General features: G+C 44.0%; 1 long non-coding RNA gene across 1 annotated transcript; it reads left to right on the top strand.

The window, feature by feature from the left end:
• Window positions 1-42,336: 42,336 nt before the first annotated feature.
• On the top strand, window positions 42,337-45,654 carry LOC307181153. Its single transcript, XR_013826032.1, has 3 exons — window positions 42,337-42,493; window positions 43,991-44,076; window positions 45,570-45,654. It is a non-coding gene; the product is annotated as an uncharacterized lncRNA (long non-coding RNA).
• Window positions 45,655-72,089: the final 26,435 nt, after the last annotated feature.

The raw sequence follows: 72,089 nt of genomic DNA on the forward strand, positions 1-72,089 counted from the left end.
GATGGCTTCAGGCCCTAATCTGGTTCCGGCCCGGCACGCTGAGCCTTTGGTTAATTCCTCTTCCTGGTGGGAAATGAGAGTTAAATTTGCCCGTTCAGACACCTCCAGCTAGCCTCCCATTGATTCTCGCTATTCCTGTTCATCTTCCGCAGAAATTGCAAACTGGGCCAAACAGGAGGTTAAAGGCACTGACTCTCCAAGTCGGGAGTGTTAGTAAAGCGTCTGGAATGTTGCACCCGAGTACCAGGGGAGGAAAACTGAGACATATTTGAAAACGTCTCCCGTTCACACGGTTGATCATACTCTGGGTTCCACATGCATGTTTTAGCTGAAAGAAGAATACCTTAAACCTGGAGAGTTGAGACCCGTGGAATGGGTACCATGCAATATGACTTCAAAGGGTCTTCATTTGCTCACCGAACCTCTCCAATCCTATCACTGCTGCGTTTATGCCCCTGTACACACGCTTGATTCTCTTTTGGAGACATAGCAATCCATAGGTTTTAAGATACTTACTAGTCAGGTACATTCTTAGGCGTTTAATATGGGGTGTTGAGTCCATTTCGTTGAGCAAGGAGTAGCTCTTGTCTATTCCATATTTGGCTTAAGGAACTTTATCTGTGCTCATTTCAATCTCTGGTTTTATGCAGCACCCCAACTCACCTTCCCCCTTAAGCAAGCGTAAGTTGGTTTTCTAAACTTGAGACACTGTTCTGTTTTGTAATTCAGTTCATGTGTAGCCAAGTTCACATTCTGTGTATTAGTGATACCTTATGATGTTTCTTTTCTGTGTGACTTATTTCAGTTCGAATCATCATACCTGAATCCACTCATTATGCTGCTACGGGCCTGATGACATAGATTTCATTGCTGAGTGATATTGCATTGTACGTAAGTACCACAAGTTCTTTATCCATTTTTCACTTTCTGTGATATTGAACTTGTACCGTAAACGAGGTTCTTGTAAACAGAGCCTTTCGAAACTTTGGGGTGGCTGTGTCTTTTTGATTTTAATTTCCCTAAGCTATAGGACCATAAGTGGAAGTGCCCTAGGCTCTGTTGCTTTGTTTTTTAGATGTTTCAGGAAACACCATACACTTCTCCAGAGTGGCTGTTGGCAATTTACATCCCGCCCATCAGCATAAGAAGGCTCCCAGTTCTCCATGGCCTGTTGTGCCTTTCTGGATTTTACACTTTTTTCAGATGGCCCTTTTGACCGGGTGGAAGTGAGACTTCATTGTAGTGCAGATTTCCTTTGCAAGCTTGCTTGGTTGGCCAAAAAGTGCGTATGCGTTTTTTCCTGAATATATTCAGGAAAAAACGCATACGCCCTTTTTGGCCAAGTGCATCGTTTTCGAGTTTCTGACTCTCTTCATATGCTTTCAATGCAATTCCTGTCTACCTTCTGAAATCGGTTTCCTGCAATTCTGCCTTGCTTTCAATGCCTCTTCATAGCCTTACCTCAATATATTTTTTAAAAATAGTTGGCCTTTATAACTCTGCAGGTTTTTGAATTGCAGTGGCCCTTAGCTCCATTTTTTAGCTCTTATTTTTGTGGTCTTGCCCCATAACCACAGGATTCCTTGAAGCCCTATTTTTCTTCTGGGGCACCTTGCTGTGCCTTTGGTTAATTCTTCTTACTGATGTGATATTAGAGTGACATGTGCCCATTGAAACCACTACAGCTAGTTTCTCACTGGTTCCCCCTATTCCCATTCATCCTCTGCACTAACTGCAGACTGTGCGATACCAGAACTTAAAGGCATTGACTCCATGTGGGGATGTTGTTAGTAAAGCGGCTGTAATGTCGATCCGGAGCCCCAGGAGAGGAAAAATGAGGTGCGTTTTAGAAACCTTTCCCGATCATATGGTATACCAGTCGCTGGGTTTCCCAAGCATGGTTTAGCTGTAGGAAGATTCCCTTCAACCTGGAGTGTTGGGACCCTTGGACTGAGTAGCATGAAGTATTGCATTAAACTTTCGGCAGTTGCTCACCAAAGCTCACCAATCCTGTCAGCCCCAAGTGTCCAGCCTTATGTCTTATCCAGCTGTGGGTTTATATGTGGTCAATCCAGGTTGCATCACAGCCCCTGAGCGAATTTTGTAAGAATTTTTCTCTCTTTCATTGTTTCAGCGTTTTGTTTTTAAAATTTATTTCTATAATGGGGTTTAGCTCCTTTTCACTGCTGTGTTTGTGCCGCTCTGCACACACTTGATTCCCTTATGGAGATATATCAATACATGGGTTTTAAGATTCTTATTCCTCAGATATATTTCTCTGCGGTGTATAGGGTGTGTTGAGGCCTGTTCATTGAGCAAGGTGTAGATCTTGTCTAATACCTATTTGGTTTATTGAACGGTATCTGTGCTAATTTCAAACTCTGGTTTTATGCATCACCCCACCTCTCCTTTCCCCTTAAGCTGACATAAGTGTGTTTTCTGAATGTGAGACACTGTTCTGTTCTGTAATTCATTTCTTGTGCAGCCATATTTACCCTCCCTCTATAAGTGATATCTTATGATATGTTTCTTTTTCTGTTTGACTTATTTCAAGTAGTATTATCGGACCTAAATCCACTCTTTATCCTTCTACTAGCCTTATTACATTGATTTCATGGTGAAGAGATATTCCATTGTACATAAGTACCACATCTTCTTTATCCATTGTTCTCTTTCCTGGGATATTTAAGGTGTACTGAAGTTGAGGTTCTTGTAAACAGAGTAGCCCTAAACTGTGGTGTGCTTGTGTCTTGTTGATTTTTAGACTTCCCTAGATATACTCCCATGATTGGAAGTGTCCTATGCTCTGTAGCTCTGTTTTTTAGATGATTTAGGAACCACCATACACTTCTCCAGAGTGGCTCTCGGCAGTTCACACACTGCCCATCAGCGTATAAAGGCTCCCTGTTCTCCATGGCCTGTCCTGCATTTCTGGTTTTTACAATTTTTTAGGATGGCCCTTTTGACCGGTGGGAAGTGAGACTTCTTTGTTGTGCACATTTGCATTGCTTGCTTGCTTCGTTGCCCATAAAGTGCGTATGCGTTTTTTCCTGGATATAATCAGGAAAAAACGCATACGCCCTTTTGGGCCAACTGCATCATTGTCGAAATTCTGCCGCTTTTCATGTGCGTTAAAGACGAGTCCAATCTATCTCTTGAAATCTGTTTCTTGCAATTCTGTCTTGCATTCAGATCCTCTTCTTTGCCTTACCTCAACATATTTTTGGACGTTAGTTTTCATTTATAACTCTGCAGGTTTGTGAATTGCAGTGACCCTGAGCTCCATTGTTTAAGTTGCTCTTTTGTGAGCTGGCCTCAAACCCGCAGGATTGCTTCAGGCCCTATTTTGGCTCCGGCGAGGCAGGCTGAGCCTTTCTTTAATTCTTACTCTTAATGGGAAATTAGAGTGATATGTGCCCGTCCAAACCCCTACAACTCTTCTCTCATTGGTTCCCCCTCTTCCCGTTCATCCTCCTCACAATTTGCAAAATGTGTGAAACAGAAGTTTAAATGTGCTGATTCTCCAAGTGGGGAGATTCTAAGTAGCGTGGCTGGAATGGTGAACAGGAGCACCAGGAGAGGATAAATGAGGTGCATTTTAGACACATCTCCCGATCACATGGTGTACAGTCCTCTGGGTTTTCCATGCATGTTTTAGCTGTAGGAAGATCCCTTGAACCTGCAGATTTGGGACCCATTGAATGGGTACCAGGTAGTATTACTTTAAAGGGTGTGCATTTCCTCACCCAACCTCACATTTCTCTTAGCGCAAACAGTTTCCAGCCTTATGTCTCATCCTGCTGTGGGTCTAGATGTGTTCAATCCATGTTGCATCACCGTCCCTGAGGAAAAGTTGTAAGAGGTTTTCTCTGTCTCTCTGTCGTTTATTTTTTTCAATTTATTACTATATTGGTTACAGCTGATTTTCAAAGCTCTGTTTCTTGCTGCTGTACATCCACTTGATTCACGTACAGAGAGACATCAATAAATTCTTTTTCAGATTCTTACCAGTCGTATATATTCTTTTCCGGTGACTTGAGTGTGCTGAGTGCAGTTCTTTTAGCTACCGTGTAGGCCTTGTTGATTATCAGTTTGGTATTTGGAATGGTATCTTTGCTAATTTCAACCTCCTGGATGATGCCTCACCCCTCCCCACCTTTCCCGTTTAGCAGCCTTATGCGTGTTTTCTACATATTTGACTATGTTTTTGTTTTGTAATTTATTTCATGTGTAGCCATTTTGGATTCCACCTTTAAGTGATATCTTATGATATGTGTCTTTTTCTTTTTGAATTCTGTCACTTAGAATGATCATACGTAACTCCTCCGGAGTCGTTACAACTGGCCATATTTCATTGATTTCCAGGCTGAATAATATTCCACTCTACCTAAGTACCACATCTCTATCCATTTTTTCCCTCCAGAGACATTTAAGTTATATCCTAGTCGAGGATCTTTTAAACAGAGAGGGGGTAAACATTGGGGTGCCTGTGTCCTCTCGATTTTTGTTTTTCCCAAGATATACGCCCATGAGTGCAAGTGCCCTATGCTCTGTAGCTCATTTTTTAGATGCTTTAGTAAACACAATACACTTCTCCAGAATGGCCGTTGGCAATATACATTTCCACTATAAGTCTCACAGGGCTCCCTCTTCTCGTTGCCCTGTCCTGCGTTTCTGTTGTTTATGCTTTATGAGGATGGCTCTTCTGACTGATGCGAAGTGATATCTTTTGTAGTATTGACTTCCAGTGCCCACCTGTTTGGTTGGCTAAAAAAGTGTATGCCCTTTTCTTGAATATATACAGAAAAGAACGCATACACCCTTTTTGGCCAACTGCAATGTTGGCAATGTTGGCAATGTTCAGCTCCTTTTCTTGTGCTTAATGGCAAGTCCTTTCTACCTCCTCAAATCCCTTTCCTGCCATTCTCCCTTGCTTACAAGTCCTTTTCTCTGACTTTCCTCAAGACATTTTTCAGTGATGGATATTTTCAACTCTGCAGTTTTGTGAATTTTACTGCCCCTGAGTTCCATTGTTCAACTCGTGTTTATGGGAACTGGCCACAAAGCAGCGGGATTTCCTCAAGCCCTATACTGTTTCCATGGGCAACCCTAGCCTTTGGTCAATTCGTCTTCCTGATTGGAAATTAGAGTGACATGTGCCTGTCTGAACACCTAGGACTTGTCTCTCATTGTTCCTCATCCTTCCGCTTCATCCTCTGGACAAATTCCAAACTGTACGCAACAGGATGTTGACAGTGCTGACATCTCCAAGTGGGGAGACTGTTAGTAAAGACGCTGGAGGGGTGAACCCGAGCACCAGGAGATGAGGAGATGAGATGCCTTTTCCAAACTCTTCCCGATCAGATGGTATACCATCCTCTGGGTGTGACAGACATGTTTTAGCAGTAGGAAGAGTCCCATTCATGTAAGGAGAACACCAGGGCTTTTTCAAAATCAGTGTCTCCCCGAAACCCAAACTGGGGAAGTTTTTAAGCTACGGCTACACATATGTTCATTAAGGGCCTTGGGAAGTAGGCAGAGTCCAAACTTTAGATGATTGAAGTCTTCAGGGTCAGAAGCACTCACCACCAGCTTCCCTTAGGCTACACTTTAACTGTCATTGATAGATGATGTCAATAAAAATATCTATTCTTTTTCAGATTATTTCCCCTTATAGGTTATTGCAAAATGTTGAGTGTAGTTCCCTGTGCTATACAGTAGTTCCTTGTTGATGATCTATTTTATACATAGCAGTGTGTATGTGTTCATTCCAAACTGTTAATTTATCCCTCCTCCCACCTTTCCCCTTTGGTAATAATAAATTATAAGATTTTATACTTCTCAGAAATGGGGGAGCTGAAAGAGAGGTATCATTTTCAATGGAAAAGCATTTAAAACAAGATTGAAGGTTTAACCAAGATTATTAGCTGTACATCCTTGGAAAGAAATCACTTCGTTTCTCTAATATTGACCTGACAAATAAGACAAACCTTTTCACTGAACTTGCTTATAAAAAGTGATGGAAATATCAAATGGAAGTGTTAAAAACATCTTATTTTACCCGAGCCTTATACACTGTTCTATGTTAACTACAGTTTGGCTCACACATCTGTTCATTGAGGTTACAATAGTCTCAATTTCTGTTACTGATCCTCCAGAGTGGACCCTAACAAGTGTCCCCCTGCCCAGTGTCATTGGGGCCAAGAGATCGAGACTGAGTTTGGTTCACAAGCAAAGGAAACTTTATATTTTGATCAGAGAATGGAGAGGTGAGAGCATGCACTACCCCGTGGGCTGTGGGCTGGGCTGCTGTGTAGAGATCCTGTCAGAGTCAGTGGGAGGGAGGGAGGCGGCGGAGCTCTCGAGGGCCGGGTTGGCTGTAGCTCAGGCTCTATATCGTGGAGTCTGCACTGGGCCCCAGGAGCTGAGGTGTCGACCCAGCCATTCTGCACTAGGAAATCTGGTCTGAAGTGCCGGGTGTGGAACCTCTGCATGCGGGACCCTAGGAGCACGTGAAATTAGACAAAGCACAAAGGATAAAAAAGGTTAGACTTGACTTTATTGCCCAGATTCTATTTTTATCTCCCAGGGATTTTTAATGGGCTTTGCTGGGGACAAACCCCTCCTCTGCCTTTTGTCCCGTTCCTCATTCTTGGAGTGCTGAGGGTGCAGACCCTTCTTCTGTAACTGCTGAGTGCTGAGTTGGGAGCCCTCATACCCTGGGGCGAGGGTCAGAGCTTCTCCCCAGCAGCCTCCCGGTGACGTTGATTGTCCCCAGGACCCCTGCCTCCCTGCTCGTCCACCTGAGCACCAGCATTGGAAGTGTTATAGATTCTAATGACCTTTAAGGGTCCAGGAAAGAGATGTGCAGAGACGCTGTGGGGGCCGGTTTCACCCCGCCCCACATTTGTTCGGCCACCTTAGGCTGACCGTCTCTGCCAGCCTAGATGCTCTGACCAGTAGTCTGCGCTTTCTTCAGTTAGGCCCCTGAATTAACGTACAAACAGCACCAGGTGTCAGAGCCCTGCCCGCTCAACTCCCAGACAGTCCAGGGTCAGTGGTGACCAAGGACCATGATGGCTACTGAGTCAACAGCCTTTTGAAGTAAACAGGAGTCCAGCCGGTCTTATTGGCCACCATCATCACGGTGTCTGTAGGCTTTTCTATGGTGACAGTGTGGTATACTGTTCCCCCGCCAAGATTATTAGCTCCCCTCTGGGTGCAGTAAGTCCTGCAAGCAGTAGTCTACTCTTTTGGGACACACTCTTGTTGTTTTATGAGAGAAACTCCAGGTCAAGTGATGTTCACACGAGTCGTCATGGTGCCCTGTTGCCCCCGGTTATCTCTCTGGATGTTGGAGTTGGAGGGTCTCCTCACTCGAGGTCGGTGTGCCCACGGAGCGAACCCTGCAACTTCAGGGCATGGTTGGTGGTTAGGATCACCACGTGGGGTCCTTTTCCCTTAGGAGGGAGGTGGCCTTTTGGGCTGCTGATTTCCAGGTTTTTAGATACCGCCAGTATCTTGGCCAGATGTGGCAGTGGGCCAAGCCCCTTAGTGACCGTAGTTTATCCTACCTGGATGGCATTCTTGCATTGTTCCATTTCAAGTGGTCCCAGTTTTTGCACTAATTCTCCAATGGCGATTCACCTTTCACCGGGATTGTAAAGATCAAAGGGTTTAGCTAAATTAGGGAGTTCCAGGGCAAGGGTCTGAATTGACTGCTCTTTCCATTCTTGAAAGGCCACTTCTGGATTCTATTCAAAAGGATCATCATCTTTTCCTTTCAGTGTTTCATATAGAGGCCCAGCTAGTAGACTGTAGTTAGGGATCCAGAAGCAGCAAACCCTGGCCTCCCCAGGAACCCCTAAGCTGTCTTCTAGTTTTAGAAAGGGGTAAGGCTGAAAATGGTTTCTTCCCTTTCCTGGGATGGGCTTCTCTGACCTTCTGTGAGAATGAAGCCCAGGCAGGTCACCGCAGTCTGTGATATTTGAGCTTTTTCTTGGACAACTTCTATCCTTTATTGGCTTGGTAGTTCAGAGGCCTCCTTAGTAGGGCTGGTGATCAGAATGTCGTCTGCATATTGAAGGAGGGTTTCCTTTTCCAGAGGTAGAACTTTTAGGTCTTTAGCTAAGCTTTCCCCAAAGATGGTGTGGGAATTTTTGCACCCTTGGGGCCAGACGGCCCGGAAGTATTGTTTTAGTTGTATGTTGAGTCCTGCCACTCACAAGCCAAAATTTCTTGTGACTCTGGGACTAATGGAATACAAAAGAAGGCATCATTGAAGACTAATACAGAATACCATGTCCTGGTGGTTGGTAGAATGACCAGCAGGGTGTAGGAATTAGGAGCAACTGGAGGTATATCCTCGGTGGCTTCACTGACTGTCCTGACATCCTTTACCAGGTCCCCAGCAGCCCATGGGGCTCTCGTGGTCAGACCAATCCCAGAATATGGAGCTCACCTGGGCAGGTACCCCACCCCCACCCCAGCCCACGGGGCTCTCGTGGTCAGGCCCCTCCCAGGATACAGAGCTACCCTTGCAGGTACCGTGGCAGGGCTGGGCACACAGGAACCGTGCACATAGCCCTCATTGCAGAGCACCCCCAGCTCACCTGTCGCTCAGAGCTGACACAGAGCACCTCAGAGCAGGACTTGAACTAACAAACAGCAGCTGCGACAGGTCTGTGACCCTGGGCATCACTCCGTGAGGCCTCCCTCCACCTGGTCTTCCAGAGACTTCCACTGCACCCGGGGCACCAGGCCTCTGTCTCCAACCACCACCCACCCCTCCTCTGCCTGACTCCTGGGTTCCTCTCATTAGGAGAGGGTTTTCTTGAAGTTGTCTCCCACTCATGGGCCAGATAAAATGATTAGAAAACAAGCCAAAGCTGCAGCCCCTTGTCTATCCTGACTCTCAGGAGCCCACACCTGTTCCTTGGACCTGGCCGGTTCAGCAAGTTCCATTTTCTGCAACTGTGAGCCCCTGAGGGGTGATGATTGGCTGACCTGGGCAGCCTTACCGTGCCGGCCAGCCCTCCCCAGGTGTGCCTGGGTTGAGATCAATATAAATACCACTCCAGGCAGCAAGAGCCCCTGCAGCCGTGCCTGACGCCATTTTCTCTGCCCTGTCAGCAGTCTCGGGGCTGGGCTGGTGGGAGGGAGTGAGAGGCCACGGCTTTGTGGGTGGCCCAGTGTGAGTGGGGCTCTGCTGGACTTTCTGCAGCAGTTGCCAGGCTGCCACCTGCTAAAGAAGAGGATGTGTCACCCATACCTGCTGCTGGAATTTCTCCCTGGGCAGAGGTGAGGAAGGAAAAAAGCAGTGGGGACAGGGACAGGACGGGTATCTCAGGCAGGGAAATGGAAATCTTCCAGAAGAGCACCCAGGGCCAGGACCATCCTGGCTGGCCTGCAGGCACCAAGTCGGCCGGCATGCTGTCACTCGTGTGGCTCTATGGCCCTTCCTCTAGGCTTTCAAGTCCTTGTATATATTCAGGTGTTTTACCTGGGACGGGTGGGAATAGTTCAGCAGCAACTGGCCTGGGGCTCAGCTCACGTTTACTCACAGATGCCTCGGCACGGTGCCCCAGCTTTGCAATGAGGACGCTTGTTGCGTGGGGGCTGCTGGCTGAATGGGAGACGATTCCCCACCACTGACCAACTTCAGAATTGTTTACAACTGGAGCAAGTGCCCTGATACGGTTTTCCTCTGTGTAACTGGTGGGTTCTGTGTTTTTTTCTCTTTTTCGTTTTTGGTTCAAGGTAGATTTTATTCCTCTTTTTTGTATTTACAGATATAAGCATGGAAATAATTTATTCATATAAATACATGTATGTGCAGGGAATAATTGTTTTTTCTGTTTTATTTTTTAAATTTTATTTCTTTTTAATTTTGAATTTTATTTTATATTTTTATACAGCAGGTTCTTATTGGTTATCTATTTTATACATATAAATGTATACATGCCAATCCCAGTCTCTCAACTCCTCCCACCACCACCCCCCAACAGCTTTTCCCCCTTGTTGTCCATACGTTTGTTGTCTACATCTGTTGCTCTATTTATGCCTTGCAAAATGGTTAATCTGTACAGTTTTTCTAGGTTCCACATATATGCATGAATATACAAGATTTGTTTTTCTCTTTCTGACTTACTTCACTCTGTATGACAGTCTCTAGATCCATCGACGTCTCTACAAATGACCCAATTTCATTCCTTTTCATGGCTTAGTAATATTCCATTTTATATATGTACCACAGCTTTATGCATTCGTCTGTCTGTGGGCATTTAGGTTGCTTCCATTACCTCGATATTGTAAATAGTGATGCAAAGAACATTGCGGTGAATGACTCTTTTTGATTTATGGTTTTGTCTGGGTATATGTCCAGTACTGGGATTGCTGTATCATATGGTAATTCTATTGTTAGTTTCTTAAGAAATTCCATATTGTTCTCCATAATGACTGTATCAATTTATATTCCCAACAATAGTGGAAGAGGGTTCCTTTTCTCCAGACCCTTTATAGCATTTTTTGTTTGTAGATTTTCAATGATGCCTATTCTACCAGGTGTGAGGTGATACCTCATTGTTGAATCCATTTCGTTGAGCAAGGGGTAGCTCTTGTCTATTACATATTTGGCTTATGGAATGGTATCTGTGCTAATTTCAAACTCTGCTTTTATGCAGCACCCCAACTCACCTTCCCCCTTAAGCAGGTATAAGTTGGTTTTCTAAACTTGAGACCCTGTTCTGTTTTGTAATTCAGTTCATGTGTAGCCAAGTTCACATTCCGTGTATTAGTGATACCTTATGATGTTTCTTTTTCTGTGTGACTTATTTCACTTAGAATCATCGTGCCTCAATCCACTCATTATGCTGGTACGGGCCTGGTGACATAGATTTCATTGCTGAGTGGTATTCTGTTGTACAGAAGTACCGCAACTTCTTTATCCATTATTTGCTCTCTGGGATATTTAACTTGTGCCGTAGAAGAGATTCCTGTAAAAAGAGCTGTCCCAAATTTTGGGGTTGCTGTGTCTTTTTGATATTAATTTCCCTAAGCTATAGGACCATAAGTGGAAGTGCCCTAGGCTCTGTTGCTTTGTTTTTTAGATGTTTCAGGAAACACCATACACTTCTCCTGAGTGTCTGTTGGCAATTTACATCCCGCCCATCAGCATAACAAGGCTCCCAGTTCTCCATGGCCTGTCCTGCCTTTCTGGATTTTACACTTTTTTCAGATGGCCCTTTTGACCGGGGGGAAGTGAGACTTAATTGTAGTGCAGATTTCCTTTGCAAGCTTGCTTGGTTGGCCAAAAAGGGCGTATGCGTTTTTTCCTGAATATATTCAGGAAAAAACGCATACGCCCTTTTTGGCCAAGTGCATCATTGTGGACGTTCTGCCTCTTTTCCTATGCTTTCAATGCAATTCCAGTCTACCTCCTGAAATCGGTTTCCTGCAATTCTGCCCCGCTTTCAAGTCCTCTTGGCAGCCTTACTTCAGTCTATTTTTGGACGATAGCTGTCATTTATAACTCTGCAGGTTTGTGAATTACAGTGCCCCTGAGATCCTTTCTTCAACTCGCTTTCTTTTGACCTGGCCGCAACACCGCAGGATGGCTTCAGGCCCTAATCTGGTTCCGGCACGGCACGCTGAGCCTTTGGTTAATTCCTCATCCTGGTGGGAAATTAGAGTTAAATTTGCCAATCCACACACCTCCCACTTGTCTCTCATTGGTTCTCCCTATTCCTGTACATCTTCAGCAGAAATTGCAAACTGGGCCAAACAGGAGGTTAAAGGCACTGACTCTCCAAGTGGGGAGAGTGGTAGTAAAGCGTCTGGAATGTTGCAACGAAGTACCAGGGGATGAAAACTGAGACATATTTGAACATGTCTCCCGATCACATGGTTGATCATACTCTGGGTTCCACATGCATGTTTTAGCTGAAGGAAGAATACCTTAAACCTGGAGAGTTGAGACCCGTGGAATGGCTACCATGCAATATGACTTCAAAGGGTCTTCATTTGCTCACCGAATCTCTCCAATCCTATCACTGCTGCGTTTATGACCCTTGTACACACGCTTGATCCTCTTTTGGAGACATAGCAATCCATAGGTTTTAAGATACTTACTAGTCAGGTATATTCTTAGGCGTTTAATATGGGGTGTGGAGTCCATTTCGTTGAGCAAGGAGTAGCTCTTGTCTATTCCATATTTGGCTTAAGGAACTTTATCTGTGCTCATTTCAGTCTCTGGTTTTATGCAGCACCCCAACCCACCTTTCCACTTAAGCAAGCATAAGTTGGTTTTCTAAATTTGAGACCCTGTTCTGTTTTGTAATTCAATTCCTCTGTAGCCAAGTTTAAATTCCATGTATTAGTGATATTTTTTGATGTTTCTTTTTCTGTTAGACATATTTCAGTTAGAATCACCATACCCGAATCCACTCATTATGCTGCTACGGGCCTGGTGACATAGATTTCATTGCTGAGTGATATTGCTTTGTACATGAGTACCACAACTTCTTTATCCATTTTTCAATTTCTGTGATATTGAACTTGTACGGTAAACGAGGTTCTTGTATACAGAGGCGTCCCAAACTTTGGGGTGGCTGTGTCTTTTTGATTTTAATTTCCCTAAGCTATAGGACCATAAGTGGCAGTGCACTAGGCTCTGTTGCTTTGTTTTTTAGATGTTTCAGGAAACACCATACACTTTCCCGAGTGTCTGTTGGCAATTTACATCCCGCCCATCAGCATAACAAGGCTCCCAGTTCTCCATGGCCTGTCCTGCCTTTCTGGATTTTACACTTTTTTCAGATGGCCCTTTTGACCGGGGGGAAGTGAGACTTCATTGTAGTGCAGATTTCCATTGCAAGCTTGCTTGGTTGGCCAAAAAGGGCGTATGCGTTTTTTCCTGAATGTATTCAGGAAAAAACGCATACGCCCTTTTTGGCCAAGTGCATCACTGTGGACGTTCTGCCTCTTTACCTATGCTTGAAATGCAATTCCTGTCTACCTCCTGAAATCGGTTTCCTGCAATTCTGCCCCGCTTTCAAGTCCTCTTGGCAGCCTTACTTCAGTCTATTTTTGGACGATAGCTGTCATTTATAACTCTGCAGGTTTGTGAATTACAGTGCCCCTGAGCTCCTTTCTTCAACTCGCTTTCTTGTGAGCTGGCCGCAACACCGCAGGATGGCTTCAGGCCCTAATCTGGTTCCGGCATGGCACGCTGAGCCTTTGGTTAATTCCTCTTCCTGGTGGGAAATGAGAGTTAAATTTGCCCATCCAGACACCTCCAGCTAGTCTTTCATTGGTTCTCGCTATTCCTGTTCATCTTCCACAGAAATTGCAAACTGGGCCAAACAGGTGGTTAAAGGGACTGACTCTCCAAGTGGGGAGAGTGTTAGTAAAGCGTCTGGAATGTTGCACCCGAGTACCAGGGTTCGAAAACTGAGACATATTTGAACACGTCTCCCGATCACATGGTTGATCATACTCTAGGTTCCACATGCATGTTTTAGATGAAGGAAGAATACCTTAAACCTGGGTAGTTGAAACCTGTGGAATGGGTACCATGCAATATGACTTCAAAGGGTCTTCATTTGCTCACGAACCTCTCCAATCCTATCACTGCTGCGTTTATGCCCTTATACACATGCTTGATTCTCTTTCGGAGACATAGCAATCCATAGGTTTTAAGATACTTACTAGTCAGGTACATTCTTAGGCGTTTAATATGGAGTGTTGAGTCCATTTCGTTGAGCAAGGAGTAGCTCTTGTCTATTCCATATTTGGCTTAAGGAACTTTATCTGTGCTCATTTCAATCTCTGGTTTTATGCAGCACCCCAACTCACCTTTACCCTTAAGCAAGCATAAGTTGGTTTTCTAAATTTGAGACCCTGTTCTGTTCTGTAATTCAGTTCCTGTGTAGCCAAGTTTACATTCCGTGTATTACTGATATCTTATGATGTTTCTTTTTCTGTGTGACTTATTTCAGTTAGAATCATCATACCTGAATCCACTCATTGTGCTGCTAAGGGCCTGATGACACAGATTTCATTGCTGAGTGATATTGCTTTGTAAGTAAATACCACAACTTCTTTATCCATTTTTCACTTTCCGCGATGTTGAACTTGTACTGTAAACGAGGTTCTTGTAAACAGAGCCATTCCAAACTTTGGGGTGGCTGTGTCTTTTTGATTTTAATTTCCCTAAGCTATAGGACCATAAGTGGAAGTGCCCTAGGTTCTGTTGCTTTGTTTTTTAGATGTTTCAGGAAACACCATACACTTCTCCCGAGTGGTTGTTGGCAATTTACATCCCGCCCATCAGCATAACAAGGCTCCCAGTTCTCCATGGCCTGTCCTGCCTTTCTGGATTTTACACTTTCTTCAGATGGCCCTTTTGACCGGGGGGAAGTGAGACTTCATTGTAGTGCAGATTTCCTTTGCAAGCTTGCTTGGTTGGCCAAACAGGGCGTATGCGTTTTTTCCTGAATATATTCAGGAAAAAACGCATACGCCCTGTTTGGCCAAGTGCATCATTGTGGACGTTCTGCCTCTTTTCCTATGCTTTCAATGCAATTCCAGTCTACCTCCTGAAATCGGTTTCCTGCAATTCTGCCCTGCTTTCAAGTCCTCTTGGCAGCCTTACTTCAGTCTATTTTTGGACGATAGCTGTCATTTATAACTCTGCAGGTTTGTGAATTACAGTGCCCCTGAGCTCCTTTCTTCAACTCGCTTTCTTGTGACCTGGCCGCAACACCGCAGGATGGCTTCAGGCCCTAATCTGGTTCCGGCCCGGCATGCTGAGCCTTTGGTTAATTCCTCTTCCTGGTGGGAAATGAGAGTTAAATTTGCCCGTCCAGACACCTCCAGCTAGCCTCTCAATGGTTCTCGCTATTCCTGTTCATCTTCCGGAGAAATTGCAAACTGGGCCAAACAGGAGGTTAAAGGGACTGACTCTCCAAGTCGGGAGAGTGTTAGTAAAGCGTCTGGAATGTTGCACCCGAGTACCAGGGGAGGAAAACTGAGACATATTTGAACACGTCTCCCGTTCACATGGTTGATCATACTCTGGGTTCCACATGCATGTTTTAGCTGAAGGAAGAATACCTTAAAGCTGGAGAGTTGAGACCCGTGTAATGGGTACCATGCAATATGACTTCAAAGGGTCTTCATTGGCTCACCGAACCTCTCCAGTCCTATCACTGCTGCATTTATGCCCCTGTACACATGCTTGATTCTCTTTTGGAGGCATAGCAATCCATAGGTTTTAAGATACTTACTAGTCAGGTACATTCTTAGGCATTTAATATGAGGTTTTGAGTCCATTTCGTTGAGCAAGGAGTAGCTCTTGTCTATTCCATATTTGGCTTAAGGAACTTTATCTGTGCTCATTTCAATCTCTGGTTTTATGCAGCACCCCAACTCACCTTTCCCCTTAAGCAAGCATAAGTTGGTTTTCTAAATTTTAGACCCTGTTCTGTTCTGTAATTCAGATCCTGTGTAGCCAAGTTTACATTCCGTGTATTAGTGATATCTTATGATGTTTCTTTTTCTGTGTGACTTATTTCAGTTAGAATCATCGTACCTGAATCCACTCATTATGATGCTACGGGCCTGATGACATAGATTTCATTGCTGAGTGATATTGCTTTGTAAGTAAATACCACAACTTCTTTATCCATTTTTCACTTTCTGCGATGTTGAACTTGTACTGTAAACGAGGTTCTTGTAAACAGAGGCGTCCCAAACTTTGGGGTGGCTGTGTCTTTTTGATTTTAATTTCCCTAAGCTATAGGACCATAAGTGGCAGTGCCCTAGGCTCTGTTGCTTTGTTTTTTAGATGTTTCAGGAAACACCATACACTTCTCCTGAGTGTCTGTTGGTAATTTACATCCCGCCCATCAGCATAACAAGGCTCCCAGTTCTCCATGGCCTGTCCTGCCTTTCTGGATTTTACACTTTTTTCAGATGGCCCTTTTGACCGGGGGGAAGTGAGACTTCATTGTAGTGCAGATTTCCATTGCAAGCTTGCTTGGTTGGCCAAAAAGGGCGTATGCGTTTTTTCCTGAATGTATTCAGGAAAAAACGCATACGCCCTTTTTGGCCAAGTGCATCACTGTGGACGTTCTGCCTCTTTACCTATGCTTGAAATGCAATTCCTGTCTACCTCCTGAAATCGGTTTCCTGCAATTCTGCCCCGCTTTCAAGTCCTCTTGGCAGCCTTACTTCAGTCTATTTTTGGACGATAGCTGTCATTTATAACTCTGCAGGTTTGTGAATTACAGTGCCCCTGAGCTCCTTTCTTCAACTCGCTTTCTTGTGAGCTGGCCGCAACACCGCAGGATGGCTTCAGGCCCTAATCTGGTTCCGGCATGGCACGCTGAGCCTTTGGTTAATTCCTCTTCCTGGTGGGAAATGAGAGTTAAATTTGCCCATCCAGACACCTCCAGCTAGTCTTTCATTGGTTCTCGCTATTCCTGTTCATCTTCCACAGAAATTGCAAACTGGGCCAAACAGGTGGTTAAAGGGACTGACTCTCCAAGTGGGGAGAGTGTTAGTAAAGCGTCTGGAATGTTGCACCCGAGTACCAGGGTTCGAAAACTGAGACATATTTGAACACGTCTCCCGATCACATGGTTGATCATACTCTAGGTTCCACATGCATGTTTTAGATGAAGGAAGAATACCTTAAACCTGGGTAGTTGAAACCTGTGGAATGGGTACCATGCAATATGACTTCAAAGGGTCTTCATTTGCTCACGAACCTCTCCAATCCTATCACTGCTGCGTTTATGCCCTTATACACATGCTTGATTCTCTTTCGGAGACATAGCAATCCATAGGTTTTAAGATACTTACTAGTCAGGTACATTCTTAGGCGTTTAATATGGAGTGTTGAGTCCATTTCGTTGAGCAAGGAGTAGCTCTTGTCTATTCCATATTTGGCTTAAGGAACTTTATCTGTGCTCATTTCAATCTCTGGTTTTATGCAGCACCCCAACTCACCTTTACCCTTAAGCAAGCATAAGTTGGTTTTCTAAATTTGAGACCCTGTTCTGTTCTGTAATTCAGTTCCTGTGTAGCCAAGTTTACATTCCGTGTATTACTGATATCTTATGATGTTTCTTTTTCTGTGTGACTTATTTCAGTTAGAATCATCATACCTGAATCCACTCATTGTGCTGCTAAGGGCCTGATGACACAGATTTCATTGCTGAGTGATATTGCTTTGTAAGTAAATACCACAACTTCTTTATCCATTTTTCACTTTCCGCGATGTTGAACTTGTACTGTAAACGAGGTTCTTGTAAACAGAGCCATTCCAAACTTTGGGGTGGCTGTGTCTTTTTGATTTTAATTTCCCTAAGCTATAGGACCATAAGTGGAAGTGCCCTAGGTTCTGTTGCTTTGTTTTTTAGATGTTTCAGGAAACACCATACACTTCTCCCGAGTGGTTGTTGGCAATTTACATCCCGCCCATCAGCATAACAAGGCTCCCAGTTCTCCATGGCCTGTCCTGCCTTTCTGGATTTTACACTTTCTTCAGATGGCCCTTTTGACCGGGGGGAAGTGAGACTTCATTGTAGTGCAGATTTCCTTTGCAAGCTTGCTTGGTTGGCCAAAAAGGGCGTATGCGTTTTTTCCTGAATATATTCAGGAAAAAACGCATACGCCCTGTTTGGCCAAGTGCATCATTGTGGACGTTCTGCCTCTTTTCCTATGCTTTCAATGCAATTCCAGTCTACCTCCTGAAATCGGTTTCCTGCAATTCTGCCCTGCTTTCAAGTCCTCTTGGCAGCCTTACTTCAGTCTATTTTTGGACGATAGCTGTCATTTATAACTCTGCAGGTTTGTGAATTACAGTGCCCCTGAGCTCCTTTCTTCAACTCGCTTTCTTGTGACCTGGCCGCAACACCGCAGGATGGCTTCAGGCCCTAATCTGGTTCCGGCCCGGCATGCTGAGCCTTTGGTTAATTCCTCTTCCTGGTGGGAAATGAGAGTTAAATTTGCCCGTCCAGACACCTCCAGCTAGCCTCTCAATGGTTCTCGCTATTCCTGTTCATCTTCCGGAGAAATTGCAAACTGGGCCAAACAGGAGGTTAAAGGGACTGACTCTCCAAGTCGGGAGAGTGTTAGTAAAGCGTCTGGAATGTTGCACCCGAGTACCAGGGGAGGAAAACTGAGACATATTTGAACACGTCTCCCGTTCACATGGTTGATCATACTCTGGGTTCCACATGCATGTTTTAGCTGAAGGAAGAATACCTTAAAGCTGGAGAGTTGAGACCCGTGTAATGGGTACCATGAAATATGACTTCAAAGGGTCTTCATTTGCTCACCGAACCTCTCCAGTCCTATCACTGCTGCATTTATGCCCCTGTACACATGCTTTATTCTCTTTTGGAGGCATAGCAATCCATAGGTTTTAAGATACTTACTAGTCAGGTACATTCTTAGGCATTTAATATGGGGTTTTGAGTCCATTTCGTTGAGCAAGGAGTAGCTCTTGTCTATTCCATATTTGGCTTAAGGAACTTTATCTGTGCTCATTTCAATCTCTGGTTTTATGCAGCACCCCAACTCACCTTTCCCCTTAAGCAAGCATAAGTTGGTTTTCTAAATTTTAGACCCTGTTCTGTTCTGTAATTCAGATCCTGTGTAGCCAAGTTTACATTCCGTGTATTAGTGATATCTTATGATGTTTCTTTTTCTGTGTGACTTATTTCAGTTAGAATCATCGTACCTGAATCCACTCATTATGATGCTACGGGCCTGATGACATAGATTTCATTGCTGAGTGATATTGCTTTGTAAGTAAATACCACAACTTCTTTATCCATTTTTCACTTTCTGCGATGTTGAACTTGTACTGTAAACGAGGTTCTTGTAAACAGAGGCGTCCCAAACTTTGGGGTGGCTGTGTCTTTTTGATTTTAATTTCCCTAAGCTATAGGACCATAAGTGGCAGTGCCCTAGGCTCTGTTGCTTTGTTTTTTAGATGTTTCAGGAAACACCATACACTTCTCCTGAGTGTCTGTTGGTAATTTACATCCCGCCCATCAGCATAACAAGGCTCCCAGTTCTCCATGGCCTGTCCTGCCTTTCTGGATTTTACACTTTTTTCAGATGGCCCTTTTGACCGGGGGGAAGTGAGACTTCATTGTAGTGCAGATTTCCTTTGCAAGCTTGCTTGGTTGGCCAAAAAGGGCGTATGCGTTTTTTCCTGAATATATTCAGGAAAAAACGCATACGCCCTTTTTGGCCAAGTGCATCATTGTGGACGTTCTGCCTCTTTTCCTATGCTTTCAATGCAATTCCAGTCTACCTCCTGAAATCGGTTTCCTGCAATTCTGCCCCGCTTTCAAGTCCTCTTGGCAGCCTTACTTCAGTCTATTTTTGGACGATAGCTGTCATTTATAACTCTGCAGGTTTGTGAATTACAGTGCCCCTGAGCTCCTTTCTTCAACTCGCTTTCTTTTGAGCTGGCCGCAACACCGCAGGATGGCTTCAGGCCCTAATCTGGTTCCGGCACGGCACGCTGAGCCTTTGGTTATTTCCTCTTCCTGGTGGGAAATGAGAGTTAAATTTGCCCGTCCAGACACCTCCAGCTAGTCTCTCATTGGTTCTCACAATTCCTGTTCATCTTCCAAGAAATTGCAAACTGGGCCAAACAGGAGGTTAAAGGCGCTGACTCTCCAAGTGGGGAGAGTGTTAGTAAAGCGTCTGGAATGTTGCACCCGAGTACCAGGGGAGGAAATCTGAGACATATTTGAACACGTCTCCCGTTCACATGGTTGATCATACTTGGGTTCCACATGCATCTTTTAGCTGAAGGAAGAATACCTTAAACCTGGGTAGTTGAAACCCATGGAATGGGTACCATGCAATATGACTTCAAAGGGTCTTCATTTGCTCACGAACCTCTCCAATCCTATCACTGCTGCGTTTATGCCCCTGTACACATGCTTGATTCTCTTTCGGAGACATAGCAATCCATAGGTTTTAAGATACTTACTAGTCAGGTACATTCTTAGGCGTTTAATATGGGGTGTTGAGTCCATTTCGTTGAGCAAGGAGTAGCTCTTGTCTATTCCATATTTGGCTTAAGGAACTTTATCTGTGCTCATTTCAATCTCTGGTTTTATGCAGCACCCCAACTCACCTTTCCCCTTAAGCAAGCATAAGTTGGTTTTCTAAATTTGAGACCCTGTTCTGTTCTGTAATTCAGTTCCTGTGTAGCCAAGTTTCCATTCCGTGTATTACTGATATCTTATGATGTTTCTTTTTCTGTGTGACTTATTTCAGTTAGAATCATCATACCTGAATCCACTCATTGTGCTGCTAAGGGCCTGATGACACAGATTTCATTGCTGAGTGATATTGCTTTGTAAGTAAATACCACAACTTCTTTATCCATTTTTCACTTTCTGCGATGTTGAACTTGTACTGTAAACGAGGGTCTTGTAAACGGAGGCGTCCCAAACTTTGGGGTGGCTGTGTCTTTTTGATTTTAATTTCCCTAAGCTATAGGACCATAAGTGGAAGTGCCCTAGGTTCTGTTGCTTTATTTTTTAGATGTTTCAGGAAACACCATACACTTCTCCCGAGTGGTTGTTGGCAATTTACATCCCGCCCATCAGCATAACAAGGCTCCCAGTTCTCCATGGCCTGTCCTGCCTTTCTGGATTTTGCACTTTTTTCATATGGCCCTTTTGACTGGGGGGAAGTGAGACTTCATTGTAGTGCAGATTTCCTTTGCAAGCTTGCTTGGTTGGCCAAAAAGGGCGTATGCGTTTTTTCCTGAATATATTCAGGAAAAAACGCATACGCCCTTTTTGGCCAAGTGCATCATTGTGGACGTTCTGCCTCTTTTCCTATGCTTTCAATGCAATTCCAGTCTACCTCCTGAAATCGGTTTCCTGCAATTCTGCTCCGCTTTCAAGTCCCCTTGGCAGCCTTACTTCAGTCTATTTTTGGACGATAGCTGTCATTTATAACGCTGCAGGTTTGTGAATTACAGTGCCCCTGAGCTCCTTTCTTCAACTCGCTTTCTTTTGTGCTGGCCGCAACACCGCAGGATGGCTTCAGGCCCTAATCTGGTTCCGGTACGGCACGCTGAGCCTTTGGTTATTTCCTCTTCCTGGTGGGAAATGAGAGTTAAATTTGCCCGTCCAGACACCTCCAGCTAGCCTCTCATTGGTTCTCGCTATTCCTGTTCATCTTCCGCAGAAATTGCAAACTGTGCCAAACAGGAGGTTAAAGGCGCTGACTCTCCAAGTGGGGAGAGTGTTAGTAAAGCGTCTGGAATGTTGCACCCGAGTACCAGGGGAGGAAAACTGAGACATATTTGAACACGTCTCCCGATCACATGGTTGATCATACTTGGGTTCCACATGCATGTTTTAGCTGAAGGAAGAATACCTAAAACCTGGGTAGTTGAAACCCGTGGAATGGGTACCATGCAATATGACTTCAAAGGGTCTTCATTTGCTCACCGAACCTCTCCAATCCTATCACTGCTGCGTTTATGCCCCTGTACACATGCTTGATTCTCCTTCGGAGACATAGCAATCCATAGGTTTTAAGATACTTACTAGTCAGGTACATTCTTAGGCGTTTAATATGCGGTGTTGAGTCCATTTCGTTGAGCAAGGAGTAGCTCTTGTCTATTCCATATTTGGCTTAAGGAACTTTATCGGTGCTCATTTCAATCTCTGGTTTTATGCAGCACCCCAACTCACCTTTCCCCTTAAGCAAGCATAAGTTGGTTTTCTAAATTTGAGACCCTGTTCTGTTCTGTAATTCAGTTCCTGTGTAGCCAAGTTTACATTCCGTGTATTACTGATATCTTATGATGTTTCTTTTTCTGTGTGACTTATTTCAGTTAGAATCATCATACCTGAATCCACTCACTGTGCTGGTAAGGGCCTGAAGACACAGATTTCATTGCTGAGTGATATTGCTTTGTAAGTAAATACCACAACTTCTTTATCCATTTTTCACTTTCTGCAATGTTGAACTTGTACTGTAAACGAGGTTCTTGTAAACAGAGCCATTCGAAATTTTGGGGTGGCTGTGTCTTTTTGATTTTAAATTCCCTAAGCTTTAGGACCATAAGTGGAAGTGACCTAGGCTCTGTTGCTTTGTTTTTTAGATGTTTCAGGAAACACCATACACTTCTCCCGAGTGGTTGTTGGCAATTTACATCCCGCTCTTCAGCATAACAAGGCTCCCAGTACTCCATGGCCTGTCCTGCCTTTTTGGATTTTACACTTTATTCAGATGGCCCTTTTGACCGGGGGGAAGTGAGACTTCATTGTAGTGCAGATTTCCTTTGCAAGCTTGCTTGGTTGGCCAAAAAGGGCGTATGCGTTTTTTCCTGAATATATTCAGGAAAAAACGCATACGCCCTTTTTGGCCAAGTGCATCATTGTGGACGTTCTGCCTCTTTTCCTATGTTTTCAATGCAATTCCAGTCTACCTCCTGAAATCGTTTTCCTGCAATTCTGCCCCGCTTTCAAGTCCTCTTGGCAGCCTTACTTCAGTATATTTTGGACGATAGCTGTCATTTATAACTCTGCAGGTTTGTGAATTACAGTGCCCCTGAGCTCCTTTCTTCAACTCGCTTTCTTTTGAGCTGGCCGCAACACTGCAGGATGGCTTCAGGCCCTAATCTGGTTCCGGCACGGCACACTGAGCCTTTGGTTATTTCCTCTTCCTGGTGGGAAATGAGAGTTAAATTTGCCCGTCCAGACACCTCCAGCTAGCCTCTCATTGGTTCTCGCTATTCCTGTTCATCTTCCGCAGAAATTGCAAACTGGGCCAAACAGGAGGTTAAAGGCACTGACTCTCCAAGTGGGGAGAGTGTTAGTAAAGCGTCTGGAATGTTGCACCCGAGTACCAGGGGAGGAAAACTGAGACATATTTGAACACGTCTCCCATTCACATGGTTGATCATACTTGGGTTCCACATGCATGTTTTAGCTGAAGGAAGAATACCTAAAACCTGGGTAGTTGAAACCCGTGGAATGGGTACCATGCAATATGACTTCAAAGGGTCTTCATTTGCTCACCGAACCTCTCCAATCCTATCACTGCTGCGTTTATGCCCCTGTACACATGCTTGATTCTCTTTCGGAGACATAGCAATCCATAGGTTTTAAGATACTTACTAGTCAGGTACATTCTTAGGCGTTTAATATGCGGTGTTGAGTCCATTTCTTTGAGCAAGGAGTAGCTCTTGTCTATTCCATATTTGGCTTAAGGAACTTTATCTGTGCTCATTTCAATCTCTGGTTTTATGCAGCACCCCAACTCACCTTTACCCTTAAGCAAGCATAAGTTGGTTTTCTAAATTTGAGACCCTGTTCTGTTCTGTAATTCAGTTCCTGTGTAGCCAAGTTTCCATTCCGTGTATTACTGATATCTTATGATGTTTCTTTTTTTTGTGACTTATTTCAGTTAGAATCATCATACCTGAATCCACTCATTATGCTGCTAAGGGCCTGATGACATAGATTTCATTGCTGAGTGATATTGCTTTGTAAGTAAATACCACAACTTCTTTATCCATTTTTCACTTTCTGCGATGTTGAACTTGTACTGTAAACGAGGTTCTTGTAAACAGAGGCGTCCCAAACTTTGGGGTGGCTGTGTCTTTTTGATTTTAATTTCCCTAAGCTATAGGACCATAAGTGGCAGTGCCCTAGGCTCTGTTGCTTTGTTTTTTAGATGTTTCAGGAAACACCATACACTTCTCCTGAGTGTCTGTTGGTAATTTACATCCCGCCCATCAGCATAACAAGGCTCCCAGTTCTCCATGGCCTGTCCTGCCTTTCTGGATTTTGCACTTTTTTCAGATGGCCCTTTTGACCGGGGGGAAGTGAGACTTCATTGTAGTGCAGATTTCCTTTGCAAGCTTGCTTGGTTGGCCAAAAAGGGCGTATGCGTTTTTTCCTGAATATATTCAGGAAAAAACGCATACGCCCTTTTTGGCCAAGTGCATCATTGTGGACGTTCTGCCTCTTTTCCTATGCTTTCAATGCAATTCCAGTCTACCTCCTGAAATCGGTTTCCTGCAATTCTGCCCCGCTTTCAAGTCCTCTTGGCAGCCTTACTTCAGTCTATTTTTGGACGATAGCTGTCATTTATAACTCTGCAGGTTTGTGAATTACAGTGCCCCTGAGCTCCTTTCTTCAACTCGCTTTCTTTTGAGCTGGCCGCAACACCGCAGGATGGCTTCAGGCCCTAATCTGGTTCCGGCACGGCACGCTGAGCCTTTGGTTATTTCCTCTTCCTGGTGGGAAATGAGAGTTAAATTTGCCCGTCCAGACACCTCCAGCTAGTCTCTCATTGGTTCTCACTATTCCTGTTCATCTTCCAAGAAATTGCAAACTGGGCCAAACAGGAGGTTAAAGGCGCTGACTCTCCAAGTGGGGAGAGTGTTAGTAAAGCGTCTGGAATGTTGCACCCGAGTACCAGGGGAGGAAATCTGAGACATATTTGAACACGTCTCCCGTTCACATGGTTGATCATACTTGGGTTCCACATGCATCTTTTAGCTGAAGGAAGAATACCTTAAACCTGGGTAGTTGAAACCCGTGGAATGGGTACCATGCAATATGACTTCAAAGGGTCTTCATTTGCTCACGAACCTCTCCAATCCTATCACTGCTGCGTTTATGCCCCTGTACACATGCTTGATTCTCTTTCGGAGACATAGCAATCCATAGGTTTTAAGATACTTACTAGTCAGGTACATTCTTAGGCGTTTAATATGCGGTGTTGAGTCCATTTCGTTGAGCAAGGAGTAGCTCTTGTCTATTCCATATTTGGCTTAAGGAACTTTATCTGTGCTCATTTCAATCTCTGGTTTTATGCAGCACCCCAACTCACCTTTACCCTTAAGCAAGCATAAGTTGGTTTTCTAAATTTGAGACCCTGTTCTGTTCTGTAATTCAGTTCCTGTGTAGCCAAGTTTCCATTCCGTGTATTACTGATATCTTATGATGTTTCTTTTTCTGTGTGACTTATTTCAGTTAGAATCATCATACCTGAATCCACTCATTGTGCTGCTAAGGGCCTGATGACATAGATTTCATTGCTGAGTGATATTGTTTTGTAAGTGAATACCACAACTTCTTTATCCATTTTTCACTTTCTGCGATGTTGAACTTGTACTGTAAACGAGGTTCTTGTAAACAGAGCCGTCCCAAACTTTGGGGTGGCTGTGTCTTTTTGATTTTAATTTCCCTAAGCTATAGGACCATAAGTGGAAGTGCCCTAGTCTCTGTTGCTTTGTTTTTTAGATGTTTCAGGAAACACCATACACTTCTCCCGAGTGGTTGTTGGCAATTTCCATCCCGCCCATCAGCATAACAAGGCTCCCAGTTCTCCATGGCCTGTCCTGCCTTTCTGGATTTTACACTTTTTTCAGATGGCCCTTTTGACCGGGGGGAAGTGAGACTTCATTGTAGTGCAGATTTCCTTTGCAAGCTTGCTTGGTTGGCCAAAAAGGGCGTATGCGTTTTTTCCTGAATATATTCAGGAAAAAACGCATACGCCCTTTTTGGCCAAGTGCATCATTGTGGACGTTCTGCCTCTTTTCCTATGCTTTCAATGCAATTCCAGTCTACCTCCTGAAATCGGTTTCCTGCAATTCTGCCCCGCTTTCAAGTCCTCTTGGCAGCCTTACTTCAGTCTATTTTTGGACGATAGCTGTCATTTATAACTCTGCAGGTTTGTGAATTACAGTGCCCCTGAGCTCCTTTCTTCAACTCGCTTTCTTGTGACCTGGGCGCAACACCGCAGGATGGCTTCAGGCCATAATGTGGTTCCGGCATGGCACGCTGAGCCTTTGGTTAATTCCTCTTCCTGGTGGGAAATGAGAGTTAAATTTGCCCATCCAGACACCTCCAGCTAGTCTTTCATTGGTTCTCGCTATTCCTGTTCATCTTCCACAGAAATTGCAAACTGGGCCAAACAGGTGGTTAAAGGGACTGACTCTCCAAGTGGGGAGAGTGTTAGTAAAGCGTCTGGAATGTTGCACCCGAGTACCAGGGGAGGAAAACTGAGACATATTTGAACACGTCTCCCGATCACATGGTTGATCATACTCTAGGTTCCACATGCATGTTTTAGATGAAGGAAGAATACCTTAAACCTGGGTAGTTGAAACCCGTGGAATGGGTACCATGCAATATGACTTCAAAGGGTCTTCATTTGCTCACGAACCTCTCCAATCCTATCACTGCTGTGTTTATGCCCCTGTACACATGCTTGATTCTCTTTCGGAGACATAGCAATCCATAGGTTTTAAGATACTTACTAGTCAGGTACATTCTTAGTAGTTTAATATGGGGTGTTGAGTCCATTTCGTTGAGCAAGGAGTAGCTCTTGTCTATTCCATATTTGGCTTAAGGAACTTTATCTGTGCTCATTTCAATCTCTGGTTTTATGCAGCACCCCAACTCACCTTTACCCTTAAGCAAGCATAAGTTGGTTTTCTAAATTTGAGACCCTGTTCTGTTCTGTAATTCAGTTCCTGTGTAGCCAAGTTTCCATTCCGTGTATTACTGATATCTTATGATGTTTCTTTTTCTGTGTGACTTATTTCAGTTAGAATCATCATACCTGAATCCACTCATTGTGCTGCTAAGGGCCTGATGACACAGATTTCATTGCTGCATGATATTGCTTTGTAAGTAAATACCACAACTTCTTTATCCATTTTTCACTTTCTGCGATGTTGAACTTGTACTGTAAACGAGGTTCTTGTAAACAGAGGCGTCCCAAACTTTGGGGTGGCTGTGTCTTTTTGATTTTAAATTCCCTAAGCTATAGGACCATAAGTGGAAGTGCCCTAGGTTCTGTTGCTTTGTTTTTTAGATGTTTCAGGAAACACCATACACTTCTCCCGAGTGGTTGTTGGCAATTTACATCCCGCCCATCAGCATAACAAGGCTCCCAGTTCTCCATGGCCTGTCCTGCCTTTCTGGATTTTGCACATTTTCAGATGGCCCTTTTGACCGCGGGGAAGTGAGACTTCATTGTAGTGCAGATTTCCTTTGCAAGCTTGCTTGGTTGGCCAAAAAGGGCGTATGCGTTTTTTCCTGAATATATTCAGGAAAAAACGCATACGCCCTTTTTGGCCAAGTGCATCATTGTGGACGTTCTGCCTCTTTTCCTATGCTTTCAATGCAATTCCAGTCTACCTCCTGAAATTGGTTTCCTACAATTCTGCTCCGCTTTCAAGTCCTCTTGGCAGCCTTACTTCAGTCTATTTTTGGACGATAGCTGTCATTTATAACTCTGCAGGTTTGTGAATTACAGTGCCCCTGAGCTCCTTTCTTCAACTCGCTTATTTTGGGCTGGCCGCAACACCGCAGGGTGGCTTCAGGCCCTAATCTGGTTCCAGTACGGCAGGCTGAGCCTTTGGTTATTTCCTCTTCCTGGTGGGAAATGAGAGTTAAATTTGCCTGTCCAGACACCTCCAGCTAGCCTCTCATTGGTTCTCGCTATTCCTGTTCATCTTCCGCAGAAATTGCAAACTGTGCCAAACAGGAGGTTAAAGGCGCTGACTCTCCAAGTGGGGAGAGTGTTAGTAAAGCGTCTGGAATGTTGCACCCGAGTACCAGGGGAGGAAAACTGAGACATATTTGAACACGTCTCCCGTTCACATGGTTGATCATACTCTGGGTTCCACATGCATGTTTTAGCTGAAGGAAGAATACCTTAAACCTGGAGAGTTGAGACCCGTGGAATGGGTACCATGCAATATGACTTCAAAGGGTCTTCATTTGCTCACCGAACCTCTCCAATCCTATCACTGCTGCGTTTATGCCCCTGTACACATGCTTTATTCTCTTTTGGAGGCATAGCAATCCATAGGTTTTAAGATACTTACTAGTCAGGTACATTCTTAGGCATTTAATATGGGGCTTTGAGTCCATTTCGTTGAGCAAGGAGTAGCTCTTGTCTATTCCATATTTGGCTTAAGGAACTTTATCTGTGCTCATTTCAATCTCTGGTTTTATGCAGCACCCCAACTCACCTTTCCCCTTAAGCAAGCATAAGTTGGTTTTCTAAATTTGAGACCCTGTTCTGTTCTGTAATTCAGTTCCTGTGTAGCCAAGTTTACATTCCGTGTATTAGTGATATCTTATGATGTTTCTTTTTCTGTGTGACTTATTTCAGTTAGAATCATCGTACCTGAATCCACTCATTATGCTGCTACGGGCCTGATGACATAGATTTCATTGCTGAGTGATACTGCATTGTACGTAAGTACCACAAGTTCTTTATCCATTTTTCACTTTCTGCGATGTTGAACTTGTACTGTAAACGAGGTTCTTGTAAACCGAGCCGTTCCAAACTTTGGGGTGGCTGTGCCTTTTTGATTTTAAATTCCCTAAGCTATAGGACCATAAGTGGAAGTGCCCTAGGCTCTGTTGCTTTGTCTTTTAGATGTTTCAGGAAACACCATACACTTCTCCCGAGTGTTTGTTGGCAATTTACATCCCGCCCTTCAGCATAACAAGGCTCCCAGTTCTCCATGGCCTGTCCTGCCTTTCTGGATTTTACACTTTTTTCAGATGGCCCTTTTGACCTGGGGGAAGTGAGACTTCATTGTAGTGCAGATTTCCTTTGCAAGCTTGCTTGGTTGGCCAAAAATGGCGTATGCGTTTTTTCCTGAATATATTCAAGAAAAAACGCATACGCCCTTTTTGGCCAAGTGCATCATTGTGGACGTTCTGCCTCTTTTCCTATGCTTTCAATGCAATTCCAGTCTACCTCCTGAAATCGGTTTCCTGCAATTCTGCCCCGCTTTCAAGTCCTCTTGGCAGCCTTACTTCAGTCTCTTTTTGGACGATAGCTGTCATTTATAACTCTGCAGGTTTGTGAATTACAGTGCCCCTGAGCTCCTTTCTTCAACTCACTTTCTTCTGAGCTGGCCGCAACACCGCAGGATGGCTTCAGGCCCTAATCTGGTTCCGGCACGGCACGCTGAGCCTTTGGTTAATTCCTCTTCCTGGTGGGAAATGAGAGTTAAATTTGCCCGTCCAGACACCTCCAGCTAGCCTCTCATTGGTTCTCGCTATTCCTGTTCATCTTCCACAGAAATTGCAAACTGGGCCAAACAGGAGGTTAAAGGGACTGACTCTCCAAGTCGGGAGAGTGTTAGTAAAGCGTCTGGAATGTTGCACCCGAGTACCAGGGTACGAAAACTGGGACATATTTGAACACGTCTCCCGATCTCATGGTTGATCATACTCTAGGTTCCACATGCATGTTTTAGCTGAAGGAAGAATACCTAAAACCTGGGTAGTTGAAACCCGTGGAATGGGTACCATGCAATATGACTTCAAAGGGTCTTCATTGGCTCACCGAACCTCTCCAATCCTATCACTGCTGTGTTTATGCCCCTGTACACATGCTTGATTCTCTTTCGGAGACATAGCAATCCATAGGTTTTAAGATACTTACTAGTCAGGTACATTCTTAGGCGTTTAATATGGGGTGTTGAGTCCATTTCGTTGAGCAAGGAGTAGCTCTTGTCTATTCCATATTTGGCTTAAGGAACTTTATCTGTGCTCATTTCAATCTCTGGTTTTATGCAGCACCCCAACTGACCTTTCCCCTTAAGCAAGCATAAGTTGGTTTTCTAAATTTGAGACCCTGTTCTGTTCTGTAATTCAGTTCCTGTGTAGCCAAGTTTCCATTCCATGTATTACTGATATCTTATGATGTTTCTTTTTCTGTGTGACTTATTTCAGTTAGAATCATCATACCTGAATCCACTCATTGTGCTGCTAAGGGCCTGATGACACAGATTTCATTGCTGAGTGATATTGCTTTGTAAGTAAATACCACAACTTCTTTATCCATTTTTCACTTTCTGCGATGTTGAACTTGTACTGTAAACGAGGTTCTTGTAAACAGAGCCGTTCCAAACTTTGGGGTGGCTGTGTCTTTTTGATTTTAATTTCCCTAAGCTATAGGACCATAAGTGGAAGTGCCCTAGGCTCTGTTGCTTTGTTTTTTAGATGTTTCAGGAAACACCATACAATTCTCCCGAGTGGTTGTTGGCAATTTACATCCCGCCCATCAGCATAACAAGGCTCCCAGTTCTCCATGGCCTGTCCTGCCTTTCTGGATTTTACACTTTTTTCAGATGGCCCTTTTGACCGGGGGGAAGTGAGACTTCATTGTAGTGCAGATTTCCTTTGCAAGCTTGCTTGGTTGGCCAAAAAGGGCGTATGCGTTTTTTCCTGAATATATTCAGGAAAAAACGCATACACCCTTTTTGGCCAAGTGCATCATTGTGGACGTTCTGCCTCTTTTCCTATGTTTTCAATGCAATTCCAGTCTACCTCCTGAAATCGGTTTCCTGCAATTCTGCCCCGCTTTCAAGTCCTCTTGGCAGCCTTACTTCAGTCTATTTTTGGACGATAGCTGTCATTTATAACTCTGCAGGTTTGTGAATTACAGTGCCCCTGAGCTCCTTTCTTCAACTCGCTTTCTTGTGACCTGGCCGCAACACCGCAGGATGGCTTCAGGCCCTAATCTGTTTCCGGCACGGCACGCTGAGCCTTTGGTTAATTCCTCTTCCTGGTGGGAAATGAGAGTTAAATTTGCCCGTCCAGACACCTCCAGCTAGTCTCTCATTGGTTCTCGCTATTCCTGTTCATCTTCCAAGAAATTGCAAACTGGGCCAAACAGGAGGTTAAAGGCGCTGACTCTCCAAGTGGGGAGAGTGTTAGTAAAGCGTCCGGAATGTTGCACCCGAGTACCAGGGGAGGAAAACTGAGAAATATTTGAACACGTCTCCCGTTCACATGGTTGATCATACTTGGTTTCCACATGCATCTTTTAGCTGAAGGAAGAATACCTTAAACCTGGGTATTTGAAACCCGTGGAATGGGTACCATGCAATATGACTTCAAAGGGTCTTCATTTGCTCACCGAACCTCTCCAATCCTATCACTGCTGCGTTTATGCCCCTGTACACATGCTTGATTCTCTTTCGGAGACATAGCAATCCATAGGTTTTAAGATACTTACTAGTCAGGTACATTCTTAGGCGTTTAATATGCGGTGTTGAGTCCATTTCGTTGAGCAAGGAGTAGCTCTTGTCTATTCCATATTTGGCTTAAGGAACTTTATCTGTGCTCATTTCAATCTCTGGTTTTATGCAGCACCCCAACTCACCTTTCCCCTTAAGCAAGCATAAGTTGGTTTTCTAAATTTGAGACCCTGTTCTGTTCTGTAATTCAGTTCCTGTGTAGCCAAGTTTCCATTCCGTGTATTACTGATATCTTATGATGTTTCTTTTTCTGTGTGACTTATTTCAGTTAGAATCATCATACCTGAATCCACTCATTGTGCTGCTAAGGGCCTGTTGACACAGATTTCATTGCTGAGTGATATTTCTTTGTAAGTAAATACCACAACTTTTTTATCCATTTTTCACTTTCTGCGATGTTGAACTTGTACTGTAAACGAGGTTCTTGTAAACAGAGCCGTTCGAAACTTTGGGGTGGCTGTGTCTTTTTGATTTTAAATTCCCTAAGCTATAGGACCATAAGTGGAAGTGCCCTAGGCTCTGTTGCTTTGTTTTTTAGATGTTTCAGGAAACACCATACACTTCTCCCGAGTGTTTGTTGGCAATTTACATCCCGCCCATCAGCATAACAAGGCTCCCAGTTCTCCATGGCCTGTCCTGCCTTTCTGGATTTTACACTTTTTTCAGATGGCCCTTTTGACCGGGGGGAAGTGAGACTTCATTGTAGTGCAGATTTCCTTTGCAAGCTTGCTTGGTTGGCCAAAAAGGGCGTATGCGTTTTTTCCTGAATATATTCAGGAAAAAACGCATACGCCCTTTTTGGCCAAGTGCATCATTGTGGACGTTCTGCCTCTTTTCCTATGCTTTCGATGCAATTCCAGTCTACCTCCTGAAATCGGTTTCCTGCAATTCTGCCCCGCTTTCAAGTCCTCTTGGCAGCCTTACTTCAGTCTATTTTTGGACGATAGCTGTCATTTATAACTCTGCAGGTTTGTGAATTACAGTGCCCCTGAGCTCCTTTCTTCAACTCGCTTTCTTGTGACCTGGCCGCAAACCGCAGGATGGCTTCAGGCCCTAATCTGGTTGCGGCACGGCACGCTGAGCCTTTGGTTAATTCCTCTTCCTGGTGGGAAATGAGAGTTAAATATGCCCATCCAGACACCTCCAGCTAGTCTCTCATTGGTTCTCGCTATTCCTGTTCATCTTCCACAGAAATTGCAAACTGGGCCAAACAGGAGGTTAAAGGGACTGACTCTCCAAGTGGGGAGAGTGTTAGTAAAGCGTCTGGAATGTTGCACCCGAGTACCAGGGTACGAAAACTGAGACATATTTGAACACGTCTCCCGATCACATGGTTGATCATACTCTAGGTTCCACATGCATGTTTTAGCTGAAGGAAGAATACCTTAAACCTGGGTAGTTGAAACCCGTGGAATGGGTACCATGCAATATGACTTCAAAGGGTCTTCATTTGCTCACCGAACCTCTCCAATCCTATCACTGCTGCGTTTATGCCCCTGTACACAGGCTTGATTCTCCTTTGGAGACATAGCAATCCATAGATTTTAAGATACTTACTAGTCAGGTACATTCTTAGGCGTTTAATATGGGGTGTTGAGTCCATTTTGTTGAGCAAGGAGTAGCTCTTGTCTATTCCATATTTGGCTTAAGGAACTTTATCTGTACTCATTTCAATCTCTGGTTTTATGCAGCACCCCAACTCACCTTTCCCCTTAAGCAAGCATAAGTTGGTTTTCTAAATTTGAGACCCTGTTCTGTTTTGGAATGCAGTTCCTGTGTAGCCAAGTTTACATTCCGTGTATTACTGATATCTTATGATGTTTCTTTTTCTGTGTGACTTATTTCAGTTAGAATCATCGTACCTGAATCCACTCATTATGCTGCTACGGGCCTGATGACATAGATTTCATTGCTGAGTGATACTGCATTGTACGTAAGTACCACAAGTTCTTTATCCATTTTTCACTTTCTGTGATATTGAACTTGTACGGTAAACGAGGATTTGTAAACGGAGGCGTCCCAAACTTTGGGGTGGCTGTGTCTTTTTGATTTTAATTTCCCTAAGCTATAGGACCATAAGTGGAAGTGCCCTAGGTTCTGTTGCTTTGTTTTTTAGATGTTTCAGGAAACACCATACACTTCTCCTGAGTGTCTGTTGGCAATTTCCATCCCGCCCATCAGCATAACAAGGCTCCCAGTTCTCAATGGCCTGTTGCCTTTCTGGATTTTACACTTTTTTCAGATGGCCCTTTTGACCGGGGGGAAGTGAGACTTCATTGTAGTGCAGATTTCCTTTGCAAGCTTGCTTGGTTGGCCAAAAAGGGCGTATGCGTTTTTTCCTGAATATATTCAGGAAAAAACGCATACGCCCTTTTTGGCCAAGTGCATCATTGTGGACGTTCTGCCTCTTTTCCTATGCTTTCAATGCAATTCCAGTCTACCTCCTGAAATCGGTTTCCTGCAATTCTGTCCCGATTTCAAGTCCTCTTGGCAGCCTTACTTCAGTCTATTTTTGGACGATAGCTGTCATTTATAACTCTGCAGGTTTGTGAATTGCAGTGCCCCTGAGCTCCTTTCTTCAACTCGCTTTCTTGTGACCTGGCCGCAACACCGCAGGATGGCTTCAGGCCCTAATCTTGTTCCGGCCCGGCATGCTGAGCCTTTGGTTAATTCCTCTTCCTGGTGGGAAATGAGAGTTAAATTTGCCCGTCCAGACACCTCCAGCTAGCCTCTCATTGGTTCTCGCTATTCCTGTTCATCTTCCGCAGAAATTGCAAACTGGGCCAAACAGGAGGTTAAAGGGACTGACTCTCCAAGTCGGGAGAGTGTTAGTAAAGCGTCTGGAATGTTGCACCCGAGTACCAGGGGAGGAAAACTGAGACATATTTGAACACGTCTCCCATTCACATGGTTGATCATACTCTGGGTTCTACATGCATGTTTTAGCTGAAGGAAGAATACCTTAAACCTGGAGAGTTGAGACCCGTGTAATGGGTACCATGCAATATGACTTCAAAGGGTCTTCATTTGCTCACCGAACCTCTCCAATCCTATCACTGCTGCGTTTATGCCCCTGTACACATGCTTGATTCTCTTTTGGAGGCATAGCAATCCATAGGTTTTAAGATACTTACTAGTCAGGTACATTCTTAGGCGTTTAATATGGGGTTTTGAGTCCATTTCGTTGAGCAAGGAGTAGCTCTTGTCTATTCCATATTTGGCTTAAGGAACTTTATCTGTGCTCATTTCAATCTCTGGTTTTATGCAGCACCCCAACTCACCTTTCCCCTTAAGCAAGCATAAGTTGGTTTTGTAAATTTGAGACCCTGTTCTGTTTTGGAATGCAATTCCTGTGTAGCCAAGGTTACATTCCGTGTATTAGTGATATCTTATGATGTTTCTTTTTCTGTGTGACTTATTTCAGTTAGAATCATCGTACCTGAATCCACTCATTATGCTGCTACGGGCCTGATGACATAGATTTCATTGCTGAGTGATACTGCATTGTACGTAAGTACCACAAGTTCTTTATCCATTTTTCACTTTCTGCGATGTTGAACTTGTACTGTAAACGAGGTTCTTGTAAACAGAGCCGTTCCAAACTTTGCGGTGGCTGTGTCTTTTTGATTTTAATTTCCCTAAGCTATAGGACCATAAGTGGAAGTGCCCTAGGCTCTGTTGCTTTGTTTTTTAGATGTTTCAGGAAACACCATACACTACTCTCCAGTGGTTGTTGGCAATTTACATCCCGCCCATCAGCATAACAAGGCTCCCAGTTCTCCATGGCCTGTCCTGCCTTTCTGGATTTTACACTTTTTTCAGATGGCCCTTTTGACCGGGTGGAAGTGAGACTTCATTGTAGTGCAGATTTCCTTTGCAAGCTTGCTTGGTTGGCCAAAAAGGGCGTATGCGTTTTTTCCTGAATATATTCAGGAAAAAACGCATACGCCCTTTTTGGCCAAGTGCATCATTGTGGACGTTCTGCCTCTTTTCCTATGCTTTCAATGCAATTCCAGTCTACCTCCTGAAATCGGTTTCCTGCAATTCTGCCCCGCTTTCAAGTCCTCTTGGCAGCCTTACTTCAGTCTATTTTTGGACGATAGCTGTCATTTATAACTCTGCAGGTTTGTGAATTACAGTGCCCCTGAGCTCCTTTCTTCAACTCGCTTTCTTGTGACCTGGCCGCAACACCGCATGATGGCTTCAGGCCCTAATCTGGTTCCGGCACGGCATGCTGAGCCTTTGGTTATTTCCTCTTCCTGGTGGGAAATGAGAGTTAAATTTGCCCGTCCAGACACCTCCAGCTAGTCTCTCATTGGTTGTCGCTATTCCTGTTCATCTTCCACAGAAATTGCAAACTTGGCCAAACAGGAGGTTAAAGGGACTGACTCTCCAAGTCGGGAGAGTGTTAGTAAAGCGTCTGGAATGTTGCACCTGAGTACCAGGGGAGGAAAACTGAGACATATTTGAACACGTCTCCCGTTCACATGGTTGATCATACTTGGGTTCCACATGCATGTTTTAGGTGAAGGAAGAATACCTTAAACCTGTGTATTTGAAAGCCGTGGAATGGGTACCATGCAATATGACTTCAAAGGGTCTTCATTTGCTTACCGAACCTCTCCAATTCTATCACTGCTTCGTTTATGCCCCTGTACACATGCTTGATTCTCTTTCGGAGACATAGCAATCCATAGGTTTTAACATACTTACTAGTCAGGTACATTCTTAGGCGTTTAATATGCGGTGTTGAGTCCATTTCGTTGAGCAAGGAGTAGCTCTTGTCTATTCCATATTTGGCTTAAGGAACTTTATCTGTGCTCATTTCAATCTCTGGTTTTATGCAGCACCCCAACTCACCTTTACCCTTAAGCAAGCATAAGTTGGTTTTCTAAATTTGAGACCCTGTTCTGTTTTGGAACTGAGTTCCTGTGTAGCCAAGTTTACATTCCGTGTATTACTGATATCTTATGATGTTTCTTTTTCTGTGTGACTTATTTCAGTTAGAATCATCATACCTGAATCCACTCATTGTGCTGCTAAGGGCCTGATGACACAGATTTCATTGCTGAGTGATATTGCTTTGTAAGTAAATACCACAACTTTTTTATCCATTTTTCACTTTCTGCGATGTTGAACTTGTACTGTAAATGAGGTTCTTGTAAACAGAGCCGTTCGAAACTTTGGGGTGGCTGTGTCTTTTTGATTTTAAATTCCCTAAGCTATAGGACCATAAGTGGAAGTGCCCTAGGCTCTGTTGCTTTGTTTTTTAGATGTTTCAGGAAACACCATACACTTCTCCCGAGTGTTTGTTGGCAATTTACATCCCACCCTTCAGCATAACAAGGCTCCCAGTTCTCCATGGCCTGTCCTGCCTTTCTGCATTTTACACTTTTTTCAGATGGCCCTTTTGACCGGGGGAAGTGAGACTTCATTGTAGTGCAGATTTCCTTTGCAAGCTTGCTTGGTTGGCCAAAAAGGGCGTATGCGTTTTTTCCTGAATATATTCAGGAAAAAACGCATACGCCCTTTTTGGCCAAGTGCATCATTGTGGACGTTCTGCCTCTTTTCCTATGCTTTCAATGCAATTCCAGTCTACCTCCTGAAATCGGTTTCCTGCAATTCTGCCCCGCTTTCAAGTCCTCTTGGCAGCCTTACTTCAGTCTATTTTTGGACGATAGCTGTCATTTATAACTCTGCAGGTTTGTGAATTACAGTGCCCCTGAGCTCCTTTCTTCAACTCGCTTTCTTTTGAGCTGGCCGCAACACCGCATGATGGCTTCAGGCCCTAATCTGGTTCCGTTACGGCACTCTGAGCCTTTGGTTATTTCCTCTTCCTGGTGGGAAATGAGAGTTAAATTTGCCCGTCCAGACACCTCCAGCTAGCCTCTCATTGGTTCTCGCTATTCCTGTTCATCTTCCGCAGAAATTGCAAACTGGGCCAAAGAGGAGGTTAAAGGCGCTGACTCTCCAAGTGGGGAGAGTGTTAGTAAAGCATCTGGAATGTTGCACCCGAGTACCAGGGGAGGAAAACTGAGACATATTTGAACACGTCTCCCGTTCACATGGTTGATCATACTCTGGGTTCCACATGCATGTTTTAGCTGAAGGAAGAATACCTTAAACCTGGAGAGTTGAGACCCGTGTAATGGGTACCATGCAATATGACTTCAAAGGGTCTTCATTTGCTCACCGAACCTCTCCAATCCTATCACTGCTGCGTTTATACCCCTGTACACACGCTTGATTCTCTTTTGGAGACATAGCAATCCATAGGTTTTAAGATACTTACTAGTCAGGTACATTCTTAGGCGTTTAATATGGGGTGTTGAGTCCATTTCGTTGAGCAAGGAGGAGCTCTTGTCTATTCCATATTTGGTTTAAGGAACTTTATCTGTACTCATTTCAATCTCTGGTTTTATGCAGCACCCCAAGTCACCTTTCCCCTTAAGCAAGCATAAGTTGGTTTTCTAAATTTGAGACCCTGTTCTGTTTTGGAATGCAGTTCCTGTGTAGCCAAGTTTACATTCCGTGTATTACTGATATCTTATGATGTTTCTTTTTCTGTGTGACTTATTTCAGTTAGAATCATCGTACCTGAATCCACTCATTATGCTGCTACGGGCCTGATGACATAGATTTCATTGCTGAGTGATACTGCATTGTACGTAAGTACCACAAGTTCTTTATCCATTTTTCACTTTCTGTGATATTGAACTTGTACGGTAAACGAGGTTCTTGAAAACGGAGGCGTCCCAAACTTTGGGGTGGCTGTGTCTTTTTGATTTTAATTTCCCTAAGCTATAAGACCATAAGTGGAAGTGCCCTAGGCTCTGTTGCTTTGTTTTTTAGATGTTTCAGGAAACACCATACACTTCTCCTGAGTGTCTGTTGGCAATTTCCATCCCGCCCATCAGCATAACAAGGCTCCCAGTTCTCAATGGCCTGTTGCCTTTCTGGATTTTACACTTTTTTCAGATGGCCCTTTTGACCGGGGGGAAGTGAGACTTCATTGTAGTGCAGATTTCCTTTGCAAGCCTGCTTGGTTGGCCAAAAAGGGCGTATGCGTTTTTTCCTGAATATATTCAGGAAAAAACGCATACGCCCTTTTTGGCCAAGTGCATCATTGTGGACGTTCTGCCTCTTTTCCTATGCTTTCAATGCAATTCCAGTCTACCTCCTGTAATCGGTTTCCTGCAATTCTGCCCCGCTTTCAAGTCCTCTTGGCAGCCTTACTTCAGTCTATTTTTGGACGATAGCTCTCATTTATAACTCTGCAGGTTTGTGAATTACAGTGCCCCTGAGCTCCTTTCTTCAACTCGCTTTCTTGTGACCTGGCTGCAACACCGCAGGATGGCTTCAGGCCCTAATCTGGTTCCGGCCCGGCATGCTGAGCCTTTGGTTAATTCCTCTTCCTGGTGGGAAATGAGAGTTAAATTTGCCCGTCCAGACACCTCCAGCTAGCCTCTCATTGGTTCTCGCTATTCCTGTTCATCTTCCACAGAAATTGCAAACTGGGCCAAACAGGAGGTTAAAGGGACTGACTCTCAAAGTCGGGAGAGTGTTAGTAAAGCGTCTGGAATGTTGAACCTGAGTACCAGGGGAGGAAAACTGAGACATATTTGAACACGTCTCCCGTTCACATGGTTGATCATACTTGGGTTCCACATGCATGTTTTAGCTGAAGGAAGAATACCTTAAACCTGTGTATTTGAAAGCCGTGTAATGGGTACCATGCAATATGACTTCAAAGGGTCTTCATTTGCTCACCGAACCTCTCCAATCCTATCACTGCTGCGTTTATGCCCCTGTACACATGCTTGATTCTCTTTCGGAGACATAGCAATCCATAGGTTTTAGGATACTTACTAGTCAGGTACATTCTTAGGCGTTTAATATGGGGTGTTGAGTCCATTTCATTGAGCAAGGAGTAGCTCTTGTCTATTCCATATTTGGCTTAAGGAACTTTATCTGTGCTCATTTCAATCTCTGGTTTTATGCAGCACCCCAACTCACCTTTCCCCTTAAGCAAGCATAAGTTGGTTTTCTAAATTTGAGACCCTGTTCTCTTCTGTAATTCAGTTCCTGTGTAGCCAAGTTTACATTCTGTGTATTACTGATAACTTATGATGTTTCTTTTTCTGTGTGACTTATTTCAGTTAGAATCATCATACCTGAATCCACTCATTGTGCTGCTAAGGGCCTGATGACACAGATTTCATTGCTGAGTGATATTGCTTTGTAAGTAAATACCACAACTTCTTTATCCATTTTTCACTTTCTGCGATGTTGAACTTGTACTGTAAACGAGGTTCTTGTAAACAGAGCCGATCCAAACTTTGGGGTGGATGTGTCTTTTTGATTTTAATTTCCCTAACCTATAGGACCATAAGTGGAAGTGCCCTAGGCTCTGTTGCTTTGTTTTTTAGATGTTTCAGGAAACACCATACACTTCTCCCGAGTGGTTGTTGGCAATTTACATCCCACCCATCAGCATAACAAGGCTCCCAGTTCTCCATGGCCTGTCCTGCCTTTCTGGATTTTACACTTTTTTCAGATGGCCCTTTTGACCGGGGGGAAGTGAGACTTCATTGTAGTGCAGATTTCCTTTGCAAGCTTGCTTGGTTGGCCAAAAAGGGCGTATGCGTTTTTTCCTGAATATATTCAGGAAAAAACGCATACGCCCTTTTTGGCCAAGTGCATCATTGTGTACGTTCTGCCTCTTTTCCTATGCTTTCAATGCAATTCCAGTCTACCTCCTGAAATCGGTTTCCTGCAATTGTGCCCTGCTTTCAAGTCCTCTTGGCAGCCTTACTTCAGTATATTTTTGGACGATAGCTGTCATTTATAACTCTGCAGGTTTGTGAATTACAGTGCCCCTGAGCTCCTTTCTTCAACTCGATTTCTTTTGAGCTGGCCGCAACACCGCAGGATGGCTGCAGGCCCTAATCTGGTTCCGGTACGGCACGCTGAGCCTTTGGTTATTTCCTCTTCCTGGTGGGAAATGAGAGTTAAATTTGCCCGTCCAGACACCTCCAGCTAGTCTCTCATTGGTTCTCGCTATTCCTGTTCATCTTCCGCAGAAATTGCAAACTGGGCCAAACCGGGGGTTAAAGGGACTGACTCTCCAATTCGGGAGAGTGTTAGTAAAGCGTCTGGAATGTTGCACCCGAGTAGCAGGTTACGAAAACTGAGACATATTTGAACACGTCTCCCAATCACATGGTTGATCATACTCTAGGTTCCACATGCATGTTTTAGCTGAAGGAAGAATACCTTAAACCTGGGTATTTGAAACCCGTGTAATGGGTACCATGCAATATGACTTCAAAGGGTCTTCATTTGCTCACCAAACCTCTCCAATCCTATCACTGCTGCGTTTATGCCCCTTTACACATGCTTGATTCTCTTTCGGAGACATAGCAATCTATAGGTTTTATGATACTTACTAGTCAGGTACATTCTTAGGCGTTTAATATGCGGTGTTGAGTCCATTTCGTTGAGCAAGGAGTAGCTCTTGTCTATTCCATATTTGGCTTAAGGAACTTTATCTGTGCTCATTTCAATCTCTGGTTTTATGCAGCACCCCAACTCACCTTTCCCCTTAAGCAAGCATAAGTTGGTTTTCTAAATTTGAGACCCTGTTCTGTTTTGGAATGCAGTTCCTGTGTAGCCAAGTTTACATTCCGTGTATTAGTGATATCTTATGATGTTTCTTTTTCTGTGTGACTTATTTCAGTTAGAATCATCGTACCTGAGTCCACTCCTTATGCTGCTACGGGCCTGATGACATAGATTTCATTGCTGAGTGATACTGCATTGTACGTAAGTACCACAAGTTCTTTATCCATTTTTCAATTTCTGTGATATTGAACTTGTACGGTAAACGAGGTTCTTGTAAACGGAGGCGTCCCAAACTTTGGGGTGGCTGTGTCTTTTTGATTTTAATTTCCCTAAGCTATAAGACCATAAGTGGAAGTGCCCTAGGCTCTGTTGCTTTGTTTTTTAGATGTTTCAGGAAACACCATACACTTCTCCTGAGTGTATGTTGGCAATTTACATCCCGCCCATCAGCATAACAAGGCTCCCAGTTCTCCATGGCCTGTCCTGCCTTTCTGGATTTTACACTTTTTTCAGATGGCCCTTTTGACCGGGGGGAAGTGAGACTTCATTGTAGTGCAGATTTCCTTTGCAAGTTTGCTTGGTTGGCCAAAAAGGGCGTATGCGTTTTTTCCTGAATATATTCAGGAAAAAACGCATACGCCCTTTTTGGCCAAGTGCATCATTGTGGACGTTCTGCCTCTTTTCCTATGCTTTCAATGCAATTCCAGTCTACCTCCTGAAATCGGTTTCCTGCAATTCTGCCCCGCTTTCAAGTCCTCTTGGCAGCCTTACTTCAGTCTATTTTTGGACGATAGCTGTCATTTATAACTCTGCAGGTTTGTGAATTACAGTGCCCCTGAGCTCCTTTCTTCAACTCGCTTTCTTGTGACCTGGCCGCAACACTGCAGGATGTCTTCAGGCCCTAATCTGGTTCTGGTACGGCACGCTGAGCCTTTGGTTAATTCCTCTTCCTGGTGGGAAATGAGAGTTAAATTTGCCCATCCAGACACCTCCAGCTAGTCTCTCATTGGTTCTCGCTATTCCTGTTCATCTTCCACAGAAATTGCAAACTGGGCCAAACAGGAGGTTAAAGGGACTGACTCTCCAAGTCGGGAGAGTGTTAGTAAAGCGTCTGGAATGTTGCACCCGAGTACCAGGGGAGGAAAACTGAGACATATTTGAACACGTCTCCCGTTCACATGGTTGATCATACTTGGGTTCCACATGCATGTTTTAGCTGAAGGAAGAATACCTTAAACCTGGAGAGTTAAGACCCGTGTAATGGGTACCATGCAATATGACTTCAAAGGGTCTTCATTTGCTCACCGAACCTCTCCAATCCTATCACTGCTGCGTTTATGCCCCTGTACACATGCTTGATTCTGTTTCAGAGACATAGCAATCCATAGGTTGTAAGATACTTACTAGTCAGGTACATTCTTAGGCGTTTAATATGCGGTGTTGAGTCCATTTCGTTGAGCAAGGAGTAGCTCTTGTCTATTCCATATTTGGCTTAAGGAACTTTATCTGTGCTCATTTCAATCTCTGGTTTTATGCAGCACCCCAATTCACCTTTCCCCTTAAGCAAGCATAAGTTGGTTTTCTAAATTTGAGACCCTGTTCTGTTCTGTAATTCAGTTCCTGTGTAGCCAAGTTTACATTCCGTGTATTACTGATATCTTATGATGTTTCTTTTTCTGTGTGACTTATTTCAGTTAGAATCATCATACCTGAATTCACTCATTGTGCTGCTAAGGGCCTTGTGACACAGATTTCATTGCTGAGTGATATTGCTTTGTAAGTAAATACCACAACTTCTTTATCCATTTTTCACTTTCTGCGATGTTGAACTTGTACTGTAAACGAGGTTCTTGTATACAGAGCCTTTCGAAACTTTGGGGTGGCTGTGTCTTTTTGATTTTAATTTCCCTAAGCTATAGGACCATAAGTGGAAGTGCCCTAGGCTCTGTTGCTTTGTTTTTTAGATGTTTCAGGAAACACCATACACTTCACCCCAGTGGCTGTTGGCAATTTACATCCCGCCCATCAGCATAACAAGGCTCCCAGTTCTCCATGGCCTGTCCTGCCTTTCTGGATTTTACACTTTTTTCAGATGGCCCTTTTGACCGGGGGGAAGTGAGACTTCATTGTAGTGCAGATTTCCATTGCAAGCTTGCTTGGTTGGCCAAAAAGGGCGTATGCGTTTTTTCCTGAATATATTCAGGAAAAAACGCATACGCCCTTTTTGGCCAAGTGCATCATTGTGGACGTTCTGCCTCTTTTCCTATGCTTTCAATGCAATTGCAGTCTACCTCCTGAAATCGGTTTCCTGCAATTCTGCCCCGCTTTCAAGTCCTCTTGGCAGCCTTACTTCAGTCTATTTTTGGACGATAGCTGTCATTTATAACTCTGCAGGTTTGTGAATTACAGTGCCCCTGAGCTCGTTTCTTCAACTCGCTTTCTTGTGACCTGGCCGCAACACCACAGGTTGGCTTCAGGCCCTAATCTGGTTCCGGCCCGGCATGCTGAGCCTTTGGTTAATTCCTCTTCCTGGTGGGAAATGAGAGTTAAATTTGCCCGTCCAGACACCTCCAGCTAGCCTCTCATTGGTTCTCGCTATTCCTGTTCAACTTCCGCAGAAATTGCAAACTGGGCCAAACAGGAGGTTAAAGGGACTGACTCTCCAAGTCGGGAGAGTGTTAGTAAAGCGTCTGGAATGTTGCACCCGAGTACCAGGGGAGGAAAACTGAGACATATTTGAACACGTCTCCCGTTCACATGGCTGATCATACTCTGGGTTCCACATGCATGTTTTAGCTGAAGGAAGAATACCTTAAACCTGGAGAGTTGAGACCCGTGTAATGGGTACCATGCAATATGACTTCAAAGGGTCTTCATTTGCTCACCTAACCTCTCCAATCCTATCACTGCTGCGTTTATGCCCCTGTACACACGCTTGATTCTCTTTTGGAGACATAGCAATCCATAGGTTTTAAGATACTTACTAGTCAGGTACATTCTTAGGCGTTTAATATGGGGTGTTGAGTCCATTTCGTTGAGCAGGAGTAGCTCTTGTCTATTCCATATTTGGCTTAAGGAACTTTATCTGTGCTCATTTCAATCTCTGGTTTTATGCAGCACCCCAACTCACCTTTCCCCTTAAGCAAGCATAAGTTGGTTTTCGAAATTTGAGACCCTGTTCTGTTTTGGAATGCAGTTCCTGTGTAGCCAAGTTTACATTCCGTGTATTACTGATATCTTATGATGTTTCTTTTTCTGTGTGACTTATTTCAGTTAGAATCATCGTACCTGAATCCACTCATTATGCTGCTACGGGCCTGATGACATAGATTGCATTGCTGAGTGATACTGCATTGTACGTAAGTACCAAAAGTTCTTTATCCATTTTTCACTTTCTGTGATATTGAACTTGTACAGTAACCGAGGTTCTTGTAAATGGAGGCGTCCCAAACTTTGGGGTGGCTGTGTCTTTTTGATTTTAATTTCCCTAAGCTATAGGACCATAAGTGGAAGTGCCCTAGGCTCTGTTGCTTTGTTTTTTAGATGTTTCAGGAAACACCATACACTTCTCCCGAGTGGTTGTTGGCAATTTACATCCCGCCCATCAGCATAACAAGGCTCCCAGTTCTCCATGGCCTGTCCTGCCTTTCTGCATTTTACACTTTTTTCAGATGGCCCTTTTTACCGGGGGGAAGTGAGACTTCATTGTAGTGCAGATTTCCTTTGCAAGCTTGCTTGGTTGGCCAAAAAGGGCGTATGCGTTTTTTCCTGAATATATTCAGGAAAAAACGCATACGCCCTTTTTGGCCAAGTGCATCATTGTGGACGTTCGGCCTCTTTTCCTATGCTTTCAATGCAATTCCAGTCTACCTCCTGAAATCGGTTTCCTGCAATTCTGCCCTGCTTTCAAGTCCTCTTGGCAGCCTTACTTCAGTCTATTTTTGGACGATAGCTGTCATTTATAACTCTGCAGGTTTGTGAATTACAGTGCCCCTGAGCTCCTTTCTTCAACTCGCTTTCTTTTGAGCTGGCCGCAACACCGCAGGATGGCTTCAGGCCCTAATCTGGTTCCGGCACGGCACACTGAGCCTTTGGTTATTTCCTCTTCCTGGTGGGAAATGAGAGTTAAATTTGCCCGTCCAGACACCTCCAGCTAGCCTCTCATTGGTTCTCGCTATTCCTGTTCATCTTCCGCAGAAATTTTAAACTGGGCCAAACAGGAGGTTAAAGGCGCTGACTCTCCAAGTGGGGAGAGTGTTAGTAAAGCGTCTGGAATGTTGCACCCGAGTACCAGGGGAGGAAAACTGAGACATATTTGAACACGTCTGCCGTTCACATGGTTGATCATACTTGGGTTCCACATGCATGTTTTAGCTGAAGGAAGAATACCTTAAACCTGGAGAGTTAAGACCCGTGTAATGGGTACCATGCAATATGACTTCAAAGGGTCTTCATTTGCTTACCGAACCTCTCCAATCCTATCACTGCTGCGTTTATGCCCCTGTACACATGCTTGATTCTCTTTCGGAGACATAGCAATCCATAGGTTTTAAGATACTTACTAGTCAGGTACATTCTTAGGCGTTTAATATGCGGTGTTGAGTCCATTTCGTTGAGCAAGGAGTAGCTCTTGTCTATTCCATATTTGGCTTAAGGAACTTTATCTGTGCTCATTTCAATCTCTGGTTTTATGCATCACCCCAACTCACCTTTACCCTTAAGCAAGCATAAGTTGGTTTTTTAAATTTGAGACCCTTTTCTGTTCTGTAATTCAGTTCCTGTGTAGCCAAGTTTACATTCCGTGTATTACTGATATCTTATGATGTTTCTTTTTCTGTGTGACTTATTTCAGTTAGAATCATCATACCTGAATCCACTCATTGTGCTGCTCTGGGCCTGATGACACAGATTTCATTGCTGAGTGATATTGCTTTGTAAGTAAATACCACATCTTCTTTATCCATTTTTCACTTTCTGCGATGTTGAACTTGTACTGTAAACGAGGTTCTTGTAAACAGAGCCGTTCCAAACTTTGGGGTGGCTGTGTCTTTTTGATTTTAATTTCCCTAAGCTATAGGACCATAAGTGGAAGTGCCCTAGGCTCTGTTGCTTTGTTTTTTAGATGTTTCAGGAAACACCATACACTTCTCCCGAGTGGTTGTTGGCAATTTACATCCCGCCCATCAGCATAACAAGGCTGCCAGTTCTCCATGGCCTGTCCTGCCTTTCTGGATTTTACACTTTTTTCAGAGGGCCCTTTTGATCGGGGGGAAGTGAGACTTCATTGTAGTGCAGATTTCCTTTGCAAGCTTGCTTGGTTGGCCAAAAAGGGCGTATGCGTTTTTTCCTGAATATATTCAGGAAAAAACGCATACGCCCTTTTTGGCCAAGTGCATCATTGTGTACGTTCTGCCTCTTTTCCTATGCTTTCAATGCAATTCCAGTCTACCTCCTGAAATCGGTTTCCTGCAATTCTGCCCCGCTTTCAAGTCCTCTTGGCAGCCTTACTTCAGTCTATTTTTGGACGAGAGCTGTCATTTATAACTCTGCAGGTTTGTGAATTACAGTGCCCCTGAGCTCCTTTCTTCAACTCGCTTTCTTGTGAGCTGGCCGCAACACCGCAGGATGGCTTCAGGCCCTAATCTGGTTCCGGCACGGCACACTGAGCCTTTGGTTATTTCCTCTTCCTGGTGGGAAATGAGAGTTAAATTTGCCCGTCCAGACACCTCCAGCTAGCCTCTCATTGGTTCTCGCTATTCCTGTTCATCTTCCGCAGAAATTGCAAACTGGGCCAAACAGGAGGTTAAAGGCGCTGACTCTCCAAGTGGGGAGAGTGTTAGTAAAGCATCTGGAATGTTGCACCCGAGTACCAGGGGAGGAAAACTGAGACATATTTGAACACGTCTCCCGATCACATGGTTGATCATACTTGGGTTCCACATGCATGTTTTAGCTGAAGGAAGAATACCTAAAACCTGGGTAGTTGAAACCCGTGGAATGGGTACCATGCAATATGACTTCAAAGGGTCTTCATTTGCTCACCGAACCTCTCCAATCCTATCACTGCTGCGTTTATGCCCCTGTACACACGCTTGATTCTCTTTTGGAGACATAGCAATCCATAGGTTTTAAGATACTTACTAGTCAGGTACATTCTTAGGCGTTTAATATGGGGTGTTGAGTCCATTTCGTTGAGCAAGGAGTAGCTCTTGTCTATTCCATATTTGGCTTAAGGAACTTTATCTGTGCTCATTTCAATCTCTGGTTTTATGCAGCACCCCAACTCACCTTTCCCCTTAAGCAAGCATAAGTTGGTTTTCTAAATTTGAGACCCTGTTCTGTTTTGGAATGCAGTTCCTGTGTAGCCAAGTTTACATTCTGTGTATTAGTGATATCTTATGATGTTTCTTTTTCTGTGTGACTTATTTCAGTTAGAATCATCATACCTGAATCCACTCATTGTGCTGCTAAGGGCCTGATGACACAGATTTCATTGCTGAGTGATATTGCTTTGTAAGTAAATACCACAACTTCTTTATCCATTTTTCACTTTCTGCGATGTTGAACTTGTACTGTAAACGAGGTTCTTGTAAACAGAGCCGTTCCAAACTTTGGGGTGGCTGTGTCTTTTTGATTTTAATTTCCCTAAGCTATAGGACCATACGTGGAAGTGCCCTAGGTTCTGTTGCTTTGTTTTTTAGATGTTTCAGGAAACACCATACACTTCTCCCGAGTGGTTGTTGGCAATTTACATCCCGCCCATCAGCATAACAAGGCTCCCAGTTCTCCATGGCCTGTCCTGCCTTTCTGGATTTTACACTTTTTTCAGATGGCCCTTTTGACCGGGGGGAAGTGAGACTTCATTGTAGTGCAGATTTCCTTTGCAAGCTTGCTTGGTTGGCCAAAAAGGGCGTATGCGTTTTTTCCTGAATATATTCAGGAAAAAACGCATACGCCCTTTTTGGCCAAGTGCATCATTGTGGACGTTCTGCCTCTTTTCCTATGCTTTCGATGCAATTCCAGTCTACCTCCTGAAATCGGTTTCCTGCAATTCTGCCCCGCTTTCAAGTCCTCTTGGCAGCCTTACTTCAGTCTATTTTTGGACGAGAGCTGTCATTTATAACTCTGCAGGTTTGTGAATTACAGTGCCCCTGAGCTCCTTTCTTCAACTCGCTTTCTTGTGAGCTGGCCGCAACACCGCAGGATGGCTTCAGGCCCTAATCTGGTTCCGGCACGGCACACTGAGCCTTTGGTTATTTCCTCTTCCTGGTGGGAAATGAGAGTTAAATTTGCCCGTCCAGACACCTCCAGCTAGCCTCTCATTGGTTCTCGCTATTCCTGTTCATCTTCCGCAGAAATTGCAAACTGGGCCAAACAGGAGGTTAAAGGCGCTGACTCTCCAAGTGGGGAGAGTGTTAGTAAAGCATCTGGAATGTTGCACCCGAGTACCAGGGGAGGAAAACTGAGACATATTTGAACACGTCTCCCGATCACATGGTTGATCATACTTGGGTTCCACATGCATGTTTTAGCTGAAGGAAGAATACCTAAAACCTGGGTAGTTGAAACCCGTGGAATGGGTACCATGCAATATGACTTCAAAGGGTCTTGATTTGCTCACCGAACCTCTCCAATCCTATCACTGCTGCGTTTATGCCCCTGTACACACGCTTGATTCTCTTTTGGAGACATAGCAATCCATAGGTTTTAAGATACTTACTAGTCAGGTACATTCTTAGGCGTTTAATATGGGGTGTTGAGTCCATTTCGTTGAGCAAGGAGTAGCTCTTGTCTATTCCATATTTGGCTTAAGGAACTTTATCTGTGCTCATTTCAATCTCTGGTTTTATGCAGCACCCCAACTCACCTTTCCCCTTAAGCAAGCATAAGTTGGTTTTCTAAATTTGAGACCCTGTTCTGTTTTGGAATGCAGTTCCTGTGTAGCCAAGTTTACATTCTGTGTATTAGTGATATCTTATGATGTTTCTTTTTCTGTGTGACTTATTTCAGTTAGAATCATCATACCTGAATCCACTCATTGTGCTGCTAAGGGCCTGATGACACAGATTTCATTGCTGAGTGATATTGCTTTGTAAGTAAATACCACAACTTCTTTATCCATTTTTCACTTTCTGCGATGTTGAACTTGTACTGTAAACGAGGTTCTTGTAAACAGAGCCGTTCCAAACTTTGGGGTGGCTGTGTCTTTTTGATTTTAATTTCCCTAAGCTATAGGACCATACGTGGAAGTGCCCTAGGTTCTGTTGCTTTGTTTTTTAGATGTTTCAGGAAACACCATACACTTCTCCCGAGTGGTTGTTGGCAATTTACATCCCGCCCATCAGCATAACAAGGCTCCCAGTTCTCCATGGCCTGTCCTGCCTTTCTGGATTTTACACTTTTTTCAGATGGCCCTTTTGACCGGGGGGAAGTGAGACTTCATTGTAGTGCAGATTTCCTTTGCAAGCTTGCTTGGTTGGCCAAAAAGGGCGTATGCGTTTTTTCCTGAATATATTCAGGAAAAAACGCATACACCCTTTTTGGCCAAGTGCATCATTGTGGACGTTCTGCCTCTTTTCCTATGCTTTCAATGCAATTCCAGTCTACCTCCTGAAATCGGTTTCCTGCAATTCTGCCCCGCTTTCAAGTCCTCTTGGCAGCCTTACTTCAGTCTATTTTTGGACGATAGCTGTCATTTATAACTCTGCAGGTTTGTGAATTACAGTGCCCCTGAGCTCCTTTCTTCAACTCGCTTTCTTGTGAGCTGGCCGCAACACCGCAGGATGGCTTCAGGCCCTAATCTGGTTCCGGCACGGCACACTGAGCCTTTGGTTATTTCCTCTTCCTGGTGGGAAATGAGAGTTAAATTTGCCCGTCCAGACACCTCCAGCTAGCCTCTCATTGGTTCTCGCTATTCCTGTTCATCTTCCGCAGAAATTGCAAACTGGGCCAAACAGGAGGTTAAAGGGACTGACTCTCCAAGTGGGGAGAGTGTTAGTAAAGCGTCTGGAATGTTGCACCCGAGTACCAGGGGAGGAAAACTGAGACATATTTGAACACGTCTCCCGTTCACATGGTTGATCATACTTGGGTTCCACATGCATGTTTTAGCTGAAGGAAGAATACCTAAAACCTGGGTAGTTGAAACCCGTGGAATGGGTACCATGCAATATGACTTCAAAGGGTCTTCATTTGCTCACCGAACCTCTCCAATCCTATCACTGCTGCGTTTATGCCCCTGTACACATGCTTGATTCTCTTTCGGAGACATAGCAATCCATAGGTTTTAAGATACTTACTAGTCAGGTACATTCTTAGGCGTTTAATATGCGGTGTTGAGTCCATTTCGTTGAGCAAGGAGTAGCTCTTGTCTATTCCATATTTGGCTTAAGGAACTTTATCTGTGCTCATTTCAATCTCTGGTTTTATGCAGCACCCCAACTCACCTTTCCCCTTAAGCAAGCATAAGTTGGTTTTCTAAATTTGAGACCCTGTTCTGTTCTGTAATTCAGTTCCTGTGTAGCCAAGTTTACATTCCGTGTATTACTGATATCTTATGATGTTTCTTTTTCTGTGTGACTTATTTCAGTTAGAATCATCATACCTTAATCCACTCATTGTGCTGCTAAGGGCCTGATGACACAGATTTCATTGCTGAGTGATATTGCTTTGTAAGTAAATACCACAACTTCTTTATCCATTTTTCACTTTCTGCGATGTTGAACTTGTACTGTAAACGAGGTTCTTGTAAACAGAGCCGTTCCAAACTTTGGGGTGGCTGTGTCTTTTTGATTTTAATTTCCCTAAGCTATAGGACCATAAGTGGAAGTGCCCTAGGTTCTGTTGCTTTGTTTTTTAGATGTTTCAGGAAACACCATACACTTCTCCCGAGTGGTTGTTGGCAATTTACATCCCGCCCATCAGCATAACAAGGCTCCCAGTTCTCCATGGCCTGTCCTGCCTTTCTGGATTTTACACTTTTTTCAGATGGCCCTTTTGACCGGGGGGAAGTGAGACTTCATTGTAGTGCAGATTTCCTTTGCAAGCTTGCTTGGTTGGCCAAAAAGGGCGTATGCGTTTTTTCCTGAATATATTCAGGAAAAAACGCATACGCCCTTTTTGGCCAAGTGCATCATTGTGTACGTTCTGCCTCTTTTCCTATGCTTTCAATGCAATTCCAGTCTACCTCCTGAAATCGGTTTCCTGCAATTCTGCCCCGCTTTCAAGTCCTCTTGGCAGCCTTACTTCAGTCTATTTTTGGACGATAGCTGTCATTTATAACTCTGCAGGTTTGTGAATTACAGTGCCCCTGAGCTCCTTTCTTCAACTCGCTTTCTTGTGAGCTGGCCGCAACACCGCAGGATGGCTTCAGGCCCTAATCTGGTTCCGGCACGGCACACTGAGCCTTTGGTTATTTCCTCTTCCTGGTGGGAAATGAGAGTTAAATTTGCCCGTCCAGACACCTCCAGCTAGCCTCTCATTGGTTCTCGCTATTCCTGTTCATCTTCCGCAGAAATTGCAAACTGGGCCAAACAGGAGGTTAAAGGGACTGACTCTCCAAGTGGGGAGAGTGTTAGTAAAGCGTCTGGAATGTTGCACCCGAGTACCAGGGGAGGAAAACTGAGACATATTTGAACACGTCTCCCGTTCACATGGTTGATCATACTTGGGTTCCACATGCATGTTTTAGCTGAAGGAAGAATACCTAAAACCTGGGTAGTTGAAACCCGTGGAATGGGTACCATGCAATATGACTTCAAAGGGTCTTCATTTGCTCACCGAACCTCCCCAATCCTATCACTGCTGCGTTTATGCCCCTGTACACATGCTTGATTCTCTTTCGGAGACATAGCAATCCATAGGTTTTAAGATACTTACTAGTCAGGTACATTCTTAGGCGTTTAATATGCGGTGTTGAGTCCATTTCGTTGAGCAAGGAGTAGCTCTTGTCTATTCCATATTTGGCTTAAGGAACTTTATCTGTGCTCATTTCAATCTCTGGTTTTATGCAGCACCCCAACTCACCTTTCCCCTTAAGCAAGCATAAGTTGGTTTTCGAAATTTGAGACCCTGTTCTGTTCTGTAATTCAGTTCCTGTGTAGCCAAGTTTACATTCCGTGTATTACTGATATCTTATGATGTTTCTTTTTCTGTGTGACTTATTTCAGTTAGAATCATCATACCTGAATCCACTCATTGTGCTGCTAAGGGCCTGATGACACAGATTTCATTGCTGAGTGATATTGATTTGTAAGTAAATACCACAACTTCTTTATCCATTTTTCACTTTCTGCGATGTTGAACTTGTACTGTAAACGAGGTTCTTGTAAACAGAGCCGTTCCAAACTTTGGGGTGGCTGTGTCTTTTTGATTTTAAATTCCCTAAGCTATAGGATCATAAGTGGAAGTGCCCTAGGCTCTGTTGCTTTGTTTTTTAGATGTTTCAGGAAACACCATACACTTCTCCCGAGTGTCTGTTGGCAATTTACATCCCGCCCATCAGCATAACAAGGCTCCCAGTTCTCCATGGCCTGTCCTGCCTTTCTGGATTTTACACTTTTTTCAGATGGCCCTTTTGACCGGGGGGAAGTGAGACTTCATTGTAGTGCAGATTTCCTTTGCAAGCTTGCTTGGTTGGCCAAAAAGGGCGTATGCGTTTTTTCCTGAATATATTCAGGAAAAAACGCATACGCCCTTTTTGGCCAAGTGCATCATTGTGGACGTTCTGCCTCTTTTCCTATGCATTCAATGCAATTCCAGTCTACCTCCTAAAATCGGTTTCCTGCAATTCTGCCCCGCTTTCAAGTCCTCTTGGCAGCCTTACTTCAGTCTATTTTTGGACGATAGCTGTCATTTATAACTCTGCAGGTTTGTGAATTACAGTGCCCCTGAGCTCCTTTCTTCAACTCGCTTTCTTGTGAGCTGGCCGCAACACCGCAGGATGGCTTCAGGACCTAATCTGGTTCCGGCACGGCACACTGAGCCTTTGGTTATTTCCTCTTCCTGGTGGGAAATGAGAGTTAAATTTGCCCGTCCAGACACCTCCAGCTAGCCTCTCATTGGTTCTCGCTATTCCTGTTCATCTTCCAATGAAATTGCAAACTGTGCCAAACAGGAGGTTAAAGGCGCTGACTCTCCAAGTGGGGAGAGTGTTAGTAAAGCGTCTGGAATGTTGCACCCGAGTACCAGGGGAGTAAAACTGAGACATATTTGAACACGTCTCCCGTTCACATGGTTGATCATACTTGGGTTCCACATGCATGTTTTAGCTGAAGGAAGAATACCTAAAACCTTGGTAGTTGAAACCCGTGGAATGGGTACCATGCAATATGACTTCAAAGGGTCTTCATTTGCTCACCGAACCTCCCCAATCCTATCACTGCTGCGTTTATGCGCCTGTACACATGCTTGATTCTCTTTCGGAGACATAGCAATCCATAGGTTTTAAGATACTTACTAGTCAGGTACATTCTTAGGCGTTTAATATGCGGTGTTGAGTCCATTTCGTTGAGCAAGGAGTAGCTCTTGTCTATTCCATATTTGGCTTAAGGAACTTTATCTGTGCTCATTTCAATCTCTGGTTTTATGCAGCACCCCAACTCACCTTTCCCCTTAAGCAAGCATAAGTTGGTTTTCTAAATTTGAGACCCTGTTCTGTTCTGTAATTCAGTTCCTGTGTAGCCAAGTTTACATTCCGTGTATTACTGATATCTTATGATGTTTCTTTTTCTGTGTGACTTATTTCAGTTAGAATCATCATACCTGAATCCACTCATTGTGCTGCTAAGGGCCTGATGACACAGATTTCATTGCTGAGTGATATTGCTTTGTAAGTAAATACCACAACTTCTTTATCCATTTTTCACTTTCTGCGATGTTGAACTTGTACTGTAAACGAGATTCTTGTAAACAGAGCCGTTCCAAACTTTGGGGTGGCTGTGTCTTTTTGATTTTAATTTCCCTAAGCTATAGGACCATAAGTGGAAGTGCCCTAGGTTCTGTTGCTTTGTTTTTTAGATGTTTCAGGAAACACCATACACTTCTCCCGAGTGGTTGTTGGCAATTTACATCCCGCCCATCAGCATAACAAGGCTCCCAGTTCTCCATGGCCTGTCCTGCCTTTCTGGATTTTACACTTTTTTCAGATGGCCCTTTTGACCGGGGGGAAGTGAGACTTCATTGTAGTGCAGATTTCCTTTGGAAGCTTGCTTGGTTGGCGAAAAAGGGCGTATGCGTTTTTTCCTGAATATATTCAGGAAAAAACACATACGCCCTTTTTGGCCAAGTGCATCATTGTGTACGTTCTGCCTCTTTTCCTATGCTTTCAATGCAATTCCAGTCTACCTCCTGAAATCGGTTTCCTGCAATTCTGCCCCGCTTTCAAGTCCTCTTGGCAGCCTTACTTCAGTCTATTTTTGGACGATAGCTGTCATTTATAACTCTGCAGGTTTGTGAATTACAGTGCCCCTGAGCTCCTTTCTTCAACTCGCTTTCTTGTGACCTGGCCGCAACACCGCAGGATGGCTTCAGGCCCTAATCTGGTTCCAGCACGGCACACTGAGCCTTTGGTTATTTCCTCTTCCTGGTGGGAAATGAGAGTTAAATTTGCCCGTCCAGACACCTCCAGCTAGCCTCTCATTGGTTCTCGCTATTCCTGTTCATCTTCCGCAGAAATTGCAAACTGGGCCAAACAGGAGGTTAAAGGGACTGACTCTCCAAGTGGGGAGAGTGTTAGTAAAGCGTCTAGAATGTTGCACCCGAGTACCAGGGGAGGAAAACTGAGACATATTTGAACACGTCTCCCGTTCACATGGTTGATCATACTTGGGTTCCACATGCATGTTTTAGCTGAAGGAAGAATACCTAAAACCTGGGTAGTTGAAACCCGTGGAATGGGTACCATGCAATATGACTTCAAAGGGTCTTCATTTGCTCACCGAACCTCCCCAATCCTATCACTGCTGCGTTTATGCGCCTGTACACATGCTTGATTCTCTTTCGGAGACATAGCAATCCATAGGTTTTAAGATACTTACTAGTCAGGTACATTCTTAGGCGTTTAATATGCGGTGTTGAGTCCATTTCGTTGAGCAAGGAGTAGCTCTTGTCTATTCCATATTTGGCTTAAGGAACTTTATCTGTGCTCATTTCAATCTCTGGTTTTATGCAGCACCCCAACTCACCTTTCCCCTTAAGCAAGCATAAGTTGGTTTTCTAAATTTGAGACCCTGTTCTGTTCTGTAATTCAGTTCCTGTGTAGCCAAGTTTACATTCCGTGTATTACTGATATCTTATGATGTTTCTTTTTCTGTGTGACTTATTTCAGTTAGAATCATCATACCTGAATCCACTCATTGTGCTGCTAAGGGCCTGATGACACAGATTTCATTGCTGAGTGATATTGCTTTGTAAGTAAATACCACAACTTCTTTATCCATTTTTCACTTTCTGCGATGTTGAACTTGTACTGTAAACGAGGTTCTTGTAAACAGAGCCGTTCCAAACTTTGGGGTGGCTGTGTCTTTTTGATTTTAATTTCCCTAAGCTATAGGACCATAAGTGGAAGTGCCCTAGGTTCTGTTGCTTTGTTTTTTAGATGTTTCAGGAAACACCATACACTTCTCCCGAGTGGTTGTTGGCAATTTACATCCCGCCCATCAGCATAACAAGGCTCCCAGTTCTCCATGGCCTGTCCTGCGTTTCTGGATTTTACACTTTTTTCAGATGGCCCTTTTGACTGGGGGGAAGTGAGACTTCATTGTAGTGCAGATTTCCTTTGCAAGCTTGCTTGGTTGGCCAAAAAGGGCGTATGCGTTTTTTCCTGAATATATTCAGGAAAAAACGCATACGCCCTTTTTGGCCAAGTGCATCATTGTGTACGTTCTGCCTCTTTTCCTATGCTTTCAATGCAATTCCAGTCTACCTCCTGAAATCGGTTTCCTGCAATTCTGCCCCGCTTTCAAGTCCTCTTGGCAGCCTTACTTCAGTCTATTTTTGGACGATAGCTGTCATTTATAACTCTGCAGGTTTGTGAATTACAGTGCCCCTGAGCTCCTTTCTTCAACTCGCTTTCTTGTGACCTGGCCGCAACACCGCAGGATGGCTTCAGGCCCTAATCTGGTTCCAGCACGGCACACTGAGCCTTTGGTTATTTCCTCTTCCTGGTGGGAAATGAGAGTTAAATTTGCCCGTCCAGACACCTCCAGCTAGCCTCTCATTGGTTCTCGCTATTCCTGTTCATCTTCCGCAGAAATTGCAAACTGGGCCAAACAGGAGGTTAAAGGGACTGACTCTCCAAGTGGGGAGAGTGTTAGTAAAGCGTCTAGAATGTTGCACCCGAGTACCAGGGGAGGAAAACTGAGACATATTTGAACACGTCTCCCGTTCACATGGTTGATCATACTTGGGTTCCACATGCATGTTTTAGCTGAAGGAAGAATACCTAAAACCTGGGTAGTTGAAACCCGTGGAATGGGTACCATGCAATATGACTTCAAAGGGTCTTCATTTGCTCACCGAACCTCCCCAATCCTATCACTGCTGCGTTTATGCGCCTGTACACATGCTTGATTCTCTTTCAGAGACATAGCAATCCATAGGTTTTAAGATACTTACTAGTCAGGTACATTCTTAGGCGTTTAATATGCGGTGTTGAGTCCATTTCGTTGAGCAAGGAGTAGCTCTTGTCTATTCCATATTTGGCTTAAGGAACTTTATCTGTGCTCATTTCAATCTCTGGTTTTATGCAGCACCCCAACTCACCTTTCCCCTTAAGCAAGCATAAGTTGGTTTTCTAAATTTGAGACCCTGTTCTGTTCTGTAATTCAGTTCCTGTGTAGCCAAGTTTACATTCCGTGTATTACTGATACCTTATGATGTTTCTTTTTCTGTGTGACTTATTTCAGTTAGAATCATCATACCTGAATCCACTCATTGTGCTGCTAAGGGCCTGATGACACAGATTTCATTGCTGAGTGATATTGCTTTGTAAGTAAATACCACAACTTCTTTATCCATTTTTCACTTTCTGCGATGTTGAACTTGTACTGTAAACGAGGTTCTTGTAAACAGAGCCGTTCCAAACTTTGGGGTGGCTGTGTCTTTTTGATTTTAATTTCCCTAAGCTATAGGACCATAAGTGGAAGTGCCCTAGGTTCTGTTGCTTTGTTTTTTAGATGTTTCAGGAAACACCATACACTTCTCCCCAGTGGTTGTTGGCAATTTACATCCCGCCCATCAGCATAACAAGGCTCCCAGTTCTCCATGGCCTGTCCTGCCTTTCTGGATTTTACACTTTTTTCAGATGGCCCTTTTGACTGGGGGGAAGTGAGACTTCATTGTAGTGCAGATTTCCTTTGCAAGCTTGCTTGGTTGGCCAAAAAGGGCGTATGCGTTTTTTCCTGAATATATTCAGGAAAAAACGCATACGCCCTTTTTGGCCAAGTGCATCATTGTGTACGTTCTGCCTCTTTTCCTATGCTTTCAATGCAATTCCAGTCTACCTCCTGAAATCGGTTTCCTGCAATTCTGCCCCGCTTTCAAGTCCTCTTGGCAGCCTTACTTCAGTCTATTTTTGGACGATAGCTGTCATTTATAACTCTGCAGGTTTGTGAATTACAGTGCCCCTGAGCTCCTTTCTTCAACTCGCTTTCTTGAGACCTGGCCGCAACACCGCAGGATGGCTTCAGGCCCTAATCTGGTTCCGGCACGGCACACTGAGCCTTTGGTTATTTCCTCTTCCTGGTGGGAAATGAGAGTTAAATTTGCCCGTCCAGACACCTCCAGCTAGCCTCTCATTGGTTCTCGCTATTCCTGTTCATCTTCCGCAGAAATTGCAAACTGGGCCAAACAGGAGGTTAAAGGGACTGACTCTCCAAGTCGGGAGAGTGTTAGTAAAGCGTCTGGAATGTTGCACCCGAGTACCAGGGGAGGAAAACTGAGACATATTTGAACACGTCTCCCGTTCACATGGTTGATCATACTTGGGTTCCACATGCATGTTTTAGCTGAAGGAAGAATACCTAAAACCTGGGTAGTTGAAACCCGTGGAATGGGTACCATGCAATATGACTTCAAAGGGTCTTCATTTGCTCACCGAACCTCCCCAATCCTATCACTGCTGCGTTTATGTGCCTGTACACATGCTTGATTCTCTTTCGGAGACATAGCAATCCATAGGTTTTAAGATACTTACTAGTCAGGTACATTCTTAGGCGTTTAATATGCGGTGTTGAGTCCATTTCGTTGAGCAAGGAGTAGCTCTTGTCTATTCCATATTTGGCTTAAGGAACTTTATGTGTGCTCATTTCAATCTCTGGTTTTATGCAGCACCCCAACTCACCTTTCCCCTTAAGCAAGCATAAGTTGGTTTTCGAAATTTGAGACCCTGTTCTGTTCTGTAATTCAGTTCCTGTGTAGCCAAGTTTACATTCCGTGTATTACTGATATCTTATGATGTTTCTTTTTCTGTGTGACTTATTTCAGTTAGAATCATCATACCTGAATCCACTCATTGTGCTGCTAAGGGCCTGATGACACAGATTTCATTGCTGAGTGATATTGCTTTGTAAGTAAATACCACAACTTCTTTATCCATTTTTCACTTTCTGCGATGTTGAACTTGTACTGTAAACGAGGTTCTTGTAAACAGAGCCGTTCCAAACTTTGGGGTGGCTGTGTCTTTTTGATTTTAATTTCCCTAAGCTATAGGACCATACGTGGAAGTGCCCTAGGTTCTGTTGCTTTGTTTTTTAGATGTTTCAGGAAACACCATACACTTCTCCCGAGTGGTTGTTGGCAATTTACATCCCGCCCATCAGCATAACAAGGCTCCCAGTTCTCCATGGCCTGTCCTGCCTTTCTGGATTTTACACTTTTTTCAGATGGCCCTTTTGACCGGGGGGAAGTGAGACTTCATTGTAGTGCAGATTTCCTTTGCAAGCTTGCTTGGTTGGCCAAAAAGGGCGTATGCGTTTTTTCCTGAATATATTCAGGAAAAAACACATACGCCCTTTTTGGCCAAGTGCATCATTGTGTACGTTCTGCCTCTTTTCCTATGCTTTCAATGCAATTCCAGTCTACCTCCTGAAATCGGTTTCCTGCAATTCTGCCCCGCTTTCAAGTCCTCTTGGCAGCCTTACTTCAGTCTATTTTTGGACGATAGCTGTCATTTATAACTCTGCAGGTTTGTGAATTACAGTGCCCCTGAGCTCCTTTCTTCAACTCGCTTTCTTGTGAGCTGGCCGCAACACCGCAGGATGGCTTCAGGCCCTAATCTGGTTCCGGCACGGCACACTGAGCCTTTGGTTATTTCCTCTTCCTGGTGGGAAATGAGAGTTAAATTTGCCCGTCCAGACACCTCCAGCTAACCTCTCATTGGTTCTCGCTATTCCTGTTCATCTTCCGCAGAAATTGCAAACTGGGCCAAACAGGAGGTTAAAGGGACTGACTCTCCAAGTGGGGAGAGTGTTAGTAAAGCGTCTGGAATGTTGCACCCGAGTACCAGGGGAGGAAAACTGAGACATATTTGAACACGTCTCCCGTTCACATGGTTGATCATACTTGGGTTCCACATGCATGTTTTAGCTGAAGGAAGAATACCTAAAACCTGGGTAGTTGAAACCCGTGGAATGGGTACCATGCAATATGACTTCAAAGGGTCTTCATTTGCTCACCGAACCTCCCCAATCCTATCACTGCTGCGTTTATGCCCCTGTACACATGCTTGATTCTCTTTCGGAGACATAGCAATCCATAGGTTTTAAGATACTTACTAGTCAGGTACATTCTTAGGCGTTTAATATGCGGTGTTGAGTCCATTTCGTTGAGCAAGGAGTAGCTCTTGTCTATTCCATATTTGGCTTAAGGAACTTTATCTGTGCTCATTTCAATCTCTGGTTTTATGCAGCACCCCAACTCACCTTTCCCCTTAAGCAAGCATAAGTTGGTTTTCGAAATTTGAGACCCTGTTCTGTTCTGTAATTCAGTTCCTGTGTAGACAAGTTTACATTCCGTGTATTACTGATATCTTATGATGTTTCTTTTTCTGTGTGACTTATTTCAGTTAGAATCATCATACCTGAATCCACTCATTGTGCTGCTAAGGGCCTGATGACACAGATTTCATTGCTGAGTGATATTGATTTGTAAGTAAATACCACAACTTCTTTATCCATTTTTCACTTTCTGCGATGTTGAACTTGTACTGTAAACGAGGTTCTTGTAAACAGAGCTGTTCCAAACTTTGGGGTGGCTGTGTCTTTTTGATTTTAAATTCCCTAAGCTATAGGATCATAAGTGGAAGTGCCCTAGGCTCTGTTGCTTTGTTTTTTAGATGTTTCAGGAAACACCATACACTTCTCCCGAGTGGTTGTTGGCAATTTACATCCCGCCCATCAGCATAACAAGGCTCCCAGTTCTGCATGGCCTGTCCTGCCTTTCTGGATTTTACACTTTTTTCAGATGGCCCTTTTGACCGGGGGGAAGTGAGACTTCATTGTAGTGCAGATTTCCTTTGCAAGCTTGCTTGGTTGGCCAAAAAGGGCGTATGCGTTTTTTCCTGAATATATTCAGGAAAAAACGCATACGCCCTTTTTGGCCAAGTGCATCATTGTGGACGTTCTGCCTCTTTTCCTATGCATTCAATGCAATTCCAGTCTACCTCCTAAAATCGGTTTCCTGCAATTCTGCCCCGCTTTCAAGTCCTCTTGGCAGCCTTACTTCAGTCTATTTTTGGACGATAGCTGTCATTTATAACTCTGCAGGTTTGTGAATTACAGTGCCCCTGAGCTCCTTTCTTCAACTCGCTTTCTTGTGACCTGGCCGCAACACCGCAGGATGGCTTCAGGCCCTAATCTGGTTCCGGCACGGCACACTGAGCCTTTGGTTATTTCCTCTTCCTGGTGGGAAATGAGAGTTAAATTTGCCCGTCCAGACACCTCCAGCTAGCCTCTCATTGGTTCTCGCTATTCCTGTTCATCTTCCGCAGAAATTGCAAACTGGGCCAAACAGGAGGTTAAAGGGACTGACTCTCCAAGTGGGGAGAGTGTTAGTAAAGCATCTGGAATGTTGCACCCGAGTACCAGGGGAGGAAAACTGAGACATATTTGAACACGTCTCCCGTTCACATGGTTGATCATACTTGGGTTCCACATGCATGTTTTAGCTGAAGGAAGAATACCTAAAACCTGGGTAGTTGAAACCCGTGGAATGGGTACCATGCAATATGACTTCAAAGGGTCTTCATTTGCTCACCGAACCTCCCCAACCCTATCACTGCTGCGTTTATGCCCCTGTACACATGTTTGATTCTCTTTCGGAGACATAGCAATCCATAGGTTTTAAGATACTTACTAGTCAGGTACATTCTTAGGCGTTTAATATGCGGTGTTGAGTCCATTTCGTTGAGCAAGGAGTAGCTCTTGTCTATTCCATATTTGGCTTAAGGAACTTTATCTGTGCTCATTTCAATCTCTGGTTTTATGCAGCACCCCAACTCACCTTTCCCCTTAAGCAAGCATAAGTTGGTTTTCTAAATTTGAGACCCTGTTCTGTTCTGTAATTCAGTTCCTGTGTAGCCAAGTTTACATTCCGTGTATTACTGATATCTTATGATGTTTCTTTTTCTGTGTGACTTATTTCAGTTAGAATCATCATACCTGCATCCACTCATTGTGATGCTAAGGGCCTGATGACACAGATTTCATTGCTGAGTGATATTGCTTTGTAAGTAAATACCACAACTTCTTTATCCATTTTTCACTTTCTGCGATGTTGAACTTGTACTGTAAACGAGGTTCTTGTAAACAGAGCCGTTCCAAACTTTGGGGTGGCTGTGTCTTTTTGATTTTAATTTCCCTAAGCTATAGGACCATAAGTGGAAGTGCCCTAGGTTCTGTTGCTTTGTTTTTTAGATGTTTCAGGAAACACCATACACTTCTCCCGAGTGTCTGTTGACAATTTACATCCCGCCCATCAGCATAACAAGGCTCCCAGTTCTCCATGGCCTGTCCTGCCTTTCTGGATTTTACACTTTTTTCAGATGGCCCTTTTGACCTGGGGGAAGTGAGACTTCATTGTAGTGCAGATTTCCTTTGCAAGCTTGCTTGGTTGGCCCAAAAGGGCGTATGCGTTTTTTCCTGAATATATTCAGGAAAAAACGCATACGCCCTTTTTGGCCAAGTGCATCATTGTGGACGTTCTGCCTCTTTTCCTATGCTTTCAATGCAATTCCAGTCTACCTCCTGAAATCGGTTTCCTGCAATTCTGCCCCGCTTTCAAGTCCTCTTGGCAGCCTTACTTCAGTCTATTTTTGGACGATAGCTGTCATTTATAACTCTGCAGGTTTGTGAATTACAGTGCCCCTGAGCTCCTTTCTTCAACTCGCTTTCTTGTGACCTGGCCGCAACACCGCAGGATGGCTTCAGGCCCTAATCTGGTTCCGGCACGGCACACTGAGCCTTTGGTTATTTCCTCTTCCTGGTGGGAAATGAGAGTTAAATTTGCCCGTCCAGACACCTCCAGCTAGCCTCTCATTGGTTCTTGCTATTCCTGTTCATCTTCCGCAGAAATTGCAAACTGGGCCAAACAGGAGGTTAAAGGGACTGACTCTCCAAGTGGGGAGAGTGTTAGTAAAGCGTCTGGAATGTTGCACCCGAGTACCAGGGGAGGAAAACTGAGACATATTTGAACACGTCTCCCGTTCACGTGGTTGATCATACTTGGGTTCCATATGCATGTTTTAGCTGAAGGAAGAATACCTAAAACCTGGGTAGTTGAAACCCGTGGAATGGGTACCATGCAATATGACTTCAAAGGGTCTTCATTTGCTCACCGAACCTCCCCAACCCTATCACTGCTGCGTTTATGCCCCTGTACACATGCTTGATTCTCTTTCGGAGACATAGCAATCCATAGGTTTTAAGATACTTACTAGTCAGGTACATTCTTAGGCGTTTAATATGCGGTGTTGAGTCCATTTCGTTGAGCAAGGAGTAGCTCTTGTCTATTCCATATTTGGCTTAAGGAACTTTATCTGTGCTCATTTCAATCTCTGGTTTTATGCAGCACCCCAACTCACCTTTCCCCTTAAGCAAGCATAAGTTGGTTTTCTAAATTTGAGACCCTGTTCTGTTCTGTAATTCAGTTCCTGTGTAGCCAAGTTTACATTCCGTGTATTACTGATATCTTATGATGTTTCTTTTTCTGTGTGACTTATTTCAGTTAGAATCATCATACCTGCATCCACTCATTGTGATGCTAAGGGCCTGATGACACAGATTTCATTGCTGAGTGATATTGCTTTGTAAGTAAATACCACAACTTCTTTATCCATTTTTCACTTTCTGCGATGTTGAACTTGTACTGTAAACGAGGTTCTTGTAAACAGAGCCGTTCCAAACTTTGGGGTGGCTGTGTCTTTTTGATTTTAATTTCCCTATGCTATAGGACCATAAGTGGAAGTGCCCTAGGTTCTGTTGCTTTGTTTTTTAGATGTTTCAGGAAACACCATACACTTCTCCCGAGTGTCTGTTGACAATTTACATCCCGCCCATCAGCATAACAAGGCTCCCAGTTCTCCATGGCCTGTCCTGCCTTTCTGGATTTTACACTTTTTTCAGATGGCCCTTTTGACCGGGGGGAAGTGAGACTTCATTGTAGTGCAGATTTCCTTTGCAAGCTTGCTTGGTTGGCCCAAAAGGGCGTATGCGTTTTTTCCTGAATATATTCAGGAAAAAACGCATACGCCCTTTTTGGCCAAGTGCATCATTGTGTACGTTCTGCCTCTTTTCCTATGCTTTCAATGCAATTCCAGTCTACCTCCTGAAATCGGTTTCCTGCAATTCTGCCCCGCTTTCAAGTCCTCTTGGCAGCCTTACTTCAGTCTATTTTTGGACGATAGCTGTCATTTATAACTCTGCAGGTTTGTGAATTACAGTGTCCCTGAGCTCCTTTCTTCAACTCGCTTTCTTGTGACCTGGCCGCAACACCGCAGGATGGCTTCAGGCCCTAATCTGGTTCCGGCACGGCACGCTGAGCCTTTGGTTATTTCCTCTTCCTGGTGGGAAATGAGAGTTAAATTTGCCCGTCCAGACACCTCCAGCTAGCCTCTCATTGGTTCTCGCTATTCCTGTTCATCTTCCGCAGAAATTGCAAACTGGGCCAAACAGGAGGTTAAAGGGACTGACTCTCCAAGTGGGGAGAGTGTTAGTAAAGCGTCTGGAATGTTGCACCCGAGTACCAGGGGAGGAAAACTGAGACATATTTGAACATGTCTCCCGTTCACATGGTTGATCATACTCTGGGTTCCACATGCATGTTTTAGCTGAAGGAAGAATACCTAAAACCTGGGTAGTTGAAACCCGTGGAATGGGTACCATGCAATATGACTTCAAAGGGTCTTCATTTGCTCACCGAACCTCTCCAATCCTATCACTGCTGCGTTTATGCCCCTGTACACATGCTTGATTCTCTTTCGGAGACATAGCAATCCATAGGTTTTAAGATACTTACTAGTCAGGTACATTCTTAGGCGTTTAATATGCGGTGTTGAGTCCATTTCGTTGAGCAAGGAGTAGCTCTTGTCTATTCCATATTTGGCTTAAGGAACTTTATCTGTGCTCATTTCAATCTCTGGTTTTATGCAGCACCCCAACTCACCTTTCCCCTTAAGCAAGCATAAGTTGGTTTTCTAAATTTGAGACCCTGTTCTGTTCTGTAATTCAGTTCCTGTGTAGCCAAGTTTACATTCCGTGTATTACTGATATCTTATGATGTTTCTTTTTCTGTGTGACTTATTTCAGTTAGAATCATCATACCTGAATCCACTCATTGTGCTGCTAAGGGCCTGATGACACAGATTTCATTGCTGAGTGATATTGCTTTGTAAGTAAATACCACAACTTCTTTATCCATTTTTCACTTTCTGCGATGTTGAACTTGTACTGTAAACGAGGTTCTTGTAAACAGAGCCGTTCCAAACTTTGGGGTGGCTGTGTCTTTTTGATTTTAATTTCCCTAAGCTATAGGACCATAAGTGGAAGTGCCCTAGGTTCTGTTGCTTTGTTTTTTAGATGTTTCAGGAAACACCATACACTTCTCCCGAGTGGTTGTTGGCAATTTACATCCCGCCCATCAGCATAACAAGGCTCCCAGTTCTCCATGGCCTGTCCTGCCTTTCTGGATTTTACACTTTTTTCAGATGGCCCTTTTGACCGGGGGGAAGTGAGACTTCATTGTAGTGCAGATTTCCTTTGCAAGCTTGCTTGGTTGGCCAAAAAGGGCGTATGCGTTTTTTCCTGAATATATTCAGGAAAAAACGCATACGCCCTTTTTGGCCAAGTGCATCATTGTGGACGTTCTGCCTCTTTTCCTATGCTTTCAATGCAATTGCAGTCTACCTCCTGAAATCGGTTTCCTGCAATTCTGCCCCGCTTTCAAGTCCTCTTGGCAGCCTTACTTCAGTCTATTTTTGGACGATAGCTGTCATTTATAACTCTGCAGGTTTGTGAATTACAGTGCCCCTGAGCTCCTTTCTTCAACTCGCTTTCTTTTTGAGCTGGCCGCAACAGCGCAGGATGGCTTCAGGCCCTAATCTGGTTCCAGTACGGCACGCTGAGCCTTTGGTTATTTCCTCTTCCTGGTGGGAAATGAGAGTTAAATTTGCCCGTCCAGACACCTCCAGCTAGCCTCTCATTGGTTCTCGCTATTCCTGTTCATCTTCCGCAGAAATTGCAAACTGGGCCAAACAGGAGGTTAAAGGCGCTGACTCTCCAAGTGGGGAGAGTGTTAGTAAAGCGTCTGGAATGTTGCACCCGAGTACCAAGGGAGGAAAACTGAGACATATTTGAACACGTCTCCTGATCACATGGTTGATCATACTCTGGGTTCCACATGCATGTTTTACCTGAAGGAAGAATACCTAAAACCTGGGTAGTTGAAACCCGTGGAATGGGTACCATGCAATATGACTTCAAAGGGTCTTCATTTGCTCACCGAACCTCTCCAATCCTATCACTGCTGCGTTTATGCCCCTGTACACATGCTTGATTCTCTTTCGGAGACATAGCAATCCATAGGTTTTAAGATACTTACTAGTCAGGTACATTCTTAGGCGTTTAATATGCGGTGTTGAGTCCATTTCGTTGAGCAAGGAGTAGCTCTTGTCTATTCCATATTTGGCTTAAGGAACTTTATCTGTGCTCATTTCAATCTCTGGTTTTATGTAGCAAACCAACTCACCTTTCCCCTTAAGCAAGCATAAGTTGGTTTTCTAAATTTGATAACCTGTTCTGTTTTGGAATTCAGTTCCTGTGTAGCCAAGTTTACATTCCGTGTATTAGTGATATCTTATGATGTTTCTTTTTCTGTGTGACTTATTTCAGTTAGAATCATCGTACCTGAATCTACTCATTATGCTGCTACGGGCCTGATGACATAGATTTCATTGCTGAGTGATACTGCATTGTACGTAAGTACCACAACTTCTTTATCCATTTTTCACTTTCTGCGATGTTGAACTTGTACTGTAAACGAGGTTCTTGTAAACAGAGCCGTTCCAAACTTTGGGGTGGCTGTGTCTTTTTGATTTTGAATTCCCTAAGCTATAGGACCATAAGTGGAAGTGCCCTAGGTTCTGTTGCTTTGTTTTTTAGATGTTTCAGGAAACACCATACACTTCTCCCGAGTGTCTGTTGGCAATTTACATCCCGCCCATCAGCATAACAAGGCTCCCAGTTCTCAATGGCCTGTTGCCTTTCTGGATTTTACACTTTTTTCAGATGGCCCTTTTGACCGGGGGGAAGTGAGACTTCATTGTAGTGCAGATTTCCTTTGCAAGCTTGCTTGGTTGGCCAAAAAGGGCGTATGCGTTTTTTCCTGATTATATTCAGGAAAAAACGCATACGCCCTTTTTGGCCAAGTGCATCATTGTGGACGTTCTGCCTCTTTTCCTATGCTTTCAATGCAATTCCAGTCTACCTCCTGAAATCGGTTTCCTGCAATTCTGCCCCGCTTTCAAGTCCTCTTGGCAGCCTTACTTCAGTCTATTTTTGGACGATAGCTGTCATTTATAACTCTGCAGGTTTGTGAATTACAGTGCCCCTGAGCTCCTTTCTTCAACTCGCTTTCTTGTGACCTGGCCGCAAAACCGCAGGATGGCTTCAGGCCCTAATCTGGTTCCAGCCCGGCATGCTGAGCCTTTGGTTAATTCCTCTTCCTGGTTGGAAATGAGAGTTAAATTTGCCAGTCCAGACACCTCCAGCTAGCCTCTCATTGGTTCTCGCTATTCCTGTTCATCTTCCGCAGAAATTGCAAACTGGGCCAAACAGGAGGTTAAAGGGACTGACTCTCCAAGTGGGGAGAGTGTTAGTAAAGCGTCTGGAATGTTGCACCCGAGTACCAGGGTACGAAAACTGAGACATATTTGAACACGTCTCCCGATCACATGGTTGATCATACTCTGGGTTCCACATGCATGTTTTAGCTGAAGGAAGAATACCTAAAACCTGGGTAGTTGAAACCCGTGGAATGGGTACCATGCAATATGACTTCAAAGGGTCTTCATTTGCTCACCGAACCTCTCCAATCCTATCACTGCTGCGTTTATGCCCCTGTACACATGCTTGATTCTCTTTCGGAGACATAGCAATCCATAGGTTTTAAGATACTTACTAGTCAGGTACATTCTTAGGCGTTTAATATGCGGTGTTGAGTCCATTTCGTTGAGCAAGGAGTAGCTCTTGTCTATTCCATATTTGACTTAAGGAACTTTATCTGTGCTCATTTCAATCTCTGGTTTTATGCAGCACCCCAACTCACCTTTACCCTTAAGCAAGCATAAGTTGGTTTTCTAAATTTGAGACCCTGTTCTGTTCTGTAATTCAGTTCCTGTGTAGCCAAGTTTCCATTCCGTGTATTACTGATATCTTATGATGTTTCTTTTTCTGTGTGACTTACTTCAGTTAGAATCATCATACCTGAATCCACTCATTGTGCTGCTAAGGGCCTGATGACACAGATTTCATTGCTGAGTGATATTGCTTTGTAAGTAAATACCACAACTTCTTTATCCATTTTTCACTTTCTGCGATGTTGAACTTGTTCTGTAAACGAGGTTCTTGTAAACAGAGCCGTTCCAAACTTTGGGGTGGCTGTGTCTTTTTGATTTTAATTTCCCTAAGCTATAGGACCATAAGTGGAAGTGCCCTAGGTTCTGTTGCTTTGTTTTTTAGATGTTTCAGGAAACACCATACACTTCTCCCGAGTGGTTGTTGGCAATTTACATCCCGCCCATCAGCATAACAAGGCTCCCAGTTCTCCATGGCCTGTCCTGCCTTTCTGGATTTTACACTTTTTTCAGATGGCCCTTTTGACCGGGGGGAAGTGAGACTTCATTGTAGTGCAGATTTCCTTTGCAAGCTTGCTTGGTTGGCCAAAAAGGGCGTATGCGTTTTTTCCTGAATATATTCAGGAAAAAACGCATACGCCCTTTTTGGCCAAGTGCATCATTGTGGACGTTCTGCCTCTTTTCCTATGCTTTCAATGCAATTTCAGTCTACCTCCTGAAATCGGTTTCCTGCAATTCTGCCCCGCTTTCAAGTCCTCTTGGCAGCCTTACTTCAGTCTATTTTTGGACGATAGCTGTCATTTATAACTCTGCAGGTTTGTGAATTACAGTGCCCCTGAGCTCCTTTCTTCAACTCGCTTTCTTGTGACCTGGCCGCAACACCGCAGGATGGCTTCAGGCCCTAATCTGGTCCCGGTACGGCACGCTGAGCCTTTGGTTATTTCCTCTTCCTGGTGGGAAATGAGAGTTAAATTTGCCCGTCCAGACACCTCCAGCTAGCCTCTCATTGGTTCTCACTATTCCTGTTCATCTTCCGCAGAAATTGCAAACTGGGCCAAACAGGAGGTTAAAGGCGCTGACTCTCCAAGTGGGGAGAGTGTTAGTAAAGCGTCTGGAATGTTGCACCCGAGTACCAGGGGAGGAAAACTGAGACATATTTGAACACGTCTCCCGATCACATGGTTGATCATACTCTGGGTTCCACATGCATGTTTTAGCTGAAGGAAAAATACCTAAAATCTGGGTAGTTGTAACCCGTGGAATGGGTACCATGCAATATGACTTCAAAGGGTCTTCATTTGCTCACTGAACCTCTCCAATCCTATCACTGCTGCGTTTATGCCCCTGTACACATGCTTGATTCTCTTTCGGAGACATAGCAATCTATAGGTTTTAAGATACTTACTAGTCAGGTACATTCTTAGGCGTTTAATATGCGGTGTTGAGTCCATTTCGTTGAGCAAGGAGTAGCTCTTGTCTATTCCATATTTGGCTTAAGGAACTTTATCTGTGCTCATTTCAATCTCTGGTTTTATGCAGCACCCCAACTCACCTTTCCCCTTAAGCAAGCATAAGTTGGTTTTCTAAATTTGAGACCCTGTTCTGTTCTGTAATTCAGTTCCTGTGTAGCCAAGTTTACCTTCCGTGTATTACTGATAACTTATGATGTTTCTTTTTCTGTGTGACTTATTTCAGTTAGAATCATCATACCTGAATCCACTCATTGTGATGCTAAGGGCCTGATGACATAGATTTCATTGCTGAGTGATATTGCTTTGTAAGTAAATACCACAACTTCTTTATCCATTTTTCACTTTCTGCGATGTTGAACTTGTACTGTAAACGAGGTTCTTGTAAACAGAGGCGTCCCAAACTTTGGGGTGGCTGTGTCTTTTTGATTTTAATTTCCCTAAGCTATAGGGCCATAAGTGGCAGTGCCCTAGGCTCTGTTGCTTTGTTTTTTAGATGTTTCAGGAAACACCATAAACTTCTCCCGAGTGTCTGTTGGCAATTTACATGCCGCCCATCAGCATAACAAAGCTCCCAGTTCTCCATGGCCTGTCCTGCCTTTCTGGATTTTACACTTTTTTCAGATGGCCCTTTTGACCGGGGGGAAGTGAGACTTCATTGTAGTGCAGATTTCCTTTGCAAGCTTGCTTGGTTGGCCAAAAAGGGCGTATGCGTTTTTTCCTGAATATATTCAGGAAAAAATGCATACGCCCTTTTTGGCCAAGTGCATCATTGTGGACGTTCTGCCTCTTTTCCTATGCTTTCAATGCAATTCCAGTCAACCTCCTGAAATCGGTTTCCTGCAATTCTGCCCCGCTTTCAAGTCCTCTTGGCAGCCTTACTTCAGTCTATTTTTGGACGATAGCTGTCATTTATAACTCTGCAGGTTTGTGAATTACAGTGCCCCTGAGCTCCTTTCTTCAACTCGCTTTCTTGTGCCCTGGCCGCAACACCGCAGGATGGCTTCAGGCCCTAATCTGGTTCCGGCCCGGCATGGTGAGCCTTTGGTTCATTCCTCTTCCTGGTGGGAAATGAGAGTTAAATTTGCCCGTCCAGACACCTCCAGCTAGCCTCTCATTGGTTCTCGCTATTCCTGTTCATCTTCCGCAGAAATTGCAAACTGGGCCAAACAGGAGGTTAAAGGGACTGACTCTCCAAGTGGGGAGAGTGTTAGTAAAGCGTCTGGAATGTTGCACCCGAGTACCAGGGGAGGAAAACTGAGACATATTTGAACACGTCTCCCGATCACATGGTTGATCATACTCTAGGTTCCACATGCATGTTTTAGCTGAAGGAAGAATACCTTAAACCTGGGTAGTTGAAACCCGTGGAATGGGTACCATGCAATATGACTTCAAAGGGTCTTCATTTGCTCACTGAACCTCTCCAATCCTATCACTGCTGCGTTTATGCCCCTGTACACATGCTTGATACTCTTTTGGAGACATAGCAATCCATAGGTTTTAAGATACTTACTAGTCAGGTACATTCTTAGGGGTTTAATATGGGGTTTTGAGTCCATTTCGTTGAGCAAGGAGTAGCTCTTGTCTATTCCATATTTGGCTTAAGGAATTTTATCTGTGCTCATTTCAATCTCTGGTTTTATGCAGCACCCCAACTCACCTTTACCCTTAAGCAAGCATAAGTTGGTTTTCTAAATTTGAGACCCTGTTCTGTTCTGTAATTCAGTTCCTGTGTAGCCAAGTTTACATTCCATGTATTACTGATATCTTATGATGTTTCTTTTTCTGTGTGACTTATTTCAGTTAGAATCATCATACCTGTATCCACTCATTGTGCTGCTAAGGGCCTGATGACACAGATTTCATTGCTGAGTGATATTGCTTTGTAAGTAAATACCACAACTTCTTTATCCATTTTTCACTTTCTGCGATGTTGAACTTGTACTGTAAACGAGGTTCTTGTAAACAGAGCCGTTCCAAACTTTGGGGTGGCTGTGTCTTTTTGATTTTAAATTCCCTAAGCCTTAGGACCATAAGTGGCAGTGCCCTAGGCTCTGTTGCTTTGTTTTTTAGATGTTTCAGGAAACACCATACACTTCTCCCAAGTGGTTGTTGGCAATTTACATCCCGCCCATCAGCATAACAAGGCTCCCAGTTCTCCATGGCCTGTCCTGCCTTTCTGGATTTTACACTTTTTTCAGATGGCCCTTTTGACCGGGGGGAAATGAGACTTCATTGTAGTGCAGATTTCCTTTGCAAGCTTGCTTGGTTGGCCAAAAAGGGCGTATGCGTTTTTTCCTGAATATATTCAGGAAAAAACGCATATGCCCTTTTTGGCCAAGTGCATCATTGTGGACGTTCTGCCTCTTTTCCTATGCATTCAATGCAATTCCAGTCTACCTCCTAAAATCGGTTTCCTGCAATTCTGCCCCGCTTTCAAGTCCTCTTGGCAGCCTTACTTCAGTCTATTTTTGGACGATAGCTGTCATTTATAACTCTGCAGGTTTGTGAATTACAGTGCCCCTGAGCTCCTTTCTTCAACTCGCTTTCTTGTGAGCTGGCCGCAACACCGCAGGATGGCTTCAGGCCCTAATCTGGTTCCGGTACGGCACACTGAGCCTTTGGTTATTTCCTGTTCCTGGTGGGAAATGAGAGTTAAATTTGCCCGTCCAGACACCTCCAGCTAGCCTCTCATTGGTTCTCGCTATTCCTGTTCATCTTCCGCAGAAATTGCAAACTGGGCCAAACAGGAGGTTAAAGGCGCTGACTCTCCAAGTGGGGAGAGTGTTAGTAAAGCGTCTGGAATGTTGCACCCGAGTACCAAGGGAGGAAAACTGAGACATATTTGAACACGTCTCCTGATCACATGGTTGATCATACTCTGGGTTCCACATGCATGTTTTACCTGAAGGAAGAATACCTAAAACCTGGGTAGTTGAAACCCGTGGAATGGGTACCATGCAATATGACTTCAAAGGGTCTTCATTTGCTCACCGAACCTCTCCAATCCTATCACTGCTGCGTTTATGCCCCTGTACACATGCTTGATTCTCTT

Source organism: Stenella coeruleoalba (genome assembly GCF_951394435.1).
Source record: "Stenella coeruleoalba genome assembly, contig: scaffold_251, whole genome shotgun sequence".
Taxonomy (NCBI): domain Eukaryota; kingdom Metazoa; phylum Chordata; class Mammalia; order Artiodactyla; family Delphinidae; genus Stenella; species Stenella coeruleoalba.